General features: G+C 40.8%; 1 protein-coding gene across 3 annotated transcripts; it reads right to left on the bottom strand.

Annotated features, from left to right (window-relative positions):
* Nucleotides 1-20297: 20297 nt before the first annotated feature.
* ZNF148 (zinc finger protein 148) lies at nucleotides 20298-59048 on the bottom strand. 3 transcript variants are annotated; one of them, XM_060261091.1, is made up of 6 exons: nucleotides 58696-59048; nucleotides 54516-54641; nucleotides 51423-51546; nucleotides 40664-40747; nucleotides 25694-25812; nucleotides 20298-22830 (listed from the first exon to the last, which is right to left on the bottom strand). In XM_060261091.1, exons 1-6 carry the CDS (start codon nucleotides 59023-59025, stop codon nucleotides 21232-21234), a joined length of 2382 nt encoding a protein of 793 aa, XP_060117074.1. In that variant the 5' UTR covers nucleotides 59026-59048; the 3' UTR covers nucleotides 20298-21231. The 3 variants fall into 3 exon arrangements, with proteins under 3 accessions (XP_060117074.1, XP_060117073.1, XP_060117076.1); XM_060261090.1 differs by having other exon boundaries at nucleotides 54516-54644; XM_060261093.1 differs by lacking the exon at nucleotides 40664-40747 and having other exon boundaries at nucleotides 54516-54644.
* Nucleotides 59049-60105: the final 1057 nt, after the last annotated feature.

Below are 60105 nucleotides of genomic sequence, written 5' to 3' on the forward strand. Positions count from 1 at the left end.
GTAAGTCGCCTTCACTCTTGAAAACTCTGTTCTAGATTAGATTTCCCAAATTCTTCTGGAACAAATCTAAAACAAAGGTTACAAATTCCAATCTGAGTCTCCCCTGCTTCAGTTCTTTGCTTCACTAGCTCCAACTGTTGCTCTGTAGCTTCTTGATGTGATTTTAAATCTTTTTATTGAACTTTAACAGCGTCAATTTCTTGTAGGTTATGTTGAACTTTCTTCTATATCTCAGATAGGCTGGCTGTAAACTCTTGTTGAAGAACTGATATGCCTTTCTAAAAATTCTGTCACATATAGAGTCTCTAGCAAGTGTGATTTGTTGTTGTATTCTTTGTTCAGATTCCTTGACCTGTGCTGTGATAGTTTGCAACTATAACTGCAACATCTCTTGAATTTTTTCCATAAAATCTGAATTTGGTTCTTCTTCCAATTGGTCTGTTGTTGTTTTTCTTGTCCTTTAGTCTGTTTGACATTCTGTGTCATCTGTTTGGTATAAATTCCTCATGTATCAATTATACAGCCTATACTTTCTAGTCAGAGTATATTAATATCATTTCCAATCAGTCAGCACAGCATACCACAGTAAATTCCAATACTTTTAAAAATATTCTAAAAATATGAATAGTATTTAGTAATAATAATAATTGAGGGCTTTTAAAAATTGTTTGTGTGCCCTTTAGGGAGGAAGAAATGATAATGATAAAAGAAGGATGAGAAATAGCAGTAAATTTAGATATTGGAACTAAACAAAGGAGCTAAATATGTAAGCTTTAAAAGGGAGAGAATATATTAATGTTAGTTCGGTTAATATAATTAATATCTCAAACTTTAAATACTTTAAATATTGTTAGCAAGATTTTAAAGCTTTTCAAGCAGTCCTTGGAACAAAGAGATGAATACAAAAAATTTTTAAAAGAGGAAACTTATCACATCACATCACGCTCAAGGGTGGGTTTTATAAATGTTCTGATTCAGCAATTCCGTACTTAGACAGTATCAAAACTTGTGGTTTATAAGTGTTAATTCCAGTTCTTAAGAAGCCAAAATGGTGATATCACGATGACATAGTTTCTATATACCAAAGTTTACGTTTCTAAGAGTTTACAAGCTTCTCTGATCTTCTCCGCTCTCTGCCCTCCCTCTGATTTGGAAATTAATTATAATTGATGTCCTGTTATGCCATTAAATGTGACTGACTGACTGATATACTGTTTAAAAATAGTTTTCCAGCTAGCCGGGGGGTAGCTTATCTTTCCCAATTATTATTAAGGATTTGTGACATCCTTATAATGAGAAGGAAACAAATGAGTAAATAAAGAGGCTTGTCACTCCAAAGACCAATCAAAAATTAAGGCCTACATTGCTTACAAGACAGCCTACCTGGAGCTTACTACATCCAAAAAGAAAGCTTTCTTTCAGAATAAATGGGACCAACTTTACCACTCGATAAAATCTAACGATAATAAGGCCTTCTGGAGAATCATTTCAGGTAATCTAAAAAACAATTCTGTTACTGACCCAAATATCTCTGAGCAAACATGGGTTGATTACTTCTCTAACATTTTTGCTGCCCCATGTGTATCCCCTCCTATCTTAGCAAACCCCTCAGTTACTGATATGCCAGTCTGGCCTCCAGTAACTCTAGAGGAAATCAGTGAGTTATTGAAGGATTTAAAAGCGGGTAAAGCACCTGGCCCTGATGGCCTTCCCGCTGAGGTATTCACAAAGCTTGCCGATTGGTGGCTCTTGCCCCTTGCAAAATTGTTCTCTTTTATCGATCTGCATGGCTCCATCCCTGACTCTTGGCTTGACTCTATAATTATCCCAATATACAAAAAGGGGGGGTTGGAGTTACCAGAAAACTTCCGCCCCATTAGTTTATTATCTATAGTGGGCAAATTGTATGCAAAACATTTAGAACTCCGATTAACTGACTGGATGCGCCTAGGCAACATCATAGGTCCTGAACAGATTGGCTTCTCCAAAGGCAAATCTGCTATGGATCACTGCTGCACTCTGGCCTTCCTTGCTGAAAAATATATGCATACCGGGTCAAAAAAATTATATGCTGCCTTCATCGATTTGAAGGGTGCTTTTGATTCAATAGATAGAGCCCAACTATGGATCAAGCTAGGTTACCTGGGAATGGACCCTCGTTTGCTGTTTCTCTTGAGGAAACTTCATTCTAATACCTTTTGCCAAGTGAAATTTTCTTCTAGCGGTGACTTGACTAGTAAAATCCCAGTGTTAAAGGGGGTAAAACAAGGTTGTGTGCTGGCCCCACATCTTTTTAATTTATTTTTAACTGACCTGGCACAATTTTTGACCCCTATCAATGGTCATCCGCCTAAACTTGCAGGCCGAGCGGTCCCCTTATTACTTTATGCCGATGACACTACCATCCTCTCTTGTACAAGAGTGGGCCTGCAAAGGTATTTGAACGCCTTTTATGACTACTGTAATTGTAATTCACTTACTATCAATTATACCAAATCTAAAGTAGTTGTCTTTTCAAATTGCTGGGGCCCACAGAGATGGTTTATTGGCAATTCAACAATCGAGCAAACAAAAATTTTTAAATACTTGGGGATCACTTTTAACCACAAGTTAAGCTGGGTTTCACATCGTAACAACACCATCAACTTGGCTAAGTGTTCAGCTGCTCAAATTAAACAGTTTTTCTTTGCAAGGGGCAACCAATTAGTTCCAGCAGCTATTAAAGTATTCAAAGCCAAAACGCTTGCCCAAATCCTCTATGGTATCCCTATATGGATCTCAGCTTTTACCAGGAAAGTGGAGGGCATTCAAGCCTCATTCTTTAGACAAATTCTTGGTTTGCCAAAATGTGTGTCCTACTTTGCTCTCTGCTCTGAAGTGGGTCAGTCTTTGGTGGAGACAAAAGCCTGGACTGCAGTGTTTAAATTCTGGCTCAAAATTCATTTTAGAACAGATCCCAACAGCCTTCTTGATTGTATGAAAAGAGACCCATATATTTCGTCCTGGACAGCAGTGCTTCTGTCTAAACTCAATCAATTGGGGTTAGAGGTAGATGATTTTTCTACCTCTGAAGAGTCATATATCTTCAGATGTATTAAACTGAGACTGTGGGAATTGGAGGAAACGAAATTACGGCCAACTCTCCCTTATACTTGCTCTCCAGCTTCCTTAGGTCTTTATGCTTTTTGTGGCAAAATGCCCAATTATCTATCAGACCTAACCACTCCAAGTCATCGCAGGGCATTTATGTTGGCCAGACTAAACGCGTTTCCCTCCAAAGTTTTACAAGGGAGATATCAGCGAGTCCCTTTAGCCGACAGACTTTGCTCCTGTGGAGCGAATACCCCTGACTCAATCCAGCATATATTGCTTGATTGTTCTTTTTACCATAACCTCCGTAAAGATTTATTTGGCAAGCTTTCTTTTTCTCCAGATTTGTCTATTCTGCCACCCTGTTATTATTTATTGAGTGATACTGAGGGGGTGGTTAGTGAGGCTGTGGCAAAATTTCTGGCTGACATCCTTAAATTTAATTCTGACCATGTTTGAATGTATCTGTAAGCTCGGTTTTATTTTGATTTTATCTCCAATGTTTAAATTTTTATATTCTGTGTATTTTTATCTGAATCTATTATGCCATTAAAGGTTTGGTATGGTATGAGTAAATAAAGACTGATAATAGTTACTTGAAAAGGCAGGGAGAGGATATATTAAGAAGAAAAAGATGGAAGACAGTTCTTATTTGGCTCTGGGCCAGTCTTTAACTCACACATCTTGAGTGGAATCTAGCAATTCACAGGCTGATAAGCACAATGGAGTTGCAATTTGTCAAAGAACCTCCTTCTTCGGAGGGGTGAGAGAGAGATTTATCACCCCTATCTCTTCTTAGCCAAAAGCAAAGTATCTCCTTCAGCACCCCATGGATTCAAGAATCACAGGAGCTATATATCAAGTGCCTGTTCAGAACTCCACACAGGAAGCCAAATTCACTCTCTCCACTTCTTTTCATTCTTATAATGGAAAGTTTTGCGTCAAAGACAGGATTCCAAAAGACAAGTCTTAAAGTAGAAGGAGAGGAGTTTAAACTAAAGAGTTATGCTTCAGTTTACAATTTTAAACTCCCAACTATCTCTACAACATGTAATGGAGCAAACTGACTAGTTTGGACTCTTTTCAGGTTATAAAATCAATAGGAAGAAAACTAAGATTATTTTAAAACTTTCAAGAAATCGAAGATGAGCAAAAGATTAAGAAAATTTCAGAATGGGATATAACAAACAATCCAGTCAAATAATTAAGAATATATCTCAGGGAACACAATGATACATTATTTAAAGACAATTACAAGACAACCTGGTCCAAAATGCAAAAATTTTTAAAAGATGGTTCAGACTGCAACTGTCCTGGCTAGGAAGGATTTATGCTATAAAAATGAATGCATTACCAAAATCAAACTTTTTGTTACAGATTATTCACATTTCAATTTCTGAAAAGACTTTGAGCGGCAAAAACAAATAAATAGGTTTGCATGGAAGTGCAAGAAACCAAGAATAAGAATTAAAGTACTGTAAGATGAGGGGGGGAAAAAACTATATTATCAAGCTGCTGGGCAAGTTGGATACTGGAAAGGATCAGAAATCCTAATAAAAGACTGATAAAAATCAGAAACCTCAAATCTTGGTTTAAAACAATTTATTATAATGTAATATATTATAATAGCACATTATCATTTGTTGTTAAAAGTTAATACACGTACATTACATTTTCTCCACCCCTCCCCCCTTTTGGTGACCCCGGGCAGTGCCAACCCCTTTAGAAAACCATTCCCTATTACTATTTTATTTAATTTGTTAAAAGGTAATAAGCTCTATCTATTAAAGAATCTTTCTTCATAATAAAAAACTTCAAAAAGAAAAAAAAAACATAGGTTATAATTGTAATCCATCTTCATAGTAGTCCTTTTTAGTCATTCACAAAGAAACAAAAAAGATATAATCCAATAATCTTATTTTTTTACTGTAATTCATATAAAGTTTCTTTGTCCATTCTTGTACCTTGGTTTTTCACCTTTTCCTCCACCTCTTGAACTTTCTGTAACGCTGCTTGAGTATCTTTTCTGAGATCTTCAATGTCTTTTAATTTCTTCTGTGTTGGACTCAATATCTTTTTTTAAGTTCTTTTTTATTTCTCTAATTTATCTTTGCCAATCTTGCTTCCATTGCATCTTGCCATTTAGCCATTTTTTCTTCTTCAAGTGACCCAGCCCTCGTTGGGATCTGCTTTGCTGCTAGTCTTTGCTCTGACATCACTGTTTGCTTATTGCTTAAATAGGCTCAAAAGTTGAACTTTCAGATTCAAATTTCAAGTACACAGTCCTATAGATTAGACCATGCCCTTTTATATAAGCCCCAAATCGCTGTTCTCTGATGCTCCTAGGTCCAGATATTAATTTTAAAAAAAATTCTTCAAAATGGCTGCCGTGGTTTTTCTCTCTTTTTAAAAAGTTTTTTCCTTTTTTCTCCAAAATTGTACCAAAATTAATTCTAAGCATATAATCCAATAGATTTTACCTTTAAATGACAATATCTGCCGGCTCCACTATTTTTCAATGTCCTGTTTTCTTTTAATTAGTTTTTAAAATTTTGACCTTCTTATAATGGCCGCTGATACTTCTCTATGATTTTAGGTCCTAGAGAGGGCTGGGAGGCTTGTTATTTTTCCCTTCTCCTAATGGCTCTTTCCTTTACCTTCCTTGACATGAAGTCTCATTTTCAGTGATTAAAAGGTCTCGCATTATTTCAATGACGACATTTCCTGTGTTGTGTTCACCAAGTCAGCAGTTCTTCTCGGAGGGGGTTGTCTGTTCCCGACCACAGGTATTCCAAACAATATTTGTTTTTCCTCTTTTAATCTTATTTCTTCAATATCACCAGTCCCAATTTTAACCCCTCCTTTATCTTCCTTAATTTAAGATGGTATATCTGGATCCAGACCTTTGTTTTTATTTTAATTTAGTCTTATATTAGTCCCGGAGTGATAGATATAGATCTTTTACCTTCAATTCCAATATCCTTCTATGCACTGCTCTTTTAGATATTAGATGTTAATCAGTCCCAAAAAAGCTTTGTATCTTGGTGGACTGAAGCCAACTTAATGACCTCAGAGATCCTCTGTAGACGATTGAATGCAGTCCTTCTCGGGAAACTCTTCAAAGCCAAAAAGGAACCCCACTGGAGTCCCTCGTCAGCCAAAGTAAATCCCCTCAGAACTTAATATGCATATCTTGGCCTTCTCCCTTCCTGGAAGAAGTAGGCAACAGGTGTTGCAATCACCTTCTCTGCCCAGAACAGAGATTCTGATCTGCTCATCGACTGAAGAGCAGCTCAATCCGCCATGATCAAAACCCGGAAGCTTAGAAACCTCAAATCTTGATGATGGATTACATAACTATTTGTGGATCAATAAATCTCTATCAAAAACATAACCCAAGCCAAAAGACATATAATTACAGATAACACTTAAAATCTGGGAAATGTTACAAAAGAGAATCAGCCCTACAATTCCACCAGTAATGTCACCAATAAATGCTTATTATGGCAATCCTGTAAGAAGAAACAATGATTTTATAACCTATGGTTATATGGTAAAATTGTCAAGGTGTAATTAAGACATGGCAAGATATCAAAGAAGAAAGAAATACAATGGTGGATACATTTTCAAATTGCTTCCAGACTAAAAAATGATATCTGTACCAAGAGAGCTGTTATTAAAGAACTGATTGATTTTGAAAAGATTATTTCACAATTTAAAGACCATCTATTAAGACAAATTTACAAGCTACTGCTTCAATATGACTTTGAAGAAGAAGAGGTGAAACCCTGCATGGTTAAATGGATGCAAAATTTCTGTAAGGAAATAAGTTTCAGTGCTGGGGAAACCTATGGACTGAGTATATTAGATTCACTGCTAGACAAGCCGGAAGAGAAAACTGGTATGAGACTCCAGTACATCACTCCAAAAGATATTAAAAAGATGAACAAGAATTACAAAGGATCATGCTGGAAATGCAAAGAAGTAAAAGGCACTTTTCATCATATGTGGTGGACCTGTATCAAAACAAAAAGATACATACATGAAGAAGTTTGTGATGAACAGTAGCAATATGCATGCCAAAGACCATTGAGTGACAGCTGACAGAGCTTACTTTCATTGGTGGACTGCTTCGAACTGTCAAAAGAGAGTGGCAGTTAGGCAGTTGAAAAAGTCAATTAGGGAGCTGAAGGGAGACTAGAGAAGAGAGCAAAGGTCTTTTGGAGATGCTCTCGAGAGTGTGACAAGTCACAAGGCAGAGTCTAATGCAGAGACTATGAAGTGGGGTTTTAAATCTTAGAGATTCTGGTGAAAGACTGCTCTCAGAAGTGAAGAACAGTCTCTGTATTTGTCAGAGACCTTGGTCTTTTACCCACTGGGACAAAGCATAGGCATTCAAGTTTGTGTGAAACTGTGAAGTGGAAACGTTAACTAAAAATAACATCAGTCATCAAACCAGAAAAATATTTGAAACCTTTAGGGAAAGTGAAGCAACTTTCAGGGAAACATTGTAGTGTGTGTGTAACCAGTCACATCAGAAATGTTGTGTGTGCAGTTTGAAATGTTTGTTTACATCTGCTAAAGCCGAAACACCTATGTACATATTAATCCCCTTCCCTGCCAGTTTGTTTTAATAAACCGACTTTTGTTTAATCCTTCCCTTTGCCTACTGTGCCATTTTATGCAGTGTAAATTTTTAAAACAGAAATAGCAACAACCTGATTTTAATGGAGTGCTAGTTAAATCAGTCACACCTGTCTCATAATTGGCGAAAGTGGTTGGGATTCAAAATCCCCCCTTGTCATAAGGTCCAAAGTATTTTAAAAACCAAATTCCCAATGAAACCAGAGACTATGTTACAGGGAAACCTGCCAGACAACACAAAAAGAACTTCACAAGACCTACTTAGATATATGTTCACAGCTGCCAGAGTAACATTCGCAATGAAATGGAAGACAGAAGGATGTCCTACAACAGATACAGAAAGAAAAACTAGCTGAATATACAGCAATGGCAGAACTAACTATACAAATAGAAGACCACTGAAAGAATTTACCATTCAAATTATGGGAATAGTGAAATTTCTTGATCCTGAAAATTCTTGAAATTATCTGAATATTATATTAAAGGTGATGAAGGTATTGATCATAGTTCTAATTTTTATTAAGTATTCCACTACCATTTAAATGTATAGTAAGAATAAAATCCAGAAGTTGATGAATGATTAATACCCAAGTTCTAAGGGATGGTTTAAATTTAGCGCAGAAATTTGTTAAAAATGTAACGTTTTTATTGTTAAAAGATAATGATAATAATAATAATAATTTTTAATTTATATCCCACCCTCCCCGCCGAAGCAGGAAATTTTTAATCTATTTTTTTGAGAACCCATTCCTAAACACTGTAATAATGTTTTATTATCTGCTTTTATATTTGAAACATGTATTTTTACTAATAAGTTGATTTTATTTTTTGTATATACTTATTCATAATATTTGATAATTATTCATTCATATTTTCTGCTGCCTCCTTTCCCTTCTGTAGCCCACTTTTTTTTTGAGAAAATAAAAAACATCACAGTAAATGATGTTGAATTCGACCAGAAGCCAGATTCTTGCCATTTGAACAAAAGCATGCAAATTGCACAAAACTTCTATAACTGACAGGAGAAGTGTGAACAGAGGGCTGAGCCTTGCTGTTCATTTGCACTGGCAACTCCGAGAATGCATGCTAGATATTTTCAAACTGCCGTTTCTGGAAAGGAAGTGGGTACTCTACCTCTTTGCTCCAGTCACCCTACTTTAATTCTTGTTGCTGAGATGCACTATACTTGAGGAGTACAGTTCTCACCTGATAATAGTCTAGCTCAGCGGTGTCAAACTAATTTGTTAATGAGGCCCGGATCTGACACAAATGAGACCTTGTCGGGCTGGGCTGCGCAGTGTTGGACCAGGCCATGTGTGTACCTATTTAAGCTTTGGTAACGGAGATATAAACTTTTTAAAGAACACAGACAAACACAACTAAAGGGTTTAAAAAAAAAAAACCTTTAAAATAAAACATGCTTGAAACATTAGTACTTGTTGATCTTAAAGGTGCTTTGTAGCAGGAATTCCTTTGCATATTGAACATGAACATATGAAGCTGCCTTCTACTGAATCAGACCCTGGGTCCATCAAAGTCAGTAATGTCTTCTCAGACTGGCAGTGGCTCTCCAGGGTCTCCAGCTGAGGTTTTTCACACCTATTTACCTGGACCCTTTTTTGGAGATGCCAGGGATTGAACCTGGGACCTTCTGCTTCCCAAGCAGATGCTCTACCACTGATCCACCGTCCCTCCCCACTGCTTTCTTTGTATTTCTCCCATGGAATCCAGGGAACTCGGCAACGGAAGTTCTGGCTCTTTCCCCCCTCTCCCCAGAGGACCAGGGGGAGGAGCCTCAGCCAATGGAGAAAATTGAGGTTTTGCTTTGTAGCTCCTGTGCAATTGAGCAAGCCTTGTAAAGCAGACAAAAGCCAGTTGTTCAGGGGCCTGATAGGAGCCCTCTGAGGGTCTAATTCATTCCCCCAGCCACATGTTTGACACCCCTGTACTAACTTGATTTTAGTCCTGTAGCAGTTTAGGAGACCAGCAAGACTTTTTGAGGAGATTGTATTTATACCCCACTCTTCACTCAGACTCTCATAGCAGCTTACAATTTCCTTTCCCTTCCTCTTCTCACAAAAGACACCCTGTGAGGTAGGTGGGGCTGAGAGAACGCCTCTGCTGACAACTTGTGACTCACCAAAGGCCACATCAGCTGCTGCATGTGAAGGAGTGGGGAATCAAATGCAGTTCTCCCAGGTTAGAGTCCACATGCTTAACCACAACAGCCAACTGGCTTGAGAGTCAAAGCTCCTTCATCAGGATGGAGCTACTTCAAAATACAAGAGAAGATGAGCAGAGATGTCATCAGTTCCTTTCAGTTGGAATTCACTCTCTGAAAAACAGTGTTTCACTTGTTCCCACAGTATTTGGTCAGGACTAGCTGTGATCCAAACCAAGGTCCACATGAATCATAGCTGAGCTCTAAGAAGCTGAGAAGCAGCAGGATGGAGAGCGGGAGGGGTGTTTTTCCTTTGCCTTTCCCTAGCTGCTGGGGAATTTAGCTGAGGTTGCTGAGTCAGGGAGGACAGTGTTTGAGGGTGTGTGGGCATGGGAGAGCAGTGCCTGTTTGAGAGAGTGTAGTTTGTTTGCCTCTGTTGCCTGAGTATAATTTGATTTTGATTGCCTGGGTGCAACTTGATTTCTGGCACTGCCCTCTGCTGGGTGAGGCTTATTATTGAAAGCACAATCACAGGCAATTCCTATGAGAAAAAAGAAATGGCAGAAGCTTAAAAAAGCCAAGGTACCTCTATAAAAGCTCTCTAAAGACTAAATAAAAAAGACTCATTTAGGAAATGGAAGGAGAGCCTTACAGCCAAGGATGCTTTTAGAGAAAGAGTTGAAAAAGCTAAAACGCAGTATAAGCTTGGGCTAGCCAAAAATGCTAAAAACAACAAAAGGGTTCTTTTGTTATGTTTAAAGTAAGAAAAAGAGTAAGGATATGGTAGATCCATTGCAAGGACAGGAAAGTGAAATTTTAACAGGTGATGAAGAGGGAAGAACTGCTCAATTTCTACTTTTCCTCAGTCTTCTCTTCTGCGGGAAACAGTGCCCAACATGGGAAAAACACAACATATGAGGGTAGGGAGTTGCGACCCAGGATTAGCGTGGGGTAGTACATAAACACATAGTTTCTTTAAATGAAATGAAGTCCTCAGGGCCAGATGAACTGCATCCAAGGGTACAAAAAGAACTTGCAGATGTTATTTCTGAGCCTCTGGCTGTTATTTTTGAAAATTCTTGGAGAACAGGTGAGGTGCTGGAAGATCAGAGGCAGGTAAATGTCCCCATCTTCAAGAAGGGGAAAAGGTGGCTCTGCGCAACTACCAACCCGTCAGCTTGACGTCTATACCTGGAACAAATCATCAAATAGTCAGTCCTGGAACATTTAGAAAAGATGGCTGTAATTACTAAGAGCCAGCATGGGTTTCTCAAGAACAAGCCGTCAGACTAACCTCTCTCTTTTTTTTTTTGGAGGAAGTTACTATATCTTCCTGGATTGGGAATACTGTAGACATAGTTTATCTTGATTGCAGTAAGGCTTTTGATAAGGTTCCACATACTATCCTTGTTGATAAGTTGGTAAAATGTGGTTTGGATCCTGTTACCATTAGGTGGATCTCTAACTGGTTGACAGCTCGCACACAAAGAGTGCTTGTGAATGGTTCCCCTTCCTATTGGAGAGGAGTGACAAGTGGAGTGGTTCAAGGATTTGTCCTGAGACCTGTTTTGTTCAACATCTTTATAAATGATTTGGATGAAGGAATAGAGCGAATGATTATTAAATTTGCTGGTGATACTAAATTGGGAGGGGACGCAACTACAGTAGGAGACAGAAACAGGTTGCAGGACGATCTTGGAAAACTGGGCTAAAACAAAATGATTTGTAACTAGTATAAATGTGAAATTCTGCATTTAGGTAGATAAAACCAAATGCATAATTATAGGGCGGGGGAGACTTGGCAGTAGTATGTGTGAAAACAATCTAGGGGTCTTAGTGGACTATATACTGAACATGAGTCAGCATTGTGATGTAGTAGCTAAATAGGTAAATACAATTTTGGGCTGTATAAACAGAAGTATAGTGTCCAGATCATGCAAAGTGATAGTATTGCTTTACTCTGTTCTGGTTAGACTTCACCTAGAGTACTTGTTCGATTTTGGGCACCACAATTTAAGAAGGATATGGAGAAGCTGGAATGTGTCCAGAAGAGAGCAATGAAGATCATATCGGGACATAGGTGTGCATGCCCGGCCAGGGGATCCCAGTGCTCCTGGGGAGGGGAAGGTATGACGGTGGGAATAGACAGAAGTACAAGGGAAGGAGGCCGAGACAAAACAGTGCTCGGTCCCCTTCCAGTCTACTTCCCATCCCAACGGTGACAGGTAGTGGGACCAAGAGGAATTGCCCGCGTTCGTCATTGGTGTTATGCAACGCCAGGTCTGTAAATAATAAGACCAAGACCCTTAGGGAATTCCTGCTCTGGCAGGATGTAGACCAGGCTTGCGTGACCGAGACCTGGGTGCAAGAGGGGGAGACGGTGGCTCTCTCCCAGATGACCCCCCCCCCCGGGTTACTCGGTCTTTCACCAATCACGGATTGGTGGGCGGGGGGAGGGGTGGCCCTATTCATACGGGAGGGTTACTCCTTCCGGGCTCTCCCGGCCCCAACGATCAATGGTATTGAATGTGCCGGCCATGGGGTGGGATGTCGGAGAGGGGTTGGCGATCTGGCTGGTGTACTGTCTGCTTAATGCACCGGCCAGCACCTTTCCATCCCTGATGGAGGCAGTGTCGGGCTGGGCGTTGGAGTATCCAGGGCTTATAGTCCTGGGCGACTTCAATGTCCATGCCGACAGCGCGGCCTCCAGGTGGGCAATGGATCTAGTGTCCTCCATGGCGACACTGGGACTCTCTCAATTTGTCACGACTCCTACGCATCAGGCTGGGCACACATTAGACCTGATCTTTGCGTCCGGGATTCAGGTGAGCGATATCGCGATGGAGGCGGTGCCATGGTCGGATCACCTAGCCCTCAAGGCTCGTATGGAGACGCTACCCCAACCTTGTAAGGGCGGAGAGCCCATTTTGGCTCGCCCGCGGAGCCTGATGGACCCGGAATGGTTCCAAATGGCTCTGCGGGATCCCTGGCCCCCTGGCAGTTCCCTTGACACCCTGGTTGATCCCTGGCAAGATCGGCTATCCAGGGCGATCAACGAGATCGCACCTCGACATCCTCTGCGCCCTCGTATGAGGCTAGCCCCATGGTATACCTTGGAGCTACGCCAGCTGAAACAAGGACTCAGACGACTAGAGAGGCAGTGGCGGTGCACTCGTGACGAAGCAACGAGAACATCCTACAGAACGTTTATGAGGTCTTATGAGATGGCAGTCAAGGCCGCGAAGAAAGATTACTTCACGGCCAGGATTGCGTCTGCAAATTCGCGCCCGGCACAATTATTTAAAATAATTGGACACTTAACTACACTTCCCCAAGGCAGACCAAATGTTAGGGAATTAGAAATAGGCTGTGAGGCTTTTGCAAATTTTTTTGCAGACAAAATCACGTCGCTCCGCCAGGACCTGCCCACCACATTAGATACAGTACATGAACTGGAGGCTCCGTGCCTGTCTTCTGGTTTAGTTCTGGATCACTTCGACCCACTCAGCCTGGAGGAAGTTGATGGAATTCTCTCCTCTGCGCACCCAACAACTTGTGATTTGGATCCGTGCCCCTCTTGGCTAATTAAATCCTGCCTGAGGGAGCTTAGATGTCCTTTACGGGACATCATAAATAGATCTCTCTTGGAGGGGCGTTTTCCAACATCCTTAAAAGAGGCTATGGTCCGCCCCCTCCTGAAAAAAAGTACAGCAGATCCGGCCGAATTGGCAAATTACCGACCGGTCTCCAATTTACCGTTTTTAGGTAAAATTATAGAGGGCAGTGGCGTTGCAGCTGCAGGGTTTTCTGGATGACGCTTCCGTTTTAGACCCTTGCCAGTCCAGCTTTCGCCCAGGTCATGGGACGGAGACAGTGCTGGTTGCCTTGGCGGATGACCTCCAGCGGCACCTGGATCGAGGTGGTGTGGCAGTGCTGATGTTGTTAGATCTGTCGGCTGCGTTTGACACGGTCGACCATCGGCTACTGACCTGCCGCCTCGCTGATGTTGGGGTTATGGGGTTGGCTTTACAATGGCTCTCCTCCTTCCTCGAGGATCGGGGACAAAGGGTGGCAATCAGAGGTGAGCTGTCCCAGAGGCGCAAACTACATTGTGGGGTACCTCAGGGAGCGGTTCTCTCACCAATGCTATTTAGTATCTATATGCGCCCCCTTGCCCAGATTGCCCGGAGGTATGGGCTTGGGTGTCACCAGTATGCGGATGACACCCAGCTCTATCTGCTAATGGACGGCCAGCCTGGCTGCGTCCCAGAGAATTTGGACCTGGCACTGCAGGCCATGGCAACCTGGTTGAGGCTGAGTGGGCTGAAACTGAATCCAGCGAAGACAGAGGTCCTTTGCCTGGGTTGGGGCGCTCTGGGGAGGGAAATACCTCTCCCAGTTTTCAGGAGCCTGGGAGTTCTACTGGAGCTTTCATTATCAATGGAGGCCCAGATAACAGCCACTGCTAAGTCAGCCTTTTTCCATTTGAGGTGGGCAAAGCAGTTGCCCCCCTTCCTAGAGCGTCAGGACCTAGCAACAGTGATCCACGCAACGGTAACCTCGAGACTAGATTACTGTAATGCCCTCTACATGGGGCTGCCTTTGTGCCGAATCCGGAAACTACAGCTGGTGCAGAACGCGGCTGCTAGACTGCTATTGGGGCTCCCAAGACGGGAGCACATACAGCCGGGGCTGTGTGGACTGCACTGGCTGCCAGTTACATACCGGATTCGTTACAAAGTGCTGGTTATTACCTTTAAAGCCCTATATGGCTGAGGACCTGCCTACTTGAGGGACCGTCTTTCCCCATATGAACCCCAGAGAGCACTGAGGTCTGCAGGGAAGAACCTGCTGACTATCCCCGGGCCAAAAGAGGTAAAACTACAGAGTACCCACACTCGGGCTTTCTCTGTAGTGGCCCCACACCTATGGAACCAGCTCCCGGAAAAAATGTGGACCCTGCGGGACTTTGAACAGTTCTGCAGGGCCTGCAAGACCATCCTTTTTAGGATGGCCTACACCGATTAAAGAGAGAGACTGCTAAAGAAAAAAAAATTACCATCTGTTTTAATAGCACCAGGATGTCAATTTTATTAATTTTAGGATTTTAATTAATTGTTAAATTAGTTATTGTTCCGAATATTATTGTACTTAATGTATTGATTTAATGCTGTTAGCTGCCCTGAGCCTGCTTCGGCGGGGAGGGCGGGATACAAATAAAATGATGAAATGATGATGAATGAAGATAATGAGTGGTCTGAAGACTAAATCCTACAAGGAGCGGCTGAAGCAACTGGGTTTGTTTAGCCTGGAGAGGAGATGACTGTGAGGTGATATGATCACCGTTTTCAAGTACTTGAAGGGCTGCCATGATGCAGAGTTGTTTTCTGTTGCCCCAGAAGGTTGGACCAGTACTAATGGGTTGAAATTAAATCAGGAGACTTTTCAACTAAACATCATGGTCGACACTGTCAAACTTTGGTATATTCACAAAAAGCACAACTATAGCACCATATGCAATCATATGTTGATGTAATCTTTGACTGTTAGTAGCAGAAAGGTCTACCTAGTTCCCCTAGGGACTATGAACTGCCTTTTAAAAAAATTAATTAATGTTTTGTAAACTGTAGACCTAGAGTATGTATAAACATAGTAATTTTTAATCATAATCTAATAAAACCTGTGCAACCTTCTAATATATGCCTGCACAGAACCACCACACAAACACTTTATCATGAAATCCCTGATTTCTCAGGAATCCTGCATCACCTAATTTATTTCAAATACAAAATAATTACACAAATCCATACTTTCCAGGTTTATACAAAAGCATCTGCATTATACACATTTTAAACCAATGAAACTGATAATTCAATTTTTTTTAAATCAACACTCACAGTAAAATGGACAGATCTGATGTTGCATGTTAAAATAATACTGTATAATTACCGGAAAAAAATCCCCTTTGCCAGTATTACAGGGGATTTGATGAACTGAAAAGGCAAACAAAGCATCATGGACTTCAGGGAAAACAGTACTATATTAGAAAATGCATTTCAGCAGCATTCTTTTATACAGTACCCTTTCTCCACCCTAAGTATTTTTATATTTGAGTGGACTACACATTACATTGTGCACTTTTCCTCAGATTTATCAGATTTCTGGACTAATATGCTGATCACACAGTATTTTTAAAAGGAGCTCATTGAGTTTATTTGCATACCATGGTCCTTTCCAGACACTGTTAAAGTAAGACAAAACTACAGAGACAGAATCCAGTATAATTAATTTCCAACAATAAAATTTTCCCCAATACTGTTGCAAAATTCCTTCTACTGAAATGCTTTGCTACAATAATAAAAAGCATACATTACATATAAAAAGATACCAGTGTACTAAAAGTGACAGAAGTGAACTAGCAAATCCTTCAAAGCACATATTATATAAATGACTAGCATTTAAAAACATTTTGTCCTATAAAATTTAGGTCATATACATTTATAAACCAATGCTCTTTCCCCCATACCCTAAAGCAATAATGACAGTTTTCAAATAACTCTGTTACTCTGTACAGCCTGAAAGTACAGTTCAAACTCAACTTAAGTTTAATTTTGTCTTTTGCTTGAACTGAATAAAGCTCATCTCAGCAGTGACAATTCCTATGGTGAATAATAATTAAGTAAAAATAAACCATGACCATGTTCAACTGTAATGTGAATTATGAACAGAGCCATTTTTTGTAGCATACAAATCTGATTTATACTAAATCCATTTTGGAACTTAAGGATCTTTAATTAAATTATAAGAAAATCAAGAAGGAGACCCTATCCTTCCTTCCAGGATATGGAATAACGCTTGCAGTCTTCCTTAGCTCACAGAAGTGCAGTCATACCATTCATTTCATAATTAATGAAAACTGCTTCCCCTTCCACTCAGATTGTGCCATGTAAACAACGTTGTATACTACAACTGAAAAATGGTTGAATTTATTGATTATAAACCATTTAAAATATTTATTAACTTAAACAAATAATCTTCCCCACACAATTTTTGGAACTATCTCCATGTTACTTGCAAAGTTAGCACTGTTAGGCATTATTGCTTACATACAGTACATCATATGCCTCCTGATATAAAGCAGTACTGTGTTCTGTTTATATACATATACAAGGTTCTCCCCCCCCACCCCAAATTTTTAAAAACAAGCTGTAAAAACGTTACATACTTTACAGACAATACAAATTCCCACATTGGTACTCAAGTCTAACAAATGGAATGCATAACATTAATAAAACATCATAAAGGAAGACTGACAGTAAGTCCTTGATTGTCAAAACACATTTATATTATATATATAAACTCTAACTGTGCAGAATCAGAGATTCAATCATAGGTACACCCTTATTTGATAAGTCATATTTACAGAACAATATTGCATAAAAAATAAAATAACGTTTGCACGATTTTTACCTTTCCATCTGGGATAAAGAAAGCAAGAAACAAGTTTGAAAAAGGTTTGCTTGTTTCAGTTTGTGTTCACTACCAAAAATTCTCTTTGTTAAGTTATTCTTCAGAAAAGGAAACAATGATTTTATACAGATATAGCAAAAGTAACTAAAAAAATTTCCCTGAAACAAAGCAGATTTAAAATAATGAAAGTTGATTTTTAACATGTTTTCCATTCATTGTAATACTTTCTCAGTATATGTTCTTTGCAAAAGAGTATTTGATTTTGCTAGATACCTAACGTTCATGCACTAACATAAAATGAAAGCATTTCCAAAAGTTGCAAGGTTTCTGTTGAGCAGATTTTTTTTTTTAAAAAAACCAGTTTTTATTAACCATGTCAATTGGGAAAAGAAATTACATGAGATTTTACCAACTGAAATATTCAGATTACAAGCATGCCTGCCGCCTTCTGAAGTTTTGAGCTCTGCCGTAACAGCAACACCCCCACAACTTGCAAAGGAGCTTAAATTTCTACCCAACAAAATTGTCGGCTGCAGTTTCACAAGTGCAAAGCGAGTTAATACTTTCTCTTCAAATATTTATGCAACATGGTAGGCATATAAATAGTTTACGTGGAATATGCTGTGGAGAATTTTCCAGAGCCTCAAACAAAGAAGCTGAAACCAACGAGCCACACAAAAGCCTCATTATTTCTCACTAGTGACTTGAAAAACCCATTTTTTTTAAAAAAAAAAATCACAATATAAATAGGTTAACAGGAGCAAGTCTATGACATTTCATGTGGCTTAATCTGCAGTATTTATAGTTCACTGTATATGAATAAATGTTCTACAACGTATTTGGTTAGTTATATTGTTGTGAGACTTCGACTACAAGGCTTTACACCATTGAAGGAAACAAGGGAGAAACAGTCCTCTCTGGGTATCATCTGGCATTCCCATTAGCAGTCTGCAAACTTTCAGGCTCTCACTGTACTTTCTCTGCACTGTTTCCTTTCTCCAAAACACTGGCAACCTGTTATATCTGGGGATATATAATAATTGTTTTACACTGATTCCAGGAGAGGCAGTAAGCAATTGTTCAAACAAATTAAAAATAAGACCTTCTAAATGAAAATATTTTTCAAAACTCTAGTGCACTGTTGTATGTGATGCTGCTTCTCTCTCCAAATAAATTGTCCTTGATAATTGTTTATCCTGAATTAGTAAGACCAAGAGAAGACAATGTGGCTTCTTCAGCTATAAGCTGGCAAGCCAATTCTTTCATCAACATACTATAGACATAGTAAACAGGTCAGAAATATTAGAGTTAAAATTGACACTTCGATTCAGCATACATGACAAAACATGACTGGTCAAAAGATTGAGAGAAAAAAGTATATTAAACTTGACATCAAAGGGTCAGCTGAATGGCAGCTATACCATTGCGCTTCATGAAGCAGTAAACCCAAGATGACCTAAATAATCATTACTCCATGAAACAAAGCAATATGTTGTTGGTGCTGTCTCCTAACATGTGCACAAAATAAATGTGTAGGATCATCAACAAGGACTTCTTAATTTTGCTTCTGGTTAAAAAGCAATTCAGGAGCAGGTTCTCAAGGGCAAAAAGCCACAGGCACAGCTTTTGCACAGACGGGAGATACTACATATGCTAAAGGGCTTCTGGATCCCCATTCCATCAATAGGCTCTCATACGCCCCTTCAGAAATTTAAAATCCTTCTGGAAATATCAGCAATTCTGCAAAAGGAGTTTCTGTCAGAAGATTAAATCTGGACAGCCCTTATGGCTTCTTTGGAAGTGCTTGTCTGCAAACACAGGCTCTTGTTAATGGCCCTTTAAGACCAACAAAGTTTTATTCAAGGTATAAACTTTTGTGTGCATGCACACTTCTTCAGATACAACGAAATAGAAATTAAACGTCCATACACATAGGTAGAGGGTGAGAAGTAAATTAGCATTCAGCTTAATGAAGATTAACACAAAAGCCTTGAATAAAACTTAGCTGGTCTTAAAAGGTGCCATTGGGCTGAAACTTTGTTCTATGAAAAAAGTTTGGAAGCAATTACTTGCGTATTAAGTTTTCATGCATGAGTAAATTAGCAAAAGAACTATTTTGTCTTGACACTGCAGATGTGTTTGCTTATCTTCCTATGAGTAAAATCTTCAGGCCATTTGCAATGAACAATAAGATAAAAATTCCAATTTGCTACAGAGGCAGCCTATTTGACTAGTAAGGAATCTTTGCCACATCTAAATTCTTTGGGTGGGAGAGACGCTATTCAAGCCAGCTGAGTTATTTGTGAAATGATGGGCATATATAACGTTCTAAAATAATTTGAGCATCCCTCGTCCTTGTCTAAATGCTTAAAACCTTTTGAAAAACAATTTAGCTACCTGTTACTCAGCCTTTTGGTAAAAACAACAGCCTAAATGTCTTCTCAAAACATCCCATTAGTATGTACAACTGACCAAAAATAAAGTTTCAGTTTTAAAAATGGTTAAATTATCCCAACATTTATGTTGTCGAACCATAACATTTTAAAACTGTATATTGAATTGTTGCATCACACTGTAAAACTCAAGACAAACTGCTATTAAAACACAGTCATGGGAGAAGGATAAAATTTACATTTCATTTATGTGTGAAATGCAATAAAAGTGACCATTCATCTTTTGGCCAATGTCATTACTCACCAGTTATGGTTGGCAAAAATGCAATAGCACAGTTCATAAAAGTAATACACAGTGAGAATGTCTACTTCTTCCACTTTCTGGGGCAGTTTACCATAAAATGCAAGCAAATTGAGTCGCCCAGATTTTCAAAGAGAAAATACACTTTTTGTGGTAAAGGCATTCCATTCATATTTTTTTTTAGTTTATAAATCCTCTGTTGTTTTAAGAGATCATAATGATGCAGCCACGTCAAACCTAAAAGTCTAAAATAGTTTTATTTATTTTTTTTGAGAAAAGCAGAAAAATATTGAAAATAATCTAAGTGCTCTAATGTTAATTATTGCAGATCTGTAGGATGAAACACATTTAAACTTTGGAGTTCACCATTTATATAAGCATTGTGAAACTGGGAATGTAGACTACAAACCATTTTAACTAAAACCTAACAATCTTGATACCTGCCAGGTGGAGAGGAAAGTCACAAAAGTTATGTTCACGTACGAAGAAATTTACAATACTTCAATAAGGAAGTATTAATAGTAGGTATTTTGCCTTTAAATTTTTAAAACTAAATCTGACATTTAAATAGAGGAGTGAGTCTAGCAAGCATTGTCACCTTTCTCAAGGTGTAGTAAAAGGAAATGCAAAGAAAACGGCAAAAGGAATCTTGTGAACTATTTTTAAGAGAGATGACAGAATGGTATCTGTTTTCCAGAATGCACTACACTTAAACTTTAAAGTTTATTTCGTCTACACAGTCTATTCACATTCCCTATTGAAGTGCAATGGCTAGACTAACAAGGAAATTCCAATATGAATGATCTCATAATTATCATTCTCCCAAAAATATTCAATGATAACCAAACTAGAAAATGATGACAGGAAAGAAATCTTTTGTGGGATTATTTTGTTGTTTTTTGGTTTGTTTCATGTTATGTTATATCTCAATGTAGCAAGTTCCTGATCTCAAACAAGCAAATAACCACCTGCCTTTTCAGTGGATGCTCACATCTAAGGCAATTTAAAAAGAATGGTGATTAACAAACAAAAATTAGCAATACTTGCTGTACCAGCTCGTTTTTTTTTTTTTTGTTATAACACAAGGCCTTAAATGTGTATAGGATTCTATAGAACACGCTTATTTCTTATAGACCTGTGCTAAAGTGCCAACCTTATTTCTACTGATTCTTTTAGCCAAATGTCTGGCCTGTTGTGGCATCTGGTGAAGAGTTCATCCCAGCTCGAGCATCATTTACATTCACCAAGGGGAATTCTGGGAATTCAGCATTTGTCCCTTGTCCCCGCAGGTTCACTTGTCCATTAGCAGTGTTAAACTGAGATGATATTCCAGCTCTTGTTCCATGGTACTGAGCTCTGAATGGCTGTTCAAAGGAACCTATCTGATAAGCTTGATGAACAGGCTGGGCCTCTGCTTTCTTCTGAGAAGTCACCTGATCCAAGAAGTCCTGGGTAGAGGAAGAAGAAGAATGATTTGGCTCATCACCTGAAAAGGAAAAAGAGTGCTGGGAATCACCAACCATAAGTCCAAAATGAGACTTGTCTGGAGTTGTTCTTAATGGAGAGTTCATTCCTGACCGAAAACTGTTGACAGGTATAGAAGCATAGACCTGTTTGTCTATAAATGCTGGTTGCCCTGTAAGAGTCTGGTTGTCACTCACAAAATTAAGGCTTGGGTTGTTCAAATAGGCATCGTTTTGGCTAGTTCTGTCCAAAGCTTGCTGAAGAAACTTGGAATATTCCTGTAACATACTTGCTTTATCAGATGAGGAAGCTTGAGAGCTTGATGCAACAGTCTCAGTTTGTGTGACTTCTGATACTTCAGAAGAATTAATTGATATACTAGAGGTCACTTCAGCATCAGCTACGTTGAAAGCTATTTCATGCTGGCCATTTGCTTTATGGGAATAATGGTCTAACAGAGTTTGAAGTACCTCATCTGGAATGACATTTTTGTCATGGTTACTTTTAATCTCCACATTCAAACCTGCTGTATCCAATATGGATGCTGTGCTGCCTTCATCTATCACACTTGCGACAGCAGCTTGTGTGACTGAAGGCTGAGAAGCTATGGTGCCAACATTCAAGGCATACTCTCTGCTATGAGTATTAGCTGCTTGGAGATACCTTCTTTTCTTTAAAAACTGCATCGCATCGTCATAGTTTGTGCTGCTATGTACAGGTTTACTCGGACCTTCCTGTAAAGTATCAACTTGGTCAATGTCAGCATTGCCTTGGGAGTCCAACAGGCCTTGTTTATCCACAAGATCAAAGGCATACTTCGAAACCTTGCTGTCTTCGTAAGAGGCTAATGATGAAATGGTCTGACTCTGCTCTAGTGACTGTTTTAGATTTCTCTTACTGTTAACTTTTTTGAGCACCAATTTAGGTGAGTGTATTTCTCCAGAATCTGCTTCTTGCAAGTGTCCTCCACTGACAGAAGAATGTGGTAGCTCGACTGCATATTCAGCTACCATATATTCATCCTTTATCTTAGCACTGGCAGCATACAAAGGCAAGAAATCATTCTTATCTTTCTTATGCTCAGATTTATCTGTCCCAGTTTCTTTGTCCAGCACTGAAGCCTTTGATTTCTCCATTTTTTGCCTCTTCTTCTTTGGCAAAGAGCTATCTTTCAAAGGCATAAGGAAGCCTTGATCTTCATCAGGTGTCAAAAGGCCAGCTTTGGTGGCACTTCTGTTGGGTTTCTTGTCACGGTTTTCATGGCACATACGTTTGTGTTTCAGCACACGGTCAGTCCTTGAGAAGAACTGCAGAGGATATTTTTGAATTAGAAAAAAACCAGTAACTTATTCACATGTTATATTTTAACACAACGAAGTCCTTATTAACAACTTTTTTGACTTGTAACATACACCATATTTCCACACTGGACTAGAGCAGGGGTGGCCAAACTTGCTTAACGTAAGAGCCACACAGAATGAACGCCAGATGTTTGAGAGCCACAAGACATGAGCGACAAACGTTTAAGAGCGGAAAGGCAGGCAGGCAGGCAAGAAAATAGATGGGAAGAGAGGTGGAAAGAAAGCAACTTTAACTTTAAATGCTTTCTCTCCAAGACACCAGCTGGTTTGGCTTGGAGAAGTAATTTAAAGAGAGAAACGCCTTCTGCAAGCCAGCTGACAAGGCGGTGGAGACTTCAAGAGCCACACACTGTGTGTAAAAGAGCCACATGCAGCTCCCAAGCCACAGTTTGACCACTCCTGGACTACAGGTAGTGAAGCCATAATATAGAGCAGGATACAGGCAGAAGAAAGGTTTGCGAAGCAGCTCCTCACGGGTGGGGGGTGGACACAAAGATGAAAACACTTTGTGGGGAAGAGTAAGGCACTGGGTGGGGGAGACAAAACACATTTTAACACTGAAAGAGAAAAACACATTGGGGAGGGGAAGTTTAACTTCTACAGGGAGAGGTAAAAGGATACAGGAAAGGAAGAATTTTTTTGAGGGGGGGAAATATGCATGACAATTGAAAAACTGGCTTCTGCCATGTAGGATTCTATGGAATATACTACAAAATATAATCCTGGCTGTTTCACAGGCCAAATAAAAAATGTGTACACTGGGCAGTGGCCAGGGGAGTCACCTTTATAAACTGTAAATTTACTGAAATATTTTGATGCTTGGAAGTGGGGGAGTTTTCCACTTATCAACAGGAAATATAGAAAGAGAACTGAGATTATGCCAAGAAAATAGCTGCCTGTCCCCAGATTTAGGTTCCTTGGCTTAGAATATCTGTGATGGAGGAGGATCAATACTACCAGTAGCAGCTGTATTCAATCAATCAAGGTTATTACAGTCAAAAGACCAGAAAGGTTGAAAGCAGATAAAAAGGAGTTTTTAAAATTTAAGATTGAATTGATGCAAAAAGCTGTATTTAGAATGATGTGTGTTCAGTGTGGACTAACACCGCTTCATTTTAATCCCGGTAAATGTAATAAGATCTGGACATGCCTCAGGTACAGAGTCCACACAATAGCCTATTATTTAGTTTCAGTCTTCCCTTTCTGTAGCTTCTGCATCCCACAGGCTCCTAAAGCCCTGGTCAGATGGACCCATTAACTCCTCCTTCTTCAGGTTGGGACTTGCCAAAAGCACCATGCCCCAGTTGGCTGTTCTGGCTCCTCTTCTCTCCCAAACAGAGCTGAGAAGAAAGGTCAGCATAGCAGTCCTCCAGCCATCCATTTTATTTCTGCTTTAGAACCCAGAACAAGCAAAAGGCAAACTACTGCAACAGGGAAGGGAAAGGAGGACCATGCTGGGGGTGGGGGTACTGTGTTAAAGCTGGAGGGGTGGAATAGAGGGGTGGAGTTTAGGCAACGGAAAGGAGGATGTCACCAGAGAATAGGGTGACAAGAAGGCTGGCTAAGCGGTTATAGAATTACTACTGAGGTTTAGTGTTGGGATAGTGTTCCAAATGGAACATAAGGTGATGGCTGGTTTGGGGAGGTCATCCTGCATAATTAACCTGTCCTAGATAAAATCAGAAATGAGGACATAACTGACCAAGTTTCATTTTCATTTTAATGTATTTTTTTAAAACACCTGAACACATCAGTCAGTCTCACTACAGTAGTTTAAACAGGGTGAATCACTGGAGTAACGTTGTTTGACTTACTTGGGGAAAAAGCTTTTGAAAATATTAAGTAATAAATGATTACTTCTGATGTCAGTGAACATGGCTAAATGCTTTTCCATGCAGACCACTTTTAAACAAAATTCGTTCCCTTTGATACTAAAATAGCTTTATATTTTTCATGTTACATAGAAATATATGAAAATCTTTTAAGTAAATGCATATTTTTGGCAAAATACATTTTATTTCCAGAATGAAATCTAGATCACGATGCAGTAAAGTGCTTAGAGGGTGGAACTAGGAATCAGAAGATCTGAGTTCAAATTCCCAGTCTGCCATGACATTCATTGGCTCACCCTGGATGAGTCACGTTTCATGCTCAACCAAGCTACCTCAATGGATTGTTGTCATCAAGCTGAGGCTACAAGAGCCAAGAAAGCTACCCTGAGTAACTGGAGGAAGAGCAGGGGTGAAATGTAACAGATGGATAACATTTTGCTTAGTAGCAAGCTGGCTGTGTGAATGTTTAAAGCAACTAAACCAGGCTATGTACTTAGAAGACTAATATGACTGTAAATTAACCAAAAGAAAAAGAAATAAACTTGTGAGAATAACTCAGGATTCTCATAGTAGTTAAAAGTCAGTTAAATTGGAAAGACGACAACAGAAGGGAGAGAAAACATGCCTGATGAAGTCGCTAACGGTTTATACGGTCCTGCAGAGAAGCACACTGAGGTGCATATGTGTGGAGGGTAAATTCCCAAACTGGTTGATTTTTCACACACAAGTGCCTCATGTTTATCATATTGATAAATCGCAGTTATTTAATAAGCTGAATCTAATTAATAGATACTTTCAGATTTGAGAACAATTTTTTTAGAAATATTTACAGCAAAATGAGTGACATTCAGAAGATGAGCATGTAATATTCACCAAATCAACATACCAGATTGTAGCTCTTAATACACCTACAATATTTACCTGAGGCATCTGCAATCATATTTGTGAAATATTTTAATCCCTTTCCTTTTAATTACCTGCAAGCAATATTCACACTGGTAAGGCTTCTCTCCACTATGGGTCCTCTTGTGCCTTTCCATGTGATACTTCTGTATAAATCTCATACCACATTCATCACAACGAAATGGTTTTTCACCTAAGAACAAAAATTTAACAAGACAATATATTGTTTTAAATAAAATGAGAAAAAAGCCCAACAGCATTCAGATCACTGTAATGATTATAATAGTAACTCTTACCATTGTAAAAAAACTTACAACAGAATGCTCTGCTCTACAAGCAAGAAAATAAGCTATGTGTCTATTCTCAACACCAGTATTGCTCACAATCCTGAAAGACTCATGCATACAGGCAGAAATCAAATACTAAAGAGAAGACAAATGACAACATAAAAACAGAAGTGTGCAATATTCACAATGGAAATAATGGAGGGGGGAAATGGAGTAATGGAATAGTATCCATTTTAATTTAAAGAGGCAATATGTACCTTGCTATTTCTAAAATGGGAAAGATGGCATAAAAGTTTCTCTACTATATTTCCATGCTTTAATTTTCAGATTTTCTGGGCATCTCAAGTTAAAACAAAGCTGAACCATGTAATAAAAATATCAAATATCAGAAAACATGAAAAAGAAGGCAACAGTAAGTATTTAAGTAAAATCAGATATAACTCTCTAAAAGGTAGTAAAACCAATAGTAATAGCAAAAAATGGAGGAGTCAAATGAAACAACAACTAAAACAATCAATTAAGATGAGATTAAGCATCAGGCAGGGCAAGAGATGAGGGGCCGGCATAGATAAGAAAGCCCTACCTCTGGTAACAACCCATTTCACATCTGCAGATGAGGGCAGACAGAGAAGAGACTTTTCACAAGATCTCAATGGCTAGGTATGTATCTATTATATACCTTGGCCAAGATGGTTTTGGTGTTTGGCAATAATAACGTAAGAACATAAGAAGAGCCCCGCTGGATCATACCAATGATCTATCTTCTCTAAACTCAACAATTCCATCTTCAATTCTTGAACTAAAACTATATCAGAACAAAATAATCATACCTGACTTTAACCACAAAGTTGTAAAGTGATTGTTTTCCTTTACATAAAATGATATTGTCTTAATCCAACCCATCATATATTAATTGAGATACCTTGGCTTGAAGCCAGGTGGTCCTACTGATTTGAAAGTGACTCAGTGGACTTTAATTCATGGACTTGCATCAGACTGCTGGACCCAGACTCACATGGCCAAAAAGCAACTTAGGTTGGGAGACTGCAGACAGATGGTGAAATGACTCCCTCTTCCCTTCCATTGCAGCCTTACAGCCTATGGGTATGCAGATTTATTCAGAAATAAGTTCTACCGAATAAAGTCTTACCAATCCTGACAAATGTCTTCCCCAAGAATGTAAGCACAACACTGCCAGAGAATGATTTACTTCACAGTAGGGCTAGCTCTTAACTGATTCTAGGGTTGCCAAGTCCAATTCAAGAAGTATTTGGGGACTCTGGGGGTGGAACCAGGAGACTTTGGTGGTAGAGCCAGGAGACATTGGGGGTGGAGCCAGGAGAAAGCATGTGACAAGCAGAACTGAACTCCCAAGGGTCCCATTGAAAGGGACCGCACACCTTTTAAATGCCTTCCCTCCATAGGAAATAATGATGGATAGGGGCACCTTCTTTTGGGGGCTGATCCAATCTTTTTGAAACTAAGAGGATATTTTGAAGAGAGGCATCGGATGCTATGCTTAAAATTTGGTGTCTCTACTTCAAAAAAATAGCTCCCTCAGAGCCCGAAACCTGCAGATCAATTTTCCATTATACCCTATGGAAATAGGTTTCCATACGGAATAATAGTGCCCAGCAGACATTTCCCTCCCTCCCCCCACTTTCTAATTACCCTGAAGCAGGTGGAGGGCCTCCAAACCAGGATCCCCTGCCCCCACCTGGTGATTGGCAACCGTAACTGATTCCAACCCCTCTTCACATTACGTTTCTTGTTCGTTTTGGTTTTCCTTAATATCTGATTCAGCAGCTGTTTTTTGAGGTAACCACCAGATTTGCAGCATAGCACCCAGTGCCTCTCCCCAAAATACCCTCCAAGTTTCAAAAGGATTGGACCAGGAGGTCTAATTCTATGAGCCCCCCCAAAAGGTGCCCCTATCCATTATTTCCTATGGAGGGAAGGCATTTAAAAGGAGTGTGGTCCCTTTAGATGTGATGGCCAGAACTCCCTTTGGAGTCACAACTTTGCTCCTGGCTCCACCCCCAAAGTTCCCAGATATTTCTTGAATTGGACTAGGCAACCCTATTCCATGTGGACTTCTTTCCATGTGGATTTATTTCCATGTAGGCATTTTCCCATGTGGGCATGATTCCACGTGGGATTTTTTCCTGTGAGTATTATGTCCGTGAGTTTTTTTCTTTGAGCTTTTTTCCTAGAACCATGCAATTTGCCAGTAAAATCAGGTGGCCTAACCTTGTCAAATCTCAGAAGCTAAGCAGGTTGAAAGACCATAAAGAATACCAGGGTTGTGACACAGAGGCAGGCAAGGCTGACTACAAAGTAGCAAATGTCACCCCAATTTTTTAAAAGGGGCCCAAAGGGGAACCAGAAAATTACAAGCTGTTTAGCCTAATATATGTTGCAAGTAAATCTGTACACACTGTTTTTAAAGAGAGAATTATTAAGCACATCAAGGTACAAAGACTGTGGAGGGAAAATCAACATGGCTTCTGCATGTCCGCGGATCGATGTAAAAGTTATCGATAGATGACAGAAGGTTGGGTGAACCCACACAAAAATCTATCACACTGCAACCCCTTGTGGAAAAAAAAGTAAAGTCAGTTGCAGCCGGAAATTTGGAGAGACCATTAAATATTATAACATTGTGCGCTATGCAGAATTCAATTAATCTAAGACCCGCCTTGTTGGTTAAAGTATCTTTAGAACAACGGGGTAAACATAATTGTAGTGGAAGGGATTCAACCGCTTCAAAGCCAAAATGAGAGATCCATTTCTGATTGTTACTGCCTATCCGAGCATTAAAATCACCAAAAATCATGAGCTGAGCAGTATGGAATTTCCTAGACAAAGACATCACATAGTCAGAAAATTTCTCCCAGACAGCATCAAACTCCAGCTCACCATTAGAAGGGGCTAAATAAACATTAATCATGATTAGGGTCAGTGCTGGGGAGGACAGCAATAAAGCCTGGGCAATTGGCGGGCAAGGATTCAAGAGGATCACCTTAAATGGTAAGCTGGATTTCACCAAAGCAGCCAGGCCTGCTTTACTGCGACCTTTAGAGTGAGATCTATAAGCGGGGAGATTAAAAACTTTAAAATCCGTCAGTCTAAAACTGTCTTCTGCCCATATTTCCTGAAGGAAGACACAATCAAAGTTCTGCCTCTTGTGGTTCTTTGAGTTGATTAATAAGCATGTGGATAAAGGCAATCTGATAGCCACCATAAACTTGGGTCTCCCATTAGCCTGCTAAAACTTAGCAGTTATGGGATAGGATGTGATCTCTTATGGATTATAAAATTGCTGACATATTAGGAAGCAGAGAGAAGAATTCTCACAATGGACGGAAGTAAGTAGTGGGGTCCCACAAAGATTGGTATTGAGACTAGTGCTATTTAGTTTGTTCATAAATGATTTGAAATTGGGTGTAAACAGTGTAGTAGCTAGGTTTGTAGATGATACCAATTTGTTCCAATTGGTGAAATCCAAGGCAAATCATGAAACTGGGTGAGCAGACAAATGCAGTGAATGAAGTTCAACATGAGTAAGTATAAGGTGATACTTGAACAAAAAAAAAATCCCAATTTTAATACATGCTGATGGGTTTTGAACTGGCTGAGATTGAGAGAGATCTTGGGGTTGTTGTGGGAAAAGCAATGAAAATGTCAACTCAGTAATCATATTGCATCAGGACACAGAAACAACCATACATTGTTTACAATATCATAGTTTCATCAGCAACAAGAAAAGTTCATTTCAACCAACTCAGAGGTTAGAACTTCTGGGGGTGACAACAGACACCAGACACACGGGGTTTTTTCCTTACAGAGAACAAAGCAAAGAAGACAAGGGAGATGTCTCTATCAGTAATCAAGAGGATGTCCTCTTTGCTGATGACACTGGCCAAACTAATGGGCCTGTTAATATTGGGCATTGACACAATCTAATGAGGATGCCTTCATACCAGATCATTTAAATTAACAAATAATGAAAAAAGATAACCCTGTGATATTGGTTCCATTGTCAGTAAAATCCAGCTTAGTGTAATGGACAAAGACGCCCAACCTGTTGCAAGGGAAGAAGTATTATGTTTCAGAAACCAAACAAATCTTCACAGATGCCAGCCTGGGAAGGGGGGCAATGCTAGACAATTCTTCAATTCAGGGCTGCTGATCCAACATTGAGAGATGCCTCCTAATCAACCTATTGGAGGTCAGAGCAATCCACCTTGTTGCACTTCAGTTCAGTGCCCAAGTGAAGGGACAACATGTGTCAGTAAGAACAAACAACACCTCTGCCAAGGCACACATCGACAAGTGTGTGTGTGGGGGGAAGGGGTCCAGATTCTCACAACTCCAGCCTGGTGGAATGCTCTTCCAAATGAGATCTGGGCCCTGTGGGATTTGATGCAGTTCCACAGGGCCTGTAAAACTGAAATGTTTCACTAGGCCCATGACTGAGACAATGATGGGTGCACCTGGACTGAAGAAGAAGTCAGGAAGAGGTAAGTAAAGCTCTAAAAAAAAAGAAGAAGAGAAGAGATTGGGTTTATACCCCACCCTTCATTACCTGAAGGAGTCTCAGAGTGGCTTACACTCTCCTTCCCCTTCCCCTTTCCACAACAGACACCCTGTGAGGAGCTGAGAGAGTTTTGACAGAAACTACTCTTGAGAGGAACAGCTCTGTGAGAACTTGTGAGTAACTCTAGGTCACATCAGCAGGTGCATGTGGTGGGGTGGGGAATCAAGCCCGGTTCTCCCAGATAAGAGTCTGTACACTTAACCACTATACCAAGCTGGCTCTTAACCACTACACCAAGAAGGATGAAGCAAAGCCTATTCTATAGCTGTTCTTCCTGTTGAGGCAGGAACAGAACCAAAGGGCAGGTGACTCCCACTACTCTAACAGGAAGAGGGAAATTAGTTCCTGCCTTCCTGAAAAGATGATGGGAATCACCCACAAGGATGTTCTCTGCCTCAGAGGGAAAACTTGGATAATTGCGGTTACCTTTGAATTTTACTGTTTTAACGTTTTTTTTTTAATCTATTGTAATTTATATAATCTTTGCTTTGCAATGATCTGCCCTGAGCCCATTTGGGGAGGGGGGAGTAAAAATCCTAGATAGATTAGAGAGAGAGAGAGAGAGAGAAAATGAATATGCCTCTCAAGCAAGAGCCTAAAGTGATACTAACACATTAACTATTTCCAAAAGCAAGAACAAAAACAATCGCAAATGTCAAACTTAAACAAAACCCAACATGAGAGATCAATAAATCAGGGCAGTAGGCCAGCTAGGTTAACTACACATGTGGTAGGCAAGTATGTAATCAAACTACCATCTAGTACTCAGCTGCCTTTTCCAGCTTTGGAGCCTTTGAGGGATGATAGTCTGTCACCATTCTGATAATTTTAATTGATATTTTTATCTATATTCTAATTGATATTTAATTTTATTCTCAGTTTATGATTTTTCTCAATTGTTTTTATGCTACTTATTGTTACCTGCCCCGAGCTGACTAGTGGGAAGGGAGGGTTAGAAATAGACAGGTTGCTTAACTGTAACTGTAGATCATTGAGTGGTCATCTGTGCATTCACACTCATGGGATAGAGCGCTCATGGAGATCCCTGAATCGGTACCCAAAAAGCCTGGGATTTTTTCGCGCTCGGCACCAGTGGGCATGCGCAGGCATCCCAGTACACATGCTCACCGGAGCCAGCACGAGGATCCCGCCAGTTCCTTCCTGACCGCTGGAAGCCCCTACCATAGAGAGACCATCAGCAGTGGGGAAGGCGGGCGGGTAGTGTGAATGCACAGATGACCACTCAAAGATCTACAGTTACAGGTAAGCAATCTTCTTTGTGGTCTCTGTGCTTCACACTCATGGGAGATTAGCAAGCCAGACATACCTGGAGGCGGGAAGACAGTCAACCAGAAGAGACAGCTTGCAGCACCACAGCTCCCAGGAGAGTCCTCTGCTGAGTATGCACATCCAGACCGTAATGCTTCATGAAAGCATGAGGAGAGGACCCAGTGGCGGCCTTGCACATGTCCGTCAATGAAACACCCTTCAGGAATGTCACCGACGTTGCCATCGCTCTAGTAGAGTGTCCACGAATGGGTCCAGGCAACGGCTTCTTCGCCAGCAAGTAGCACAGTTTAATAGTATCAGTAAGCCACTTCAAAAGCCGCTGAGATGAAATTTTTGAAACCAATCTAGAAACAAAAAGATGCTGGTCCTGACGAAAACTCTTAGAACGACTCAAGTAAAAAAGCAACGCACGTTTAACATCCAAAGCGTGCCACCGACGTTCCTCGTCCGAGGAAGGCGTGGGATAAAACATAGGTAACCAAACATCCAACTTAAGGTGAAACTGGGAAACCACCTTAGGGAGAAACGAAGCATCAGGAGCCAACGATACTCCAGATTCATGAAAAACTAAGTAAGGGTGGTCACAACGCACAGCCATGAGCTCCCCTACACAGCGTGCCGACGTGATTGCCACCAAAAATGCAGTCTTCCAGGATAGAAGCTGTAGGGAACAGGTTGCCATTGGTTCAAAGGGATGCCTAGTCAACCTATCCAATACTAACGGCAAATCCCACAACTGTGGAGGTGATCTAGATGGAGGATGCAATCTGACCAATCCTTTCATAAATTGCTTCGAATGAGGATGAGCAAACACTGAATGCCCCTCAACAGATTCATGGTATGATAATATTGCTGATAAATAAACTTTAACAGAAGAAAAGGAAAGTCCAGCATCCACCAAGGACAACAAAAAGTCCAAAATCACTGGCAGGCCCACCTGTTGGGGTGAGACTGTAGGGTTGGCCAAAAACCAAAGAAACCTCCCCCACTTCCTATCATAGGAAGCATGGGTAGACAACTTTCTGCTATTCAGAAAGATGTGCTGGACTCTTCTCGAGAATTTGCAGGGTCGATGAACCACACTGTCAGGTTCAGGTGAGGTACGTTGTGATGAAACACTTGTCCTTCCTGGGCTGACAGAAGGTCCGGTTCCGCAGGGAACTGATAACACCCCCCCCCCCCGCTAAATGAAGCAAAATAGAGAACCAATTCTGCCGAGGTCACCACGGTGTGACTAGAATGCACCTCGGTTTCTCTCTCGCTATTTTGTTGACAATTTTTGTCAGCAGCGGAAGAGGCGGAAATAGATACAGGAACCAACCATTCCACGGAAACATCAGGCCATCTCCCAAGGACTCTGGATCCATTCCTCCCCTGGTGCAGAACAGGGGACACTTCCAATTCCGGGCTGTGGCAAAAACATCCACCTGAGGATACCCCCAGAGCTGGAACACAGGTTGAAGAAAGCGCCACTGCATCTCCCATTCGTGTGGAGATGCTGCTCCTCTGCTCAACGAATCTGCCTGCAAATTGAGTACTCCTGGAAGGTGTGCAGCCTTTACATAGATGCCCTGCTCCAGGCACTCCATCCACAGTTCTATTGCTAGCGCACAGGAGCCAGTTGAATCCGCCACAAGGAGCCAGTCGTCGATATACGGAAAAACGACTATGCCTTGAAGCCGAAGAAATGCGGCTACAACATTCATCATCTTGGTAAACACCCACGGTGCAATACAAAGGCCAAATGGAAGGGCTTTGAACTGAAAATGGTTGGAGCCTATCGCAAACTGAAGGAAATGCCTGTAAGCTGGATGGATGCTGACATGGAAGTAGGCATCCTTGAGATCCAACGTTGCCATCCAGTCCCCTTGGTTGATGAGAGGAAGGATAGTTTGCAGAGTAGACATCCTGAATTTCTGGTACACGGTAAATTTCGAAGGTCCATAATTGGTCTCAATCCCCCATCCCGTTTGGGGACCAGGAAATAACAAGAATAGAACACCACCACCACCACCACCCCCGTTCTGGATGCTATCGGGACCAGTTCTATGGCTTGTTTCTGCAAGAGGTTGCTCACCTCCTCTAGCGGGGGGGGGGGGAGAAGGTGTGGTAACAATCACTGACTGAGTCAGAACCTGAACAAAGTCTATCTTGTAACCTTCTGCTATGATGGAGAGAACTCATCTGTCTGTGGAGATGGACTCCCAAGCCTGTAGATGGTGATGGAGGCAGATGTGATAAGAAAGAGGGGCGATGGTGTGTGCGGCAGAAAAGTCAAAGCCCCGCTTCTGAGGGCGGGAGCCCTTAGATTTGTTGGTGGTCGCAGAAGGCAAGGTAAACCTGGACTTGCTGTTTCCCCGATAAGGAGATCTACTCTCTGTCTGAGAAGAACGAGGTCTCCATGATTGGTCAGGGGAAAATTTCTGATAAGGCCTCTTGGGCCAAAATTTGTACAACTGCTTAGGCTTGCCAGCCCTAGTAGAAGCAGGGACACCAAGGTTCCTTGAGGTCTTGATACTTTTGTCCATTTCTTGAAGGACACTATCGGTGGTGGAATTGAAAAGACCTTCACCCTCAAAAGGAAGGTCTTCAAGATAAGCCCTGGTGTCAGGCTGAAGAGCTGTAGACCGTAGCCAAGAGTGATGGCACAGGGAGATGGCAGAAGTGAGGGTCTGGGCAGATACACCCACCATGTGTTTTGACACAGCCAGCTGTTGTTTGGCCACGGCAAAACCCTCTCTTTGTAACTTCTTAAATGAAGCCCGCTTCTCCTCACTCAAGGATGACATCAACGGTGTGAGCTGCTCCCAAATCGAATACTGGTAGCGAGCCATACATGCAGCATAGTTTGAGATTTTTACTCCCAGAGCTCCCGCTGAGTAGAATCGTCTATCAGCATTGTCGATTTTCTTGCCCTCTTTGTCAGGTGGGGAAGAGTGTGTCTTACGCGCCTTTGAAGATGATGAAACCACCACCAAATTAGGCTTGGGGTAGGAGAACAGGAACTCAGCACCAGCCTCCTGAACACGGTACATGTGGTCCAGGCGATGCGTAGAGATTGGTGTGGATGCTGGCTTCGCCCAGGGCTCCTTCACTGCCTGCAGAATGACTTTAGTTACAAGAAGGGCCACAGCTGTTGATGTATCCCTCTGCATTATGTCAAACACAGTGTCATCAACAATTGGTTGTGGTTGGACTACTGGAAGGGAAAGAGACTGTGCCATCCGCTTCACCAGGTCCCCATAAGACTTGAGATCTTCCGAGGGTGATATGGGAAGGTCCTCATCAATATGAGAATCTGGAGAAGGTTCCGCTGCTCTGTCCAGATCATCGGTACTGACCTCGGAGTCTGATGTCGAAGACTCTCTCCTCGCAGAGTGTTCGGATAACACCGGGGTCGAAGCACGTTCGGGTGAGCAGAGCGATACTGACGGATGAGCTTGCCAGTCCCCAGACCACTCTCTGCAGCTCTCAGGTGGAATCGACACCGATGCCGAAGGTGCACGTTGAGTGGCCGATCGATGCGAGAACCTTGAGAAAGAGGCTTCCGACTGCTGATCCCATTCCGGCAACTCCCGGGGAGGGTACCATGGGTATGGTGATGGATATTACGGTCCATATGAGCAGGGCCACTGGTGTTGGTCCCACAGTGGAGGAGGTGGGAAACGATGCATCGAGCTCTCGCTGTCCTGTAATAGGCGGCAATGGTGATAGAGGTTCGTTTGGCGCTGAAGCCTTGACTTTCGACAAACCACTGTCGCTCCAATGATGCAAACCTGACCTGGACGAATGAGTCTGCTGCGTTAGGTCTATTTCCTGCTCCAATCCCGAAAGATGGAGCGGCTGCGAGCCGCAGCTCCTTGGTACCGATGGGCTTCGAGGACTGGGAGATGCCAGAATCCTCCGAGGTAGAGCAACTTGCACTGACCCCAACTCCATCGAGGCATCCTGAGAAGGAGAAGGAGGAGTACGGGAAAGTCTGTCCTTCTTCCGCTTCTCCTTCGATTTGGGCTTCTTCGGGAGGGACGATCGAGTCCCTGGCTCGTCCCGATGTTTCTTCGATGGTGTGGGTCGGCCCCGCTCTGGTGATGATGGATTGACCGATGTCGAAGCCAGAGCCTGAGTAGCATCCCCCATCAATGCCAACAGATCAGCAGCCATTTTAGGCAGGCAAAGAGTTGACTCAACTAAAGCTGCCGATAGCATTGCCGCACAATTTTTTCGGGTTTGTTTCAAAAACCTTGAACAATGCGGGCACAAGTCTACACTGTGTCCCTCGTCCAGGCACAACAAGCAGAGGCAGTGACCGTCAGGGGGTGCAATTTTGCTACCGCACTTCAAGCAGCATTTGAAGAACCCCCAATGCCTTTCCATAGGACCGGAGCCCACAAGGGAAGGGGGAAATAAAGCCCCAAGGGGCAAAGTCCAACACAAAGTCTTTTTTTTTTAAACAACAACTATTAACTAGAAAAACAACAAATGGGCAAGGAAATCCAACAGATTACCAGGCACCGACCGGAGAAGTCAAAAGCAGATCCTTTGAACAAGGCGGTCAAGAAGGAAATGGCAGTATCCTCACGCTGGCTCCGGTGAGCATGCGTACTGGGACGCCTGCACATGCCCACTGGTGCTGAGCGTGAAAAAATCCCAGGCTTTTTAGGTACCTATTCGGGGATCGGCACAAGCGCTCTTTCCCATGAGTGTGAAACATAGAGACCACGAAGAAGATCAAAGATATAAATAAATAAATAGTTGTAAACTTACAATGCAAGAGAAGTGTTCTTTGCAAGAATCCCAGCAACAATATGTTCTAGGTGTTCAGAAGAAATTGCTCAAGTTTGCTTCTGCCGCAGTCCACAAGCAGTGACTATCACTACATCAACCCTCCTCAACTATACATAACAAAGGAGATGACAGCTAAGGTGTATCTATTATAGAGGACAAGAGAAGCAAACTGCAAAACACCTTTAAAACGTTCCTCGAGGATTCTTGCTGTTTGCACAGAACAGCAGAAAAAGAAAGGCAGAAAGCACTCTTGAAAACGAGTGACATGGCTTAAGAGAGCACAGATTTTAACAGATGGCCACCTGGCTCCTTCTGTACACAAACCTTTAGAATTCCATTTCTCAAATATGTACAACATATAGCTATGGAATGAAACCATGACGGTACTTTAGAGGATTGCAAGGCTGTCTTTGATTGATCACCAGGAACACATTAAAAGTGTTGTATGATATGTGCTGGCTTCTGACTATCACAGCACCATCAATGCCAAAGATTTCCCAAAGTTTCATAGACCTCCCTCACTGACCACTCTCAAAGTTTTAAGTCCCTGCCCCAAGAAGTTTGCAGTCCAAATTTCTACAGTGAGGAAGAGAGCAATGTTCTACATCTCTCTTAAACATCATAATGATCTCAAAGATGAACTGAGAATACAACTTTCCCATTATCTCACCTGTTTTCTAAGTCTAGACCAGGGGTCCTCAAACTACGGCCCGCGGGCCAGATGCAGCCCGCTGAGGACGTTTATGCGGCCCGCCGGGTTATGGCAAAATCAGACCGGAAGTGACGTTCGACCTAAACTCGCGTTAGCAACGCACACTTCCGGCACTGGGCTGAGGCGGCGGAGACAGAGTGTGAGGTGATACCGAGGTGAGGTGAGTTCCCAGGCCGGGGTATGTGGTGTGGGGTAGAGAGAGAGAGATGCAGAAGACGGAGAACTGACGGCCCGCGGCCTTGTACAGTAACGGCAGTCCGGCCCTCCAACAGTCTGAGGGACAGTGAACTGGCCCCCTATTTAAAAAGTTTGAGGACCCCTGGTCTAGACCATACCATTATGCAAACCCTACTCCTTGAAGAATTACAAAAGTTCCAGCCCCAGCATATTTCTAAAATGAGAGTTCTCCTGAGAATCTAAAAACTGAACAGGCTCAAATAAACACAACTACTACATTACAATTTGTAGTTATCAAAGATTTCAGGTTTTCACGGCTGGTAACATCATTAGGGTTTGTAGAATCTTTCGGGCTCAAGTGCCGTGTTCTACTGGAAAAACTTTCTCCAGTAGAACATGGCACTTGAGCCCGAAAGATTCTACAAACCCTAATTTGTAGTTACTTAACATATTAAAATGAGACACCTTCTGATATATTTCACCATCTACCATTCACAGAAGACATGGATGTTGTATACAAAGCTGCTGCAAAGCATGGAGTAGGATAAAGCACCTCCATGTAAGCAATGTGGTTAGTTTAAAATTCTCTCTCAGTGTCCTGCTTGAAACAGCCAAACTACATGTTACTTTCCCAGTTCTTGTTGCTCTAAAGAAAAAGTAGCCACTAATGGCTGCAACCATGAGAAAGTAGGATGGAGAAGAAGTATATGACCCTTTCCTGCTGGCTGTTTTTCTTCTCAAAATTTCTCATCCCAGCTGCTTTTTCCTGGAGTGAAAGCCCATAACTTTTCACAGCCGGAGGGGCAATTTTGAGCATAATAATAGATACAGCGGGAAGGGAGTCGAGAAACTCTCTCCCCTACATTTTTCCATGGGCACAGACTAGCTATTTAGGTAGGTGAAGTGTTACAAAAGTTTTCTGCTGCACTGTGGCTTACAAACAACAAAGGACATATAATTCCTTCAGAGGAGGTACTGAAGTCCACACCTACTGACTTGGCTAACACTAATGGGAGTCAGATTTGTGGTTTGGAGCAGTGCTTGGACGCACAGTGTGGAAACTAGTTTTTCTATCTCTATACTTACCTAACAAACACTTTTCTGTTTCCAATTTGGTATGGAAAATCCATTGATCACTGCCTAATTCACTTGATTGGCAGGATCAGCCCTGCTCTCAGAAGCCAAAACAAAACAAAAACCACACAATATGGTGGATGAAGCCAGCTGTGATTGATGGCACATGCTATAAACACAGTAATCCAGGGTCCTGCCATACACTACTGACATCATGTCTGTGTCTTTTTTTCTGCTTCTGACTATATTATCCAATGGCTACTTTTGATTAAAAGAAAATTGGATTAAATCACACAGAACATTAAGTAACACACAGTCTGGCCAGCACAGTATAAGAAAAAACAACAACAAAACACTTTCTCACCCTTTACTGTTACAGCAATACTTATTTTGTCATAAATAGGGTGATTACAGACCGGCACTTTGGGCCAACTCAGAGATGCCTCATAAATCTACCCGAAAAATCCTTCCACACACAAACATCTGCTGCCCGTCTCCATCCCGTACTCACCCCATCCTCCGGCGGCCTCAGAGAAGCTCAAAAAGCTACCACTGTTGAAGTGGTAGTAAATATTTGAGCCACACACCAGTCGCCTCCTCGGTGTCTGGAAGCAGAAGGGCACAGGGGAGGTGTGAAACCGCCAACCCACCCCAAGCCGTTTCCAGCTTTTCTTTTTCCTTTTGGTAAAACCTAACCAGAGCACTTGACCACACAAGCGCTCGACTCTTGGAGGGAGAAAAAAAGCAATTAGGCTTCTGAGGCGCCTCCCTGTCTGAATGCACCAAGTCCCCTTGCAGACAGGATGGGGCCGCCTCGCTGGAGAGCATGTGGAAGCTTCAGGGCTGCTCTTTTTGGGACGCCTCCAATACGCCCCTAAATGCTCGTCTGTTAGCAGCCATAGAGTCTCTTTTTCAGTATCATTATTCTCAGATGTTTTTAAAATGCCAATTTTAACACATAGATTTATTCCCCCCTCCCATCTTATGCTCTATTATCAGAAAAAAGCAAAATGAGTCAGCTTATGCCATTTTAAAAGAAATGTATTTAACTGATCTGAGTGCATTTAAGGTATTTTCTCAAGTGACATTAAGAACACATTTTAACCAAAGATATACCAAACTTTTGAATGTTCTTAATGCACTGGGAAATAGCTGTTTCTGTGTCAAATGTCGTCTCACTTAAGATACAATTCACAAACTGAAAAATGTGTCTCACATGTAAAAAAGACCTGCAGCAGGAAAAAAATATAGACTTAAAAGAGGAAAGCATGGCTCTGAAGGAATGGAGGAGTCTGGCATTACCAAAGTGTGTCCAAACACTGCCCAAAACCAGTGCAATAGTAAGAAAGGAGAAAAATAACACGGGTATCAAATACTTGTGTATATAAATTACTATGCATTGCCGTGAAGACATACTGTATTTTGCTTTCGTGTGGTTCACATACACAAAATACTAGCCATTAGTAATTAGCAGATATGAAAGTTTTGATCACCAAGCAACACACAGCATTTGCAAACTCTTGTTGTTGTTTTTCCTGAAAAGGAGGCTAAAAATTGGCATCCAGCTCAAAAGGACTGTACTTGTGAATATTTACAGAAGTAATGAAAGGCCATGCACCAAAATGCCAAAAACCCATTGAAGCCAAGCCTGTTTACAGAAGGTAGTTTTGAAAAAAGTAGAATTTTAAAATAAACCAATGCAAAGGAACTATTTTTTGCTTTAACATTGCTTCTATTTGTCTTGCTCAACCTCTCAAGTATAATTTTCTGTAAGTGATTTTTAAAAGTGGGATGCAAATAAATACCTAGGGGGTTAGGCATTTTGGCAACTGTAGTTATGAAAACGTTCTTCCAACTACTCACCCAATAGAAAATATTTTATCATACAAGCTTTGCTCATTTCAGTTAACAGTAACCTGGCAACAAAAAGAAAAAGAAAAAGAGAGAGACGGAAGGAGAAGCAAAGCTGCAACACAGAGAAGTTTAAGCTTCTCTTCTACGGGATGCCTGCAATGCATACATTAAAATAAAAGCTGCATATTCATCTCCTACTACTTGGCTGTGTTTAGGAAAAGTCTTTGAAGCACATCAGTAAAGATACTCAAGGAGCTATACTCACCAGTGTGAATCTTCTCGTGTCTCTGTAGCAGGTACTTCTGTATGAAACGCATGTCGCACTGACTGCACTGAAAGGGTTTTTCACCTTAAACAATATAATTCCACATCTGTAAGTTAAAAGCTAAAAACATTTGTTTCTAACAAATACTGCTGAAGAAGAAAACAGTTGCTTATTGCAATCCAGCACCTGAGTGGATTCCAAACAGTATAGAAAAGCCTACTTAAAAATGGTAAGTACTACAAATCCTGTGAGCCTGTAATGCTGACAGAAAAATAACACTCATAAGAAAATAGGCTTCACGATGCTGAAATATGATATAAAATCTAGCATAATATTACACATATTTTCTAATTATCCAGAAATAGTTATCCCATCCACTTCCCTCCCTCAGAGGCAAAATTTTCCCTCCATTTCCACCTCCCACCCCCATCTGACTGAGCCACCCTAGTAATGTGTTTTCCTCTTTCCTGAAGAACTCTGGCTATCCCACCCTGTCACAGTATAATATTTTGGCTCTTTGCTCAGCCCAGGAACCTGAGGAAGCAATGGGAGCCTCCCTTAACTTATATGACATTTGAGAAGTTTTTATATTCCAAATTAGCAAAATATTTTATTCAACATAGAGGGGAAAGGTGAAATCAGGAAAAATTTCTGAGGTAACCCAATACAGATAACGCTGAGGTAAAATCAGTACACGCACAGATTTTAGTTCTTATGTTTCAGGCTAATGAGAGTTTCTTAAGCTTTTCACAGCGACTTATGCCTTTATGTTGAACAAAATAGGAGTCAATTGCACCTTTTAGACCAACTTAGTTTTATTCAGAACGTAAGCTTAGTGCACGAAAGCTTACGTTCTGAATAAAACTAAGTTGGTCTTAAAGGTGCAATCGACTCCTATTTTGCTCTACTACTTCAGACCAAACCGGCTGACTACTTGGATCGACCTTTATGTTGAGAGGCTTTTGTTCCAGTGTTTTCCCCAAACACTTCAGTATACTTTCTTTGAGTATTCTCTGACTCTTTAATTTCAAGAAGGCCGGGGAACTCTTTCCAGTATCTAAAGCCCTTCTCTTGAAACCCCATTACTTTTATTGAGTTTTAAACTGACTTGTATAGTCTCTAATCAGACTAAATCAGTTGAAGGACTGTGAATGGGTTAATTCTTGACAGAAACAGAGAGCTGTGAGTGACAGGCTGCTCCAAGGGATCCGATTGGTTAGCATCAGCAGAGGAAAGAAATTCTCTTCAGCTTCCAGTTCAGAAATCTTTCCTCAGCTGATGCTAACCAATCGGATCCCTTGGAGCAGCCTGTCACTCACAGCTCTCTGTTTCTGTCAAGAATTAACCCTTCACAGTCCTTCAACTGTTTACACAGCACTTCTAAGCTTTTAAAAGTGCAGTCTGTCACATGTCCCATCCTTTGAATTAATTGCTTCAGGTTCTCACAAGCCTCTCCTATGCAATGGGTTGAAGCATGCATGTGCATTTTATCTTTTTGTTTTACATTAATACAAAAATTAACCATCTTATACAAACACATATACATCATTCAAAATGCATCAGCAACCTGTTTCAACATTAGGTGTTTCCGGAGAGTGCATCCACAATGACATTCTACTTCCCTTTTACGCGCAACATGTCACAGTTGTAATCCTGTAACCTATGGCCCACACTATTGCCAAACATTCCTTTTGTTAAATCTATAGCGGAAATAAAATGTGCAGCCCCTATGGTTTCCACTAGTTTATCCAGCCTTGGCCTTGTTTTAACTTTGATAGTCAACACAAAAACTTACTGTCTGATCCGGTTTGGGGACTAAAAAAACCAGTGAGACCCAAGGACTTTCTGAATGAAATTTACGTCCAAGGTTTAACATTTCTTTAACCTCTCTCTCCACACTGATGGCATTTGGGCCAGTTACTCTATAAGGTGGGAGGATAATAGGCCTAGTAGTTCCAGTATTGATCTTGTGCTGCGTTAACTGGGTTCTTCCTGGGAAACTGGGAAATATAGACATTAAGACAGCCTTTATGTGCCATTGTTGGTCTTTAGTTAGGGTTGGTACTAAATTTACCTCACTATCTTCCCCCAACTTGTCAAAGCAATTTCATCTTTTCACCTTCTTCTGGATTTAAGAATCAATTACTTCTATCCTGTTAAGGCTTTATATGAAACATATTACACTGTCCCCCTTCAGAATTTACATTTACCAGATAGTTTACATTTGAAAGCTTGTTTACAACTCTGAACGGCTCTTCCCAAGCTTCTTCCAGCTTGTGCTTTCTCTGATGTTTCAACACGAGAGCTTGAAGACTCGCTCTCTGGCTTTGGTGTCATACCAGGTCTTCTGTTTCTGTTGGGCTCTTTGCAAGTTGCCTGCAGCAACTACTATCAGCTTTTCAGGTTCTCCTGCAGCTCCTGAAGATAGGTGACTACATCTCTGCTTCCAATGTCCTCTTGTCCTGTCCATGCTTTTTAAAGAACGTCCATAGACCCTCTTGCCTGACACCCAAACGGCAGCTTGAAGGGACTAAAACCAGAACTCTTCATGATAGCCAAACAACAGCTGTTGAAGTCACTGATTCCAGTTGTTAGGATGTTTCACAGCATAGGTCTTCAGTTTGTGAGTCAAGGTGCTATTTCATTTAGACCAGTGGTGGCCAAACTGCAGTTCGGGAGCCACATGTGGCTTTTTCACGTATACTGTGTGGCTCTCGAAGCCCCCACCACTCCATGGGCTGGCTTGGAGAAGGCATTTCTCTCTTTAAATCACTTTTCCAAGCCAAGCCAGCCAGCAGCTTGGAGAATGCATTTAAAGTTGCTTTCTTTTCCCCTCCCCCTCCCATTTTCCTTCCTTCCTTCCTTCCTTCCTTCCTTCCTTCCTTCCTTCCTTCCTTCCTTCCTTCCTTCCTCCCTCCCTCCCTCTTGTGGGTCTCAAACATGTCTTCCAGCTCTCAAACATTTGACATTTATTCTATGTGGCTCTTACATTAAGCAAGTTTGCCTCCCCCACCCAGTGGGTAGTGGTGAGGTGTTTGATTCCACAAGCGTGCAACAGTTCCTCCATCCCTTGGGACATGAATGTTGTTTCCAAATCTGTGACCATCTCCTGTGGAAAACGTATCCTGATGAAGACCGTCAGTAGGGCATCTGTGGAGGTTTTCACTTTGATTTCCCTTAAAGGTATTGCTCATGGGAATTATCTTGTATGGTCAAAATATATTTATTCCCAAACTGGGTTGCTTTGGAAATTGGTTTTACAATATCCACTCTGATTTTAGAGAACACTTCTGACACACGCAGAATTGGTTGAAAGATTCCCTTTGTTTTATCTTGCGCCTCGCCCCACTAGCTAACATGTTTGACAAGACTAGCAAAGCACCCTGATGTCTTTTCCCATACTGGGCTAACAGAAACTTGTTTGCAGCCTATCTGTAGACGTTGCTCCTTAGATGTCCACACATAGGTTTCTCATGGGCCAGCTGTAAAAGTTACATCCTATATTTTCTGGGGATTACTAGCTGTTTGTGCTTCTCCCAGGCAGCAGCACAATTACACCTCATAGACACTGTATACCAGGGGTGTTAAACACGCAGTCCTGGGGTCGAATCAGGCCCCCAAGGGCTCCTTTCAGACCCCTGAGCAACTGGCTGTCATCTGCTTCCTTCTCTCTCTCTCTTGCTTCCTTCTGCATAACAGCTTGCTTTGCAAAGCTTGCTCAATTGCACAGGAACTACAGAGTAAAACTTCTATTTTCTCCATTGGTTGAGGGAGGAAGGGGGGCAGGCAGAGTTTGTTTTTCCAGGCTCTCTCAATTGCACAGCAGAGCTACTGAGCCAAGGCTCTCTTCCTTCAATTGGCCAAGGCTCCTCCCCATCGTCCCCCCAGTCCCCTGGGGAAGGAAGGAAAGAGCCAGATTCCCTGGATCCCATGGGAGAAATACAAAGAAAGTACCTTTAAGACCAACAAGTGCTAATGTTTTAAGTTTTTAATATATATATATATTTAATTGTGTTTGTCTGTGTACTTTATAAAGTTTATATCTCCGTCACCTAATCTTAAATAGGACCACACATAGCCTGGTCCAACATGGCTCAGCCCAACCAGACATAGCCCGTCCCAACAAGGTCTCATTTATGTCAGATCTGGCCCTCTTAACAAATGTGTTTGACACCCCTGCTCTATACAGTCTCTTTTCTAGGGTCTTGACATTCAGTTGTCTCTTCCTGAGAAGTTTCAACCGTTTGCCACAAATTTTGCAAAGATTCATCTGCTTTTGCTCATTAACAAAATCTTCAGCGGGGTGGTGGTGGTGACTGAGCTTCTGGCCAGTTGCATCCCTCCTATGCTCCTGCTATTCCTGCAGAAGATTAATGACTACTCCCAGATAACACAGTCAAGTTTGGAAAGAACATCAAAGTCAAGTATGGGAAGAACCAAAGCAAAGAAAAGAACTAAAAACCCTCCCTGTAGACCTCCTAGAAAGGGTAAAACTGACTTAGAAGAATCTAAAGATTCTGACTTGGAGGCTTCTCAGAGGAAATGGCGGCGGGAGGGAGTATCCCTCCCCTAAGCGAACAGGCTGAAATACTGCATGTCCTAACAGAGATAAAGAATGAAATTAAGAAAGATATAAGGTCTCTTAGTGGAGAGGTTGGACAATTAAAAAAAGAACTTGGACTTATCAAACAGTCAGTCAAACCAATTAACAAGAAATTGGATGAACTCACTGCAGTGTTGAAAACAACTAATAAGAAAGCTGAAGCTGCATACCAGACGGCAAAAAAAGACAGCAGAGGATTTGAAAGACTTTAAGGATTTTGAGTCCTGGGCCAAAAATAAGATCATACTTCAGGAGTTAAAACTGTGAGAAAGAAAGGCCAAGCTTCGTCGAATATCTGTAAATTTTGGAGAGACAGAAAACCTCACTACAGCTTTAAATAGATGGCTGAGTCAGATTCTTCTCACAGAAGGAGAAGCAGAGTCTTTCCAAGAGATTGTTACCTCTGCCTTCTGATTAAACATTTCCAAAAAGCCTCCTGACAACATTTTCCTGGACATTGTTGTTGAATTTAAACAACTACAGATGAAGAACAAACTTTTTAAACTCGCCAGGGAAAAACAGAGACTGCACCTTGAAGGCACGATAGTTTTTTTTATTTCCTGATATCCCAGCTGAAGTAATGTATGCAAGGAGGAGACTGAGAGAAACAACGAAGATTCTACGCGATAGAGGAATTCAGTATAGGTGGTTACCGCTAGGCTATCTAGTGGTCAATATGGGAAATCAAACTTTTACTGCATATAATGAGGCAAGGAACTAATTCACAGTGTAATTAAACAAAAGTCTGGAAGAGTTTGAATTGGGAAATTATGGGTTTTTTTGAGAAGTTAAGAGCAATTAATAAGAGAATATGTATATAGTTAGAAGTTAGCTAAAGATATGATAAATGGGAATGGAAAATGGAGATTGAATTGTTAAAGACAATGGATTAGCAAGGAGGTGTTGGGTGTGCCCCCCCCCCCTCCAAGACCTTCGACTGTAGATATTTTTCTGCAGCACCCAGCTTTGGAGGTAACCCTGTCCATCTTTCTTTTGCAGGCACGAGAGAAGATAGTTAAAGTTTTAAAAATTAAGTGTGTAAAGATGTAAGTACGTGAAAGAAGTAGTTTTGGAAACAAAAATATAATTAGGATTAGAACAAGAATAAGGAAAAGTGGTACGTGGATCGGGTGAAATTGGGTAAAGAAAGGAAATACGATAAAGAGGAAGGAGTTTATTTATTTTCGTTAGTATTCAGTTTGATTTGTTGAAGGTAATAAGCAAAAAACAAATGTTTTTTATACGAGATGTATAAACATGTTGATATATGTAGACTTAATAAAATATTAATTTAAAAAAAAAATCTTCAGCATGGATTCCCTGAAACAAGCTCCCTGTATTCTGGGCTCCATTTGTAAATTTTCTTATATGTTGCTACAATTGGTTACCTTAGCAACCTCTTGAGCTTCAGGAATAGTCTGCTGCACTGAAGCCTGATTCTGAGACCTACTCCTGATCATTGCTTTAATTACTTCAGCTTGTGAGACCAGGTCATTCCCCAATAAAATTGGAAAATCCAATTCTCCCCACACTGCTACGATCTATTTTCCCTGGAATCCTTTATATTTAATTGGAAGTTCTGGCAAATCCACATCCAACTCTGCGCCACTGATTCCCTTAATCCTGTATTGTCTTCCTCATATATATTCTTCTTTCTTTACGAAGTTAGGCTTTATTGAGGTGACTTCTACCCCTGTATCTCCAAGGGCAGCCCTAGGGCACACCCTCCTCCTCCACGGTGCGTGCCCTGCTGCCTGCACCCTACTGCCCCTCCATGGGCCGCGGGGAGGGTGTGCAGCTGGTGTGTGGCCTCTGTAGTGCTCAGAGCCGCAGAGAGGCCATATGCCGGCCAGGCATCCTCCCCACACTCTTTGGGCTTTGCTCGCAGGAAGGGTGTGGGCGGTGATGCAGTGAAAGCGCTGTAGAGGAGGGCAGTGGGCATGTGGTGGGGGGGATTTGCCTATGGTGCCGGGATTGGGGGAGGGTCCAATTCTATGCCCACCTGGCCTGGTGCCCTAAGCAAATGCCTAATTTGTCAAGTGGCAGGGCCACCTCTGTGTATCTCTCTAGCCTATTCTTTGTTGTAAATGTCTACAGACTCCAAATATTCCCTGTTTAAACCTTCCCACACCTTACAGACTTGTAAGACTCTAGCTAGTCTCTCTGTTCGGGCTGCTTCTACTACAGAGTCTAGTGGGACTTCTTGACTGCTTCTGTCCTTTTAAATAATTTGACAGTCTTCCTGAAGTTTGCCATTTTCCTTTGTCTAACTTTGGACAATAGGCTTTCATATGTCCTTCTTCTAGGCAGTTAAAATGCATCATCCCTCTCTTTCTAGTTAGTTTGGGAGTGTTCCGCCTTACAGAGTTGATTTTAGATGGCTCAGTTTTTTCTGAGATGCCCCAAACTATTATTTTTCTTGATGGGGTGTAGGGAAAAGAGTTCCTCCCAAATCCCCTTCTATCTCATCTAATAAAGTGGAGTTTTCATCTACCATTTTTAACTTTTTAACTCTCAGAAATCATCTAAGTTGTGTAGGAACTTGTCTATAAAACTGTTCAAAGCCTATTAATTACTTCAGTTGTTTAAATGTCTGTACTTTACTTGCCTCGACCCATTTGTTTTGCCCTGTTTTTTTTAAATTTCTCTGAAAGCTCTTCTACTTTGTTCAGCCATCAGCCCAAATGTAACTCTGACCCTTTCCATAAAGCAAATGACTGAGGTCTTGTAATCCCTCATCTCTGAGTAACCTTCACTGAGTAACCTCCACAAATCTGTGGAAGCAAACAAATCATTCTGTCCTCATCTACGACCCTAAAATCTAAAAATGTTTGTTCAAAGCTGAAGAGAAATACCTCCACAACCTTTCCCCCTCTTTTATGGTAACTATAGTAATAGTTGTTATTTATTGGATGATGAATCACCCCATTTTGGCTTTTGCCGGACTCTGGGCAATGTACAACAGGCATTATAAAAACAACACAGAGAGTAACACAACAAAATCAATTTAAAAAGTCATTAAAAGTCCAGATGATGCCCTATAGGTTACTTATCTACATTTTTGGACAACTAGGGTAGTTTTTTTGGGAGGGGGGGGGGAAACTTGCAGAACATTTGGGGCAGGTGGAGAGATGAAAATGTTGAAATTTGTTTTGTTCCACTGAGGTACTTTCCCCACCTCTGTGTGGAAGTGGAAATTGAAATTCTGCCCTTAACTGGATTTATTTCATCTTCATACTATATGTTTCTTTTTCATGTTCCCTCTCAGCTTCCTCTCTTGCTGTGCTATTTTAGTCTTTTCTCAGTTCTGGTTATTCTAGTTATTCTTTTTCTGCTTCAGTTCTGGCTAATTCTACTTCTTTTCCTGCTTCAATTCTTTTTCTTTATCTTCTACTTTTGCCACTTCAATTTCAATTCTCATCATTTCTACCTCCCTACTAGGATTCTCCTCAGTGGATGTTTCCTCTCCCTCACCTATGTGGTGATGCCATTTCTGACAGGAATTCTGTGGTAATTTGTCACAAATTTATAAAATATTTTTATTACTTTAGATTGTATCTGTGGTGGTACAAACTAGTTGTTTCTTTTTTTAAAATATATTGCAATCCAAAGTAATATACACACATATATAGAATGATTTTTTTAAATTACAGAAAGAGAAGGTATTACCAAACATTCGTTATGACTAAGGAGTAATTAATTTCAAATTAACAATTCTGTGGGAGAAAATAGAGAAAATCTTCTACTTTATATTTACCATAACTGGAGTTATCTATCTTAGGGATCTCACCATATTTCTGTAGGTATTCTAATATCGGATACCAGATAGAAAAAAATATATCTGAATCTGGGTCTATTAATCTTTTAATAATAATAATAATAATAATAATAATAATAATAATAATAATAATAATAATAATAAATTTTATTTCTATCCCGCCCTCCCCACCTCAGCAGGCTCAGGGCGGCTAACAACATTTTATAAAAACATACAATAATAATAATAAAACCTTTAAGTTTAACAATATAAAACATCAACAATAAACTTAATAACATTAAAAACCAGTTCAATAAATACAGTTATTCTGCGGTATAGTTCTTCAACCGCGTTGGCGGCTCCTTAATTTCTGATCTTCCTAACAGTCCGGGTGTGCAAATTTGAAAAGGACGGTCTTGCAGGCCCTGCGGAACTGCTCAAGGTTCCGCAGGGCCCGCACCTCCTCGGGGAGTCGGTTCCACAGAGTAGGAGCCGCAATCGAGAATGCCCGTGCTCTGGTGCTCTGATATTTTATCTCCTTCGGCCCGGGGATGGTCATTAGATTTTTCCCGACTGACCTCAGTGCTCTCTGGGGTTCGTATGGGGAAAGACAGTCCCTCAGGTAGGCAGGTCCTCGGCCATATAAGGCTTGTTCATTTCAGTTAGCTTGGCCATAATATATATATTCTATATCTTCAAATGCCATAAATGCCATAAAGTTAGAGAAGGAGCCAATTCTGCTTTCCATTTTTGTGCTATCGCCAATTTGGCTGCATAAATTAAAAATGCTATTCTTTTATGATTAATTGAGGATATTTTAGAGTCTTTCCTAAAATTTAGCAAAATGAACTCATGAGCTAAATTTATCTGCACACCTGTGATTTCTAAAATTCTATTTATTATCTTCTTCCAAAATAAAAAAAATCTTTGGACACCAGAACCTATTTGCTTACACTGTCTCTAACAAACAGGCTTAATTTGAGTATTTATAAAAGCCAATTTTTGTGGGGTAAAGTACTATAATGACATAAGTTTGAAATTTTGCCATCTAACCAAAATAATGCTAGTTATATTTTCATAAGCATTCCATATAGAATCCCAATCTTGAGGTGAAAATTTAATATTGCATTCTTTCTCCCATTTCTGCTATATGAAAGTGATTTGTCTAGCTTTTGTTCTTCTAAAATATAATATAATATTGATATTGTGCCTTTTTCTCCACTGTCAATTTGTTTTAAGATATTCTCAAAGTTTGACAGTGGATGTCTTATTCTTTATATTAATTTAATGGAAGATGAAAGGTGTTGAAGTTGCAAATATTTGCACCATGGCATTGATTTTTTAATCTTAGCTTCCAATGAGATCTTGTCTATGAATTTATTCTTATGTATCAGATCAATTAATTTTGTTATTCCAGCTACATGCATATCATTATATTCTATAGGGTTCAGAGCAGGGACAAACCATGTTGTCCTATAAAGCTACTATAAAGCTACTAAATCTAGAGATTTCAAGTAGTAATTTTTTCCTCATTCAATCCCAGGTTTCTAATACTGGAGAGATAAATATATTAGATTGCAATTTAGAAGGCCTATCAGTATATTTTTGCCAGATCACTTCCTTGATATTGTAGGGGTGGGTATACTCATCTAACAGTATAGTCCAATCAGGTGCATCAATTTCTTTTAGCAGTTTCTAACCACACCAGACCAGGAATCTCCGCAGTCTTCAGAGCTACCTCTGTTTGATTAGGTAGCGAAATTCTCCCCTCTCTAGAAGATCTATCCTTCCCCTTGGCCTGAATGGGAGTCTTTGCCTACTGACCAAACTTCCTTGCCAACTTTCCCCCAATTCTCTTGTCTGTGTTAAACTGCTTTCAGTCAGGGCTGAATCCTGAAACTGTCAGTACTCAACACTTCTCAGCTAGGGCTGAAATCAGACTAAATTCTCTTCAGCATCCAGTTCAGAAATCTTTCTCTGCTCAGATGATGCTAACCAATCGGATCCCTTGGAGAAGCCTGTCAATCACAGCTCTCTGTTTCTGTCAAGAATTAACCCTTCACAGTCCTTCAGCTGTTTACACAGCACTTTTAAGCTTTTAAAAGTGCAGTCCATCACACCAAACTACAGATCTCTTGCTGGCCAAATTGGAAAAAGATAAACAAGGAAACACCAGAAATTGTGCTACTTGTGAGCCTACTACATATAAAAAACAAGTCTGAAATTAACTGTAACATTACTTCTTTTCTGGCATTTTTGACACTTTGGTGCATGGAATATTTAAGACTAGATGCCACGTTTCCTGCACGTTGGCATATAAAGTATACATTATCAGTGCATTGTTTAAGACTCAGTAGTTCTTCAAGTAACAGAAAAGAGAACATAAATTCAAGCAATACCTGTATGAATGAAGACATGCCTCTGTAAATGGTAGTTGGTTCTAAAGGCAGCATTGCAATGCTCACAAATGTGAGATTTGGTAGTTTTCAGACCCAGTGATCCATCCTCATTTATTGTAAGAATCTATTTTGAAAAGGGCAAAATTTAGTCTTGCAATACCCTCTGAAAGAATTTTATCAGATCTAAATGACCTCATGACTGAAAAAAACAAGGGCGTCAAGAAAAAAGCCACAATGCCAAATAGAGAGAAGCTGTTAATATAATCTCAGGCGCCTATTTTCCTCAAGTGACACTTCTTCACATTATTTTTTTTTCATTTACATAAACCTGAAACACATATATTAATATGAAAAATATTATACTAAAAAATAAAATGCTTATCCTGCAGGGGAAATGGTTTAGAGCAGGGGTGGCCAAACTGTGGCTCAGGAGCCACATGAGGCTCTTTCACACATATTGTGTGTCTCTTGAAGTCCCCACCACCCCGTTGGCCGGCTTGGAGAAGGCATTTCTCTCTTTAAATCAGTTATCCAAGTCAAGCCAGCTGGAGGCTTGGAGAATGCATTTAGAATCATAGAATCATAAAATCATAGAGTTGGAAGGGACCTCTAGGGTCATCTAGTCCAACCCCCTGCACAATGCAGGAAACTCACAAATTCACAGGATCTTCATTGCTGTCAGATGGCCATCTAGCCTGTTTAAAAACTTCCAAGGAAGGAGAGCCCACCACCTCCCAAGAAAGCCTGTTCCACTAAGGAATCGCTCTAACGGTCAGGAAGTTCTTCCTAATGTTGAGCCGGAAACTCTTTTGATTTAATTTCAACCCACTGGTTCTGGTCCTACCTTCCGGGGCCACAGAAAACAATTCCACACCATCCTCTATATGACAGCCCTTCAAGTACTTGAAGATGGTGATCATATCATCTCTCAGCTGCCTCCTCTCCAGGCTAAACATGCCCAGCTCCTTCAACCTTTCCTCATAGGACTCGGTCTCCAGACCGCTCACCATCTTCGTTGCCCTCCTCTGGACCTGTTCTAGCTTGTTTATATGCTTCTTAAAATGTGGTGCCCAAAACTGAACACAATACTCCAGGTGAGGTCTTACCAGAGCAGAGTAAAGCGATACCATCACATCACGTGATCTGGACACTATACTTTTGTTGATACAGCCCAAAACTGCATTTGCCTTTTTAGCCACCGCATCACACTTTTGACTCATGTTCAGCATATGATCCACTAAGACCTCTAGATCCTTTTTGCACGTACTACTGCTAAAGTTAAAGTTGCTTTCTTTCCACCTCTGCCTCCCCCCTCCTTTATCTATTTCTTTCCTGCCTGCCTGCCTTGCGGCTCTCAAACATCTGGCATTCATGTCTTGCGGCTCTCAAACATCTGATATTTACTCTATGTGGATCTTACATTAAGGAAGTTTGGCCACCCCTGGTTTAGAATATTGTTCAGGCTGCAGTAACTTGCCATCCTTCCATTATAGAAGGCCATAAAATCTCTCATACAATTATGTCCTGAGAGTGGCCCTACAAAAGAAAAGAACAGAACTCTACAGAGACTTGAATTTTATTACCTCAAAAGTGAAACAATGGGGATTTTTTGTGAACGAACATTGGTAACCAGAATTATGTGTATGCTTATGCACAGGCCTTGGATTCAGTGGGAGCTCACAGGAGCACAGCTCCTGAACCTTTCTGAGAGGTCCACCTCCTCATTCTGAGAGTTCCATCTGCTTGTCCATTGAATAGTATGTGCAGCTGCATAACAATCCCTGGATGAGCTCCACCACCTATTTTTCTACAAAATGACCTCTGCTTATGCAATAACAAATGTGTACTTTATCAGATTTGCCTTCAATTGAAAAGCGTAAGATCAGATGTTTCAGTCTTAATTGCATGTAACAATCTGCAATTTAACTAACACAATGTTTTCAGAGTCATGTATCCAGCAGCTGAAAAAATGCACCATTAGTGATAATTGACTCTAAAAACAATCTAGACTGTTCTGAAAGTCAATATGACCTGCCTTATTTCTCATACAGGCAATAAATAGACTCTCAACAATTTTACAACGTTCCTTTAAAACAGTGGAATGTATATTAATTTTTATGCTCATTAGGTGAAGTTGCAAACTCAATACCAGAAAATGTCTCTTCAGAACCCAACCTGCTCCTTGTCCATGCTGTGTCCTTCCCTTTCTATACACTCTTAGGAAGATTTGAAGGACAACTTCACAAAATAGGAGAGCAGGTTTCTGCATCATTCTCAAAATATGAATGATAGAGCCATATGGAAACAGTTGCTGATTATTACTGCATATAATCTGTAAATACTTCAGGCATGGCTAATGGAAACACTGGAATTAATTTCATCAACAATGCTACTCCCATTTTACCATGGGAACAGAGTCAGAGGTAGGCTGCTAGATCGGTGATACCAAAGCTGCATTTCTCAGTGAAAACCAATGTAGACAACAAAACTGAGCTTGAATTTGCAAACACTTGTTGCACAACAGGAAGGTTAAAACAAATCAATGTAATATGCTGCAAAAAATCAGGTTTTGCCAATACATTCAAAGGTGTGCACTTTTTGAGTTTCATCAGAAAAACTGAAGAAAACCTTGAAAAATGTGTTTTGCACTTTTAAAAACTGAATTGAATATTAATATGGTTCCTTTCAAATTAAATGCCCATGGATTTAAGGTAATCACTAAATTTCAAATGTACACAATAATTAATTTCAGCACTAATGCAAGTCTGATCAAAAACAAAAGTTATCACAACCACTTTCTTATCTGATTAATCCTACTATTAGAGTGTCTACAAAACCTGTATTGTTATTCATCTAACATAGCTTTTATCAATAAAACTGCACAAAATATTTGTTAAAGAAACTGCCTGGGAAGGCTGATATTAAAAGAATGCTGAAAGTTCAACCTGTAAAAAGTTGGAACAAACACCCTATAAATATCTGTGGTAGTGCTTTGGGATTGCAGTTGCGTATATGGTTACATGGTTTGTAATACTGAAAAATCCTGGTAAATTACCAGGCAGCCTTCAAGGCTGATTTCTACCTATCTCTTACCTTTGCTGGTGACCGCTGTTTCCTTTTCTTCTTTTTTTGCAAATCTAGCCCCTCTTGTAGTAGTTTTTTGTCCCTTTTTTGCTCTTCTGCTACATCAGTAAAGGTAATTTCTTGTTTTACACTTATCTGCTAAGATACCAAGTAATAACATTAGACATCATATTAATCACATATGAGAGACATTTCAGGAAACTTTTAAAACTTATTTAGTGCTGGTTTTGTGAGGGAAACTACTGCTATAAATTTCCTGTTTATAGAGCATGACCTTGACGTACTCTTTTTATGCCTTTCAACAGAGATGTTATTTGGTTACTGTGTTATCAAACATGTAAAATAGAACTTTCACCACACAAGGCATTTAATAATAATTTCTTTCAAACCTCTGACATTAGCAATGCTACTCCCATTTCACAATGGGAACTGAGTCAGAGAACAGGTGACATATCGAGCACGCCTAAGATCACAGTTGAGCTAGCCTATAGAATCACAGCTTACAAATCAGTGTAACATAATTTCAAACAAGTTTTAAAGACAAAAGAAAATGAGACAGCAGCAGTTCCGTATGTTTAAGCGTGGAACTGCTCTGATCACATAGAAAGAGAGACTAAAGAAATTCAAGAAAGGGTCTGATTTTATGGCAAAGTGGTAGAAGGGTAGGCAGCACAAAATCCTTCATCCCTGTAGCTGAGAGCACTGGGGCATGGTTAGGGACAAAATGCTTGGGAAAAACAGCCACAAGGAGGGAGGGGGTGGGAGCGGGGGTAGAAGGTTTATAATATCCATGTGCCCACTTGTTAAAAAGCAGACATACCATTCAGCCTCCTCTTTCTACATGTTTGGTGTTAAAGAATTAGTGCCATGATATCTAGTTTTGGTCTACATTTCCCAACTGAGACATGATATGTAATTTGACAAAAAAAAATCTATATTCTCAAATCTTCACTGAGAATTTAGGTTGTAATGTTACTGGTGTTAAACCATGGCATTTACCTTTCTATATTTTGTAAGGATTTTTTTACAGTAAATCCTTGTTCATGTTAACAGTATTTTAATTCACTCCCAGTACAAGAAGCCAGTTCCTGCACTCGCCTACTTTGAAATGTACTTTGAAATGTTTTAAAAATTCAGCACCCTCATCCCTACCACATTCCTAAACAGAGCTGCAACAACATTTAGCAGTGCTTATCGCTGCTCAAAGCGCAGGATGAATGCAGGCACTCAAAACTGAAGAACAAAGTCTACATAATACATATTTACTACTAAAAAATGTTTCTCAGCCTTATTTTGTAAAATTAGAAATTATCATGATTATTAGAAACAAAAGCAATTAAATATTCAATATCAGTTTCTTGTTTTAAAACAATTTATTATAATGTAATATATTGTAATGGTATGTTTGTCATTTGTCATTAACTGTTAATACACATATATAACATTTTCTCTACCCCACCCCCCCTTTTGGTGACCTCCAGCAGTGCCTACCCCCTTAACAAACATCTCCATATTACTATTTAATTTAGTTTGTTATAAGGTAATAAACTCTATCTATTAAAGAATCTTTCTCCAAAAAACCCAAAGGTTATAATTATAATCCATCTTCATGGTAGTTCTTCTTAGTTATTAGCAAGTAAACGAAAAATAATCCAATAATCCTATTTCTTAAACTGTAATCCACATATAGTTTCGCTAAAGATTAACCATTGTCAAAGATCACCAAATCCTTTAACGTTCCACAATGTCAGTTTCTTGTAACATAGCACTCATTCTCTTCCACCTCTCCTTGTTGATGATGGTCACTAAAAAAAAAGAACCCTGAAATTCTGAAATATGATTTGCAAATGATCTGTCATTGATCATCATTGTACAAGATGAAATAAGGCAGTTAATTACAGGCCATTGATTTTTCCGCTATAGTAGAAGAAGAAGAAGATATTGGATTTATATCCCGCCCTCCACTCCGAAGAGTCTCAGAGCGGCTCACAATCTCCTTTACCTTCCTCCCCCACAACAGACACCCTGTGAGGTGGGTGGGGCTGGAGAGGGCTCTCACAGCAGCTGCCCTTTCAAGGACAACCTCTGCCAGGGCTATGGCTGACCCAAGGCCATTCTAGCAGGTGCAGGTAAATGAAAAGTAATAAATAAATAAATAAGTGGAGGAGTGAGGAATCAAACCCGGTTCTCCCAGATAAGAGTCCACACACTTAACCACTACACCGAACTGGATCAATCTCTGATTAACTTCTCAGTCTCATCAGCCAATAGCAGAAATTTAACAGAGCAAAAGGCTCTAAAGCAGGGATGTCAAACTCATTTGTTAGGAGGGCCGGATGTGACACAAATGGGACTTTGTGGGCCGGGCCATGAGTGTCATAAAATATGCCAAGTAGTGGAGATATAAACTTTATAATGGACACAGGCAAATCCAATTAAAGATATTTTTTAAAATACAAACATGCTTAAAACTCTTTCAATGGTTTAATTTGGAAAGGTGGGGGATTAGTGGAATTTGGCAATGCAATTTTTAAAATAAAACATCAGGAAAAAGCACAAGGCTCTGACTCTGTGGAAACAATGAAATGGCATTGTAAATTTCTCCCCACCAGTCTACTCAGATTGGCAAAGCCTTTCCAGTATAATATCTCCCTTTGGCTGTGGGTTCCCACATTAAAGTACTCACTAGGTTAGGTCCATTCAGGAGAGATAAGCTGGCTGAAAGTATCAATCCTTGTTTGCGAGGACACAACTCAAGGAAGCATGAATTTCAACTAGCTATAGGAAAGCTGAAAATGTAACCATCTCCACTCCATTTGAAACCATTGCAGAGTACGGACAAAGCTGCAAAGAAAATTTGGAATGGATCTTAAAATCCACCCCGTGTTTTCCTTGCAGCAGCCAGCAAAGAAAGGCAGGGACTTAGCCTGCAAGCTTCAAAGGGTGCTTCAAAGAGCCTTTGAAGCTCCCAGGCTGAAACTGATAAGAGTCTCAGCCTGGAAGCTTCAAAGAGCCTGGGAGCTTCAAAGGGTAAGGACAGGAGGGGGAGGAGGGGGGAGAAAAGAGCCCCATGGGCCTGATCAAAGCCTTGGGTGGGCTGGATCCAGCCCATGGGCTGGGTGTTTGACACCCCTGCTCTAAAGGTTTTTTGTCCCAAAATGGTTTTTGAACCTAAGGTCTAAAGGTTTTTTGTCCAAAAAGGTCTGATTTTGCTTTGCAAAATAAATAAATAATATCATATGGCATTGTGTTTAGTATAAGAAGATAGAAGATATTGGATTTATATCCCGCCCTCCACTCCGAAGAGTCTCAGAGTGGCTCGCAATCTCCTTTACCTTCCTCCCCCACAACAGACACCCTGTGAGGTAGATGAAGATATTGGATTTATATCCCGCCCTCCACTCCGAAGAGTCTCAGAACGGCTCACAATCTCCTTTACCTTCCTCCCCCACAACAGGCACCCTGTGAGGTGGGTGGGGCTGGAGAGGGCTCTCACAGCAGCTGCCCTTTCAAGGACAACCTCTGCCAGAGCTATGGCTGACCCAAGGCCATTCCAGCAGGTGCAAGTGGAGGAGTGGGGAATCAAACCCGGTTCTCCCACATAAGAGTCCGCACACTTAACCACTACACCAAACTGGCTCTCCAGTTTGGCCAGGAGATCATAAGATTGTCAAGCAGCCAGAAGTTCTAGCTCTTTTAGTGTTATGCACCACTAGGAAGCGAGCTAGACATTTTTATGGCAAGAGATGTTTCAGAGGTGGTTTGCCAACGCCTCCCTCTGCATCACAACCATGATATTCCTTAGAGGCCTTTTCAGATACTAGCCATCACTGCTTAGCTTCCAAGATCTGACAAGATTGGGCTAGTCTGGGCTATCCAGGTCAGTGTGATATGAAGCAGGGTAAAACCTTCTACGTCCACTGACTTCCATGGTTAGAAGGCTGTAACTTTGCTGTAGCACTCCACTGTAAAAAGAGCAATCCTGAGTAGATATACTCAGAATCCTACTTAGGTCTACAAAATGGGGCTCACTTCCTCCCAGAAAAGCGTTCTTGACTGCACTGTAAAAACTTCTATTTTAGTCTTCATTTGTTGTTTCTGCTACACTATAAGGATTTATACTCTGGTAGAAGTTAATTATAGGATTTCCTCAACTGTCCGTGTAAATTGAATTATGCAAAATGCTTACAGGGACATTAACCGCATACTGAAGCCCTTGAGGAAGTCTGTCTTGCGTCTCCATCTCATCGTCATTCTTCACTGTCTCCTCATGCACCATGAGTTCATCATGTGGTATCATTTCTTGTTGTCGAAGCTCACTTTCTTGTAAGACTTCGTCTGCAGAAAGAATTTCTTGGTGTGCCATTCCTCGGTCATGAAGCACTGCTCCCTGTCGTTCCCCAGAAATGGCCGACTGGTCTGATGAGGCACCCATTCCAACCATATCCCTGGATGACTGCATTTGCTCTATGCTACCACATTTGAGAAACAATCCTCCCAGCTTATCTTCAATATTCATTCTTAAGTCCAAGAACCTAAAAAGAAAAAGCAGAAATCATCAAACTGAACAGAGTATTTGCAATTTACTTCAGTACTTATATTTTTAGATACATGCATAAAATGAGTTTAGAAGCCCCGAGTTGCAGAGCGGTAAGCTGCAGTATTGCAGTCCAAGCTCTGCTCACGACCTGAGTTTGATCCTGGCGGAAGCTGGGTTCAGGTATCTGGCTCAAGGTTGACTCAGCCTTCCAATCTTCCGAGGTCGGTAAAATGAGTACCTGGATTGCTTAGGGGTAAAGCGCAGATGACTGTGGAAGGCAATGGCAAACCACCCCATAACAAAAGTCTGCCAAGAAAACGTGATGCGATGTCATCCCATGGGTCACTAATGACTCGGTGCTTGCTTTTACTTTTTTTTCTGGTGCTCATCTTTTACCTTTACTATAAAATGGGTTGGATCCAAAGTTTATGTCCCATTAGCGGTGGACCCTCTCACATAACTGAATTAATCTGCTCTAGAGATCCTTCTGAACTAAACTATGCATTCCACATAGCCCCAGCTGTCAAGACATTGTACCTGCTTTAACTCACTTATAGCCTATTGACCTGACTAACGCCATCTTGTTTGCTATTACTAACCATGAGTCTGTAACTGTGCATTTCAAACGGGGAGGGAAGGTTGTAAATCCCATGAGAGGAATTTCTCACTTGGCATCTAGAGGCTCCCCAAGCCTTTGAAGCTGACCAGCCTCAAGGTAACCAGCGGGAGCCTTCCTGAGAAAGAGATAACAGAATGTGGGAACAGACAACTGTCTCTCAGGGTGCGAGAAGGAATTCTTTGTTATGCTATCTGCCTGTACAAAAATCCAAGAGAAACCTTGGAACGTACCAAACTCAATCTGCTTGTACCCGAGACCACTACTTCTTGAATAAACGAATTAATTTTGAAACAGAATGGTTCGATTTTATTTCAACGTTCAATGTCTGACACCAGCCTTCTTGGATTGCAGAGATATGCCCTTGAAAGTTTCCCCATTGCCACCACTTTTCTGCCAGCACCTTGAGCAGTTCATCAAATGTATTATACAGCCTGCTCTTG

This window comes from Heteronotia binoei, chromosome 21 (genome assembly GCF_032191835.1).
Source record: "Heteronotia binoei isolate CCM8104 ecotype False Entrance Well chromosome 21, APGP_CSIRO_Hbin_v1, whole genome shotgun sequence".
In the NCBI taxonomy this organism is placed as follows: domain Eukaryota; kingdom Metazoa; phylum Chordata; class Lepidosauria; order Squamata; family Gekkonidae; genus Heteronotia; species Heteronotia binoei.

Bases quoted from the DNA above. Each gene is read 5' to 3' on its own strand.
- ZNF148 (XM_060261090.1), bottom strand. From the start codon at position 59,025: ATGAATATTGAAGATAAGCTGGGAGGATTGTTTCTCAAATGTGGTAGC. The intron at 51,547-54,515 runs GTAAGAGATAGG...TTTTCAAAATAG, and splicing joins AACAGCGGTCACCAGCAAAG to ATTCTTACAATAAATGAGGA. The intron at 22,831-25,693 runs GTAATTAAAAGG...TATCCTCTGCAG, and splicing joins AGTGTGAATATTGCTTGCAG to TTCTTCTCAAGGACTGACCG.